This window comes from Phragmites australis, chromosome 3 (genome assembly GCF_958298935.1).
Source record: "Phragmites australis chromosome 3, lpPhrAust1.1, whole genome shotgun sequence".
Lineage (NCBI taxonomy): Eukaryota > Viridiplantae > Streptophyta > Magnoliopsida > Poales > Poaceae > Phragmites > Phragmites australis.
In genome coordinates, this window is record NC_084923.1 from 43921355 (window position 1) to 43991855 (window position 70501).

General features: G+C 47.0%; 5 protein-coding genes and 1 pseudogene across 6 annotated transcripts; 5 read left to right on the forward strand and 1 right to left on the reverse strand.

The window, feature by feature from the left end:
• Positions 1 to 12369: 12369 nt before the first annotated feature.
• On the forward strand, positions 12370 to 18792 carry LOC133913265 (uncharacterized; annotated as a pseudogene).
• A 1399-nt stretch (positions 18793 to 20191) lies between these two features.
• On the forward strand, positions 20192 to 25122 carry LOC133913266 (serine hydroxymethyltransferase, mitochondrial-like). The gene is made up of 16 exons (XM_062356370.1): positions 20192 to 20373; positions 20543 to 20581; positions 20679 to 20765; positions 20898 to 21019; positions 21158 to 21234; positions 21766 to 21890; positions 22196 to 22288; positions 22562 to 22654; positions 22739 to 22936; positions 23092 to 23196; positions 23284 to 23349; positions 23685 to 23762; positions 24023 to 24134; positions 24217 to 24327; positions 24475 to 24641; positions 24847 to 25122. Exons 1-15 carry the CDS (start codon positions 20287 to 20289, stop codon positions 24624 to 24626), a joined length of 1545 nt encoding a protein of 514 aa, XP_062212354.1. The 5' UTR covers positions 20192 to 20286; the 3' UTR covers positions 24627 to 24641; positions 24847 to 25122.
• Positions 25123 to 26561: 1439 nt separating this feature from the next.
• Positions 26562 to 28549, forward strand: LOC133913267 (protein JINGUBANG-like). The gene has a single exon (XM_062356371.1). The coding sequence runs from the start codon at positions 26744 to 26746 to the stop codon at positions 28196 to 28198; it is 1455 nt and encodes a 484-aa protein (XP_062212355.1). The 5' UTR covers positions 26562 to 26743; the 3' UTR covers positions 28199 to 28549.
• Positions 28550 to 31946: 3397 nt separating this feature from the next.
• Positions 31947 to 35071, forward strand: LOC133913268 (BTB/POZ domain-containing protein At5g66560-like). Of its 2 annotated transcripts, XM_062356373.1 has the most exons (4): positions 31948 to 32455; positions 32552 to 32621; positions 32719 to 33951; positions 34089 to 35071. In XM_062356373.1, exons 1-4 carry the CDS (start codon positions 32412 to 32414, stop codon positions 34617 to 34619), a joined length of 1878 nt encoding a protein of 625 aa, XP_062212357.1. In that variant the 5' UTR covers positions 31948 to 32411; the 3' UTR covers positions 34620 to 35071. The 2 variants fall into 2 exon arrangements, with proteins under 2 accessions (XP_062212356.1, XP_062212357.1); XM_062356372.1 differs by having other exon boundaries at positions 31947 to 32621.
• A 28782-nt stretch (positions 35072 to 63853) lies between these two features.
• LOC133913269 (uncharacterized) lies at positions 63854 to 65690 on the forward strand. Its single transcript, XM_062356374.1, has 5 exons — positions 63854 to 64400; positions 64497 to 64574; positions 64663 to 64762; positions 64853 to 64983; positions 65068 to 65690. The coding sequence occupies exons 1-5, from the start codon at positions 64008 to 64010 to the stop codon at positions 65299 to 65301; spliced, it is 936 nt and encodes a 311-aa protein (XP_062212358.1). The 5' UTR covers positions 63854 to 64007; the 3' UTR covers positions 65302 to 65690.
• Positions 65691 to 66498: 808 nt separating this feature from the next.
• Positions 66499 to 67301, reverse strand: LOC133910759 (uncharacterized). Its single transcript, XM_062353040.1, has one exon. The coding sequence runs from the start codon at positions 67093 to 67095 to the stop codon at positions 66499 to 66501; it is 597 nt and encodes a 198-aa protein (XP_062209024.1). The 5' UTR covers positions 67096 to 67301.
• Positions 67302 to 70501: the final 3200 nt, after the last annotated feature.

The window sequence follows — 70501 nt, forward strand, 5'->3', positions numbered from 1 at the left end:
AGCATGTCATTAAACATCATAAGTATCATTAGCATCATGTTTAATTATTTTGATGAGTTATGAACATGCACTTTCAATTAAATATAATTTGTGAAAGTCAATGTTAATTGGTGCATTGTTAAGCAACTCATAATGTTGCTATACAATATAGGGTTGGAAACAATTTTAGAAATTAGTCCATGAAATATGAAGCATATAAATGAATTTTCCCAAATTTTTGGGGATGGTTTTGAAGGCATAAAAATTACCACAAGTTAGAAAAGATTGCATGTTTGGCGAATTTTAGTTTGAAATTGGCTCATGCATTATGGGTCAAACCAGTTAAAATGGGTTTCACATGAATTATAGTTTCACACAAAATTTATTCCACGAATTTTGGGCCACAAAAAGATCTAAATTTGGATGGATGAAATGGTGGGAATGAATTTGACCGGTGGATCACTATTCATGCACCCACTCCCGTGTTTCCTGCTCTCTCGGCCGCCGATGTTGACTATTTCAGCCGGCCGTCGAGTCACGAAAGCCGAGCCTTCGAGGACAAGTGATCGGCCTCGCCCTTATCCCCCCCCCCCCTCGCTGCTCTCTCCTCTCTCTCCCACTCTCTCATTCGGCCGAGTCCAGAGCAGAGCAGCGCTGCACAGTAGCAAGCCGCGCCGCCGGAAAAACTCGACGAGCCAAGCTCGATTCAACCAAGCCCAAGCCACAAGGAGCAAAGGAAGGGGTCATGCGACGCTCCATTGGTATAATCCCGCCGGATTCCCCTTCTTCCGCGGCCGAAATCGGGCGCAAGCGCCTTCTTCCCCATTTTCGGCGACCTTCGTTGCCACATCTCTGTCGAGCCACCGCACTGTTGCTTCTCCAGATGAATCAGTCCCGCGGTGAGCTTCTCCTCAATCTCTTGAACCCTTTGCACGTGTAGTTTTTCCTTTTGCCTGTCGCCGGCACGCTTCTCCGTGTGAGCCACCTGCCGCCACCACCTCTGCGCACGCTGCCGGCCGGGCCGTCGTCGGGCCCGTCGAAAACTAGCCACGTCGTTGAATCCACATGCCTGTGTAGATGCTGTAGGGGTGCTCGTCCGGCTCGATTGCGTCATCATTTAGCCGCCGGTGAGCCGAGCCGTGACGCCGACGTGCTGTTTCCGCCGTGCGCCGCCGCTCGCCGCCTTTTGGCCATCGCCGTCGACGACGTGTACACCAGTCGAGTTCGCGTGCCTCCACTGATCGTGTTGCTGTCCTCCCTAGCCACTGGCGTTGTGCCGTTCTCCGCCGGCGAACCGCGCCAGCGCCGCCCGCCGTGGCCGGCCTCGGCGGGGGTCAATTTTGACCCGTGGTCAAACCAGCCTGGCCCACTGTCAACCTCAGTGACTAGCTGGCCGGGTGTGAAAAAAGGATTCTGGGCTGTTTTTAATTCGGATATTCCAGAACATGCGAAATTAAATTTTGGTTCAACACATAATTTGGCTAAAACTTGTAAAATACATAGAAAATTGTATATAGCTCCAAAAATCATGAAACCAATTTTGTTAGGTTTATATGATCATTATCTACATGTTAAAAATACTGGGAGCTGTGAAATATGTATTTAAATTACATGGGTTGATAAAATAGGTTTGAGCTTCATTAATCCATAATTAAATATTGGTGACTCCAAAATTGATGAAAGCCATTTTGTAAATTCTGTTAATTGATTCTCTGTTCATTAAAAATTATCACCCTCATGTTAGACATGATTAAATTCCTATTTAGGGTTAAGCTTTGTGTTAAGCTTAATCAATCCAGAAAAAAGAGTAGATGCTTAACATTAATCCAAATTAAGAAAATTTTGAGGCTTTAAAACTCATGTCATGATGCATTGCATCTCCACCTTGTCATGCACTGTGGAGCATCTATCATTGCATGTCATTCGTACTCATCATTGCATGCGTTCTTCAGTAGTGAAGGAAGAATCGGAGCGTGACGCGAGTGTGATCAAGGGTGACACCGAGGCACGCCACTTATGCAAGTTTTGTTCAGGAAGTATCAGGCAAACCTAAGAGCAGAAAGGCAAGCATCTAAGCATACTTATCGGTGAATTAGGAACCAGGGTTCCCCGAATCCCGAGGCTAGGCCAGCAATCCGCCATGTGGCGCCATCCCGTGGGGTCACCTCCGCAAGGTAAAAAAGACTAAGTCCCGGGAGAGGGCGCTCGGGGCCACAGTCAGTGGTCCCCGAGTACCCGAGTTCCCCGATGATCTGCGAAGGCTAAGTGCCGGAAAGAAAGTGCTCGGGGAGGTAAGCAGTGACCCCCGAACACCCAAGTCCCCCGACGACCAGGAGAACCAAGTACCAGGAGAGGTGTGCCCGGGGCTGCGAGCAGTAGTCCCCCGGGCACCCGACTACCCTGAGGGCCCACTGAAGGAAGTTCCGGGAGAGAGTGTTTGGGGCTGCGAGCCGCGGTCCTCGAGCACTCGGTTCCCCGAGGATCCGTACAAACATGTCCGGGAGAGAGTGCTCGGGGAGGTGAACAGTAGCCCCTGAGCACTCGGTTCCCCGAGGACAAGGAAGGGCGTTCTCGGGAGAGAGTGCTCGGGGAGGTGAGCAGTCACCCCCGAGCACTCGGTTCCCCGACGGCCCAGGAAGCCCCTCCGCCAGTGGCCCCCACAGGGGTCCAGCGATGAGGTGTCAGCCGGTTAAAGGCCCGAGGCCACATTTAAGAGCGTGCGTGGCCTGTCACCTCCAACTGCTCCCGCCACGCTCAGTGTCAGTTCCTGCCATATTCTGGTAGAAGGGCGTGGGGACATTAAATGCACGGGTCCCATCCCGCGCCATCCGGTGCGCCTCGGGATAATGTCGCAGGACCCGAGGCGTTCCATCTGCTGCGCTGCTGTGGCAGGAGAATAAGACAGGACGGGCACGCCGGGCCGTTCTGTGGCTACCCGGTGGGCCCTCGCCACGGCGCCAGTTGCCAATGCCATCATGACGACTGATGACCGGGCGCGGGGCGCGTTTTCAACCCCCTGTCACTTCGCACAGAGGCTATGATGACTCCCTTTTCATTTATGGTGCTTTGGAACTCGTGCCCTCCCATTCGGGGCACGCTACTGCCGGCAGGTATTTAAAGCAGCCGGCAGCACGGACGAAGACAGGCTGAGGAAAGTTAAGACAAGTGAAGGCAAGGAAAGTCTGGGAACTGCACGGTTGAAGAAGTTAAGGAAGTAGAGAAGATCGAGAAGTCCCAGAGCACCCAAAGCCAACAGATACACACAGACCGAAGAACAAGGAGCCCCAGGCTCTAGGATAGACAAACATTCTTGTAACCAGCAACATCCTTGAAGGACATTCACAGGGCATTTATAGCATCCATACAGGAGTAGGGTGTTACGCCTCCGTGCGGCCCGAACCTGTCTAAACCCCAGTGCATTTACTTCATTCCGCACTAGATCATTCCACCCCGCCAGCCATCGCATTTATATCCATTTATTTCTCCGACGAACTTATTCAGGATCATCCCCCGGCCGAATATCTAAAAAGGGGTCCCCCAGGATCCCTGCGACAGGAGTTAACCCTCCGACAATACTGCACCATTTGCTCAATTTAAATGGAGTCTAAAATTGATAAATTATACTTTATGTATGTTTGCATGTGTTGAGTCCAGTGTCGGGCTGATATTGGTAGAATCTATGTTGATGCATTATCTCTACCTTGACTTATTGATGAATCATTATCCTTGTAGCCTTGATGGTATCGTTGTTGTCTAGCTTCAAGGTTTATTCGAAATGCTTAGCAATGCTTAGGTCCTCGGTAGAAGTCGAGCGACGGTGTTGCTGTTGTTCGCGAGCCTAGGGCTTAATCACTGTTCATAGATACAAAGATGAGGTATGAGATTGAAGCAAGATGTGGGCGGTGTTAGGGGTATCTTCTGCCCAGGAGGAGTCCTCTGGGTAGTTCGGGAGAGGAGCCCGGATGCTATAGACCGCTTACATCGTTTAAGGCCGTCCGTCGGTACAGTTGGCTCTAGCACTTTCCGTACTCACCACATGCAAATCTAATGGTAAGATAAGCCGATTATCATATGCTGTGCCGACACTAGCCTTGCGGCTCTATGACACGTAAGAGAAAAAGAAAAGGAGAAGCAAGGTGGCGGGGAGCCGAAGGTGTCCGAGACACGCTCGCGGTAACCCCGGGTATGAGAAAGGTTGACTCGAGTACCCCCCCTTGTGTGTACTTTCATGAGTAGTACAAGCCGAATGGTCCTTGAGTCGTGTGGGTAAAGTTGTACCCCCCCTGCAGAGTGTAAGAACAATTCGAATTGCCGCGCTCTCGGTCATGAGCATGCTATTATTTCATTTGTATCGATCGTAGAGTTTACGAATGTGGGATAAGGTTATGGTATGATGATTTTGGTTGGTGGTTTGTTGATGAGATACTCTGGTTACTATACATACATGTTCAAGTTGTGGTTTACAAGGTAGAAAGGTAGTTGTTTTTGGAGTTAAGTATAGATGCTCACACATATGTGTCTAGGTTGCTTACCGCATATGTTTTACTTAACCTTGTAGCCTACTCTTGTTAACAGCTCAATGCATAATCCTTGGAGTCGAGTTACGTATATGTGCTCTATATGAATTAAGTCTTGCGAGTACCTTTGTACTCATGCCTGTGCTTTCAGGTTCTGCTGGTGAGGGTGATGCGGTGTTTGGCTACTTCGTGCCCGTCGATGCAGGTGGTGGGCAAGAGTAGTGCATCCTACTCTGGTTAGGCATAGCTTTTGGGGTGTAGCCTAAGGGCATATGGTTCCACTCTCCTTTTGTTGTTGTTAATGTTTTATTTTTTCGTTGCGTAGTTTCTCTTTGTGTGAACTGTTGCAAATGGTTGAATGCTTAAGAACTTGTAATATAACTTTTATTACTCGCTCTTTCTTAAGCTATGTTGTGATATGTATGTTGGAAAAGATGTGTTCCGATCTTGGGCACAAAACACGTGCCGGGACTACCGGGATGGTATTCTGGTTAATCACTGAGGTTGTGATTATGAACAATGATCCTCCTGACGATTAATTAGAATACTGTTTAGACGGTTCCTCACAGTTGGCATGACAATGCAGCGCCGGTGGTGCTTCGTCCGCCAAGCGGCAAGCCACGAGTTGGGCAGGGCCGACCTGTGAACAATGGCTGTGATGGTGGTGCGGCCTCTGCCAGAGGCTGGGGGTGAGCAGGGGCAACCCCTACCAATCGGCAATCATGAAGCACAACATCTTTCGATATCCTTGCTTCATGTCTTATTTCTTGCAAGATTTGACTATCACATGCGTCTTCTTCTTTACTGCAGGCGGGTACTAGTTTTTTTTCTTGTTTCTTCTGTTCGAAAAGTTTTTCTTGTTTCTTCTGTTCGAACCAAGTTTGCCATCTCCTTATTTTGGATCTTGATTTTTGACTCTTGTTGGATTGCAGGCGAGAATGAGCGTGGCTTCCACTGGAAGAAGCAGCTGGTGATGATGAAGTACGAAAAGCACTACGCGCACTAGGCACCTGACCTGGTGGCGCTGCCCGACCATTATCTCAGGATGCGCGTAGTTGACTGGTTCATTCCACCCGGAGCAGTACCTGACCCCCTCCATCTGCTCATCCTGTACATCGACTTCTCGCAGAGCCCACACAGGTCGTGACCAGAGGAATGCTGGTGATAATTCTGAGCGCAAAGGGGAAGCAAGATATCGTCGAGCTCACTAATCCCAGACAAGTCGATGACAACGCAAAGGGGCTAGCGGACATGATAGAATGGTGCATGTTCACGCAAAATAATGCCTCTACGCAAGAGATGAAGGAGGTTGCTCACATCCTATTGAAGATGATGAGGCAAGGGGGACACACAATGTGGTATGCCATTCTCAACCATGTCTCCCTCGTTCCTCTTGAGAACCGGCTCGAGTTCTACATCTGACTATATGACCAAATGATAGACATTGTTGATGGTGGCCGGTGCCCAAGCTACTACAAGGCCATCCTGCAGGACCTTATCTTCCCACCTTTCTGGCACGGCCTGATGGAATTCAATTGTTGGCTGCTCTGGTTTTACTGTGGTGTGGTATATGATTCCAGGGACCAGACAAAGGATAAGCAAGCCTGAGAGTTTACACGTTACCTCCATAACTCCATGCCCACGGTCTTGAGCTGATCGTCAGCTCATTGCAGGAGGCCCTTCAGCGTCGGGGCTAGCTAAAATCGACAAGGATTCATACCTTGTTTGTGTATGAGGTCTAACTTGTGTTGGAATTTGAAGGGGGTATCCTTTAAAATTCGAATTTGAGTTGGAGTCAATTTTGAATCGAGCAAATTCCTTAAAAGAAAAAAAAAGAGGATTAAGGCCTGACCGGCCGAGCAGCCCACCCGCCCGGCTGCCTAACCTAAAAGGGTGCCCGTGCTCTGGGGTTTGGCGGCGGCCACCACAGAGGCGTGTTGGGGGGCTCCGCCCTTCTCGGTTGCCCGTTCGTCGCCCGGCGGATTCGGCGCGCCGTTGAGGCGTCGTGGGGTGGATGCCAGGCCTCTTCCTCTCCCTTCAAAGGCAGGTGGACTCACCTGATCTTTCACCGATTCATTCTGCGAGCTTTTCTCCACTTGCTCTCATCCACGGTTCTCTCTCTGTTTCTCTCTCGCGTGAGGCTGTGCCGGCTTCCTCCGGTGAGGCGTCGATCGACGCGGTTGAGCTCACCATTGGTTGAGTTCCCGTCGGCTCTCTCTCGCTGGCCTCGTGCGGGATTTGGTGCTGCGCCTTCTGCTTGTTTGGTGCTCGGCTGTTCGGTTGCTGGTTGCGCGTGTGCGCGAGGAGATCCGTGGTGTTGTCGGCTTGGTGGTTTTTGGGCTGTGCCTTCGTGCACGCCGTTGCTTGCAGTGTTCGGCTTCTTCACCTTGGCCCGGTGTTGGACTCTTGCTGTTGTGGTTTATCTACTTCTCGGGTGTCGGCTGTGGTGTGCCTCGCAGTCGGCTCTGTGGCATTGTATCTCCGAAAGCTATTCCCAGTTGTCCTCAGCATAGAGGGGGAATCTATGTTTTCTGGGTTAGCGCATTCGCGTGCCTTGCCATCTTTATCCTGCTGGACAGTAAGCTCGTTCCAATCCCTCCTTTACATTCTAGCGTGCAATTTTGATTCTCATATAAGTACTTTGTATACGCATGCTAGAATTGGTAATATTCTGCTCTGTGATGAATGCGAGCTAAGTGCGTTTAGTGTATCAATTGAGCTCTTAAGCTGGGCCGTAGTTGCCGATTATTGATCTAGTGGAATTTCTGTTATTCATCTATGAGTCCACTGTGGTGTGTCTTTTGACGCCCTCTGTTTAGTGGCTCTGTGTGGCACAGCAACTCTGGAATGCACTTGGTGTTATCTGATTCTGTTGGCTTGGGCGCCCTTGTATATTCCTCTTGATCTGGTGCCACCTTGTGGCACCTTGCTCTGATCTGTTGTATTCGGCTGTCTTTGAGGCTGCCTGATCCTGGTGGCTTGGGCGCCCTGCTGTACTCTGTGTTCGGCTCTCTCTCTGTTTTCTTTAGAGGCCGACTGATACTGTGCTTTATAATTTTCAGAGGTGTTCACTTGATCATAAACTAGGGTAGATCGGCCTAGCTCTAGAGGTAACTTGATACACTGATCGGTAACATCTTAGTATGTGTTGATGGCCGTTGATTCGGCAACTCGCTCTGAGAGCCATGACTTTGTTTTAATAATTGTTTATGTGTTATATTGTCTCTCTTTGTCAACTGTCAGTCTTGATTCATTTGTATTCATGAGTAACTTATGTGCTTTCATATATGCTTTTGAAATGCTCATGTTTACCTATATGATATATGTTGACAGTTATGTTTTTATATATTCTTGTAAATTCGGAATCATTTCAATCGGAAAGTTGCTAAAATATACTTTAACACAACAACTTGTAGGTTTAGTATGTACGTATGGGCATAGCATAGGGCATAGCATAGCCTCATATGCAGTAGAAAGCTTTGCTCAGCTGCTGGTCGACAAGCAAGATTCATTTTTTGGTTGGTTCAAAGTTCCCTGTAACAAATGGTACATGCATGTGATGGTCCTGGATATGACCTCGTCTCTGTCTTCTGTTGGCTGAAGTGTACCAATTCATCCTGGATGGGATGATACAGATTCTAAAAATATTATATCAAAATTCTATACCATCCTATACAGGAAAAATAAACCAACGATGATGTACATGTATTGTCAATTCTGTCATCACATGTGATTAATGATAATGAGTGACTATTTGTGATTATTAAGAAAATTTAGTTATGCACAAGTAATAATTAGATGATGTAGCGAAAATGATCTATTAGATCATAATTGCGATTTTGGTGATTGATGATAATATAGTCATTGGGACTAACATATTTATCAATAATATATATTAGTAGGTATCATGGATGCAATACATGAAGAAGCTACCGAAGCCGAGACAAAATTTGGTTGAATTGGAAATAGTCCCAGGAGAAATGACTTCATCGGATGGTCTAGTGTTCACATGGTTGAATACATCGGAGCATTGTGTCTAGAGGTATTTGACCTCACCGAATGATCCGATGCTCAGAGGAGAATACACACCGGAGCATTTCCATCAGAGAAGGTTGTAACTGTTGAAGATCGAAGGTCAACACACCGGAAGATCCGATGATAAAGAGAAGTGCACCGAACAATACACCGTACAATGAACAATACAAAGATGATGAAGAAGAAGACCCCGCCGGATAGTCCGGTGATTGATTTGAACTCACCGGAGGAATGCACCAGAGCATTATTGACAAAGGGGAGAATGCAGTGATCTTACCGAATGGTCTGGTGCTCTGAAGATTTGTACATCAGAGCATATTTTCCAGAGAGGGTTACATTGGCTCGGTTGGTTGAGGATAACACACTGTAATGGTCCGGTGATGAAGTGATGTACACCGGAGAATACACCGGAGCAATTTACACAGAGAAGATGTTGGCTCGAATGGCTAAGGTATACTAACTGGAAAGTTCGATAATGAAGATGGAGTATACACCGGAGTGTCCGGTGTTCACAGAGGTTTGAGTGGGGTTCTAATGGCTAATTTGTGAGAGTGTACTCACCGAATGATCCGGTGTTAGTACTACTGTTCTCATCGGATCATTCGGTGTTAACAGTTTTTTAGAGCCGTTGGGTTAACGGTTAGTGCGTGAGTTTGAGGCTACAAATACCCCACCACTCAGTCATTTGAGGGTGCTGTAGTATAGAGAAGTTCATGTACACCTAAGAAGATATCCAAGTCACCAAAGTGCTTAAAGTGATCATCCAAGGTGATTAAGCATAAGATTAGTGAGTGATTAATACTTATAGGCCTAGAGAGTGAGTCACTAGGTGATTGTTGCCTAGAGAGTGTATCAAGGAGTGATCCAACAGTGCATCTCTCGATACGTCGGTACCTTGGACTCTTGGTGACTCCTTGGCAAACTTGTTGACCCTCTGACTTTGTGTGGAACGGCGGTAAGGTGATTGTTCAGGGACGCAGAAACCCTTGCCTTTGTGGCTCAAGCTCCGAAGTGATCCCGGTGGTGAGAAACCAGAAGAAAGGCTAGTGGTGAGACCTTATCTTGGTAGCTTGGTGACTCATCTGGGTGGAGGCCTTGTCTTTATGACTCGGTGGCTCAAAGACCGTGACCAGGTGCTGACCGAGAGCATATCCTTTGTGGAGCTCCAACGTGGACTAGGGATGACATTCATGCCATCGATACCACGAAAAAAAAATTGTACTGAGTTTGCTCTTTGTACCTTATTTACGTTTTCGCATTTACTTACTTGCAATTTACCTTCTTAGATAGGTTGCAAGTGTTTTGATCGGTAGAGTAGACACACTAGATAAACCTAGAGTATATTTAGATAGAAATTGATATAGATTTATCTTGTGTTATTTTTTGAGCCAAAATAGTTTTAAGTGTCCTAATTCACCCCCCTCTTAGGACGTCACCGATCCCTACAGATGATATTAGTCTTAAATACTTACTATTATAGGTATTTAGTGATGATTAGTAAAAAACTAATTTATGATTAACTATAATTATAGTGCTAATTGTAAAAGTTTGTTTATGATTACTGTAGGAAACATGCCTTTAAAGAGATTATAACATTTACTTTAAAACATGTATGTGATTTTAGTGATTAATGATAATATAGTCAATGTGACTAACATGTTTGTCAAGTATATGATTTAGTAGGTCTCATGGATGTAATACATGAAGAAGCCACCAAAACCGGGATAAAATTTGATTGCATTGGAGAAGTTTCACAGAAGTTGACTACACCAGATGATCTGACGTACGAAAGATAGTGCACGCCGGAATGTTCTGACAGAAGAAGGAGAAGAAGGTGTACACGCCGGATAGTCCGGCGATCTGAGTTGTACACGTCGGATGATGTGTCAGAGGATTTCTTGCACAGAAGTTTGTAGAGGCTGGAAGATTGAAGTTCTACTCGCCGGGTAGTCCGATGAATGAAGAGAGTGCACGATAGAGTATTTTTGCTCAGAAGTGAAGGTCAAACAACAAACCGGATTGAATACACCGCACAATACATTAGAGTATTTTGTGCAGAGAAGATGTCAGTGGCTCGGATTGGCTCAAGTACACATGCCAGATGGTTCGACGATGGAGATGAAGATCACACCGAATAGTCCAATGTTTATGGAAGTTTTGAGTGGAGTTCTAACAGCTAGTTTTGGAAGATGTACACACCGGATGGTCCAGTGAGTACTATGCTGTCTACACTGGATCATTCGATGTATACAATGAATTTGAGCCATTAGGACAACGGATAGTCCGTGGGGTTAAGGCTACAAATACCCCTCCACTCGGTTATTTAAGGGTGCTGAAGTCCAAAGGAAGCTCATACACACTTAAGAAGACATCTAAACCACTAAAGTGCTTAAAATGATCATCCAAAGTGATTAAGCACAAGATTAGTGAGTGATTAATACTTATAGGCATGGAGAGAAGAGTTCCTAGGTGTTCCTACCTAAAGATGCTACCTTGTACCTAGTGGTACGCTAGTATTTTGGAGTCTTAGTGACTCGTCGGCACCTTGAGCCGGAGTTGCTCAAGCTTGTTGATCATTCGACTTGGTGTGGAGTGGTGGCAAGATGCTTGTATGGTGACACGGAGACCCTTGCCTCGGTGGCTAAAGTTCTAAAGTGAAGACAATGATAAGTGATCGAGAAAGAGGCTAGTGGTGAGACATTGCCTCTGTGGCTTGGTGGCTCATCTGGGTTGAGACTTTATCTTTGTAACTTGGTGGCTCAAGAGCCATGACCAGAAGAGTCTTGGCAATCAGGAGTATATCATTGGTGGAGCTCCAACGTGGATTAGAGGTGACATTCATGCTATCGATACCATGGGATAAAAATTCATTTTGCCAAGTTTGCTCTCTATCTTATTACGTTTTCGTAATTATATACTTGCAATTTACCTTACTAGAGTATGTTGCAATCATTTTAAACGGTAGGATAGACACACTAGATAAACTTAGAGCACATTTAGATAGAAATTGATATAAGTTTTTTCTTGTGAAGTTTTTGGAGCCGAATAGTTTTAAATGTCTTAATTCATCTCATTCTAGGACGTTGCCGATCTCTACAATTATAAATATAAAATTATTATTATTAGAAATATCAAGCTATCTATGGATATAAGACATGCTTTTTAAGCAATAATATATTCTAGGTTTATCTCATCCATCCAGAACTATCTCATCCCATCCACCTTCATCCAAGCAACCAAGCACTAAAAAAAATCTGAAAGAACTTGTTCTGCTGCCCCGTTCCTCGACTTTGCGGCCACACGACACCTTGGTGACCACATGATGCCATGGGCAACAACTCACCATGCACAAGCGACCTCCGAAATCGGTCTATGGGACCAAGAGGAGGCATGAGATGGTCCAGCTACAAGGAAAGGTATTCAGATGTGCGCCAATATAAGAGCTACGATGACTGGTGGCGCGGTGGCTTTGACAGATTTCCAGTGACAGAGAGGAGAACAATTCAAACTAGGTTAGTAGATTAGGAAGAAAAGAATAACTAGAATCCAATATTTGCTACTAAGGTGGATGATGAGATTCTTATGGAGGAAAAACCACTTTAGATGGAAAAAAGATGTCTTCAGATTACTAACATGTGGTTAGTAATGCAAGATGACCGATAACTCTCGAATCTTAAACAATGATGTAAAAATAGTATTATATAATAGTTTTATATCTCGAACCAAACATAAAACCAAATCATCTATTTTCTTCTAATCAAACATGAAACTAGAACTATCTCGATTTAATTTTAATCCTATTCCATTGAAGTTGGTTCCATCCCCAAACTCCGGCCTATCACCTACGATCGGCTCAATGAGACGAGCTTGTGCTGGGTGTCAACTGAGTCGAACCCGCTTGGGTCTGAACCGTCGGTTCATCGGGCACTCCGCAAGAGCAGACGGCGACGCGAGAGACTACTCCGCTGTTTCTCCGTGCCGGGCGGCGATCGGAAGGCGGCGGGCGATGAGATTGACGGCGCGGCGGGCGCGACAATGCGAAACCCTCGCCCCTCCTAGGCGCACCACCAGCTTCAGCAGCACCTCTCCTCCCTCCTCTCAGCCGCCGCCGGAGAGACGCCGCACCCCTCCGACGATGCCTCCCGCGCTGCCGCCCTCTCCAACCTCCGCCTCTCCCTCCTCCACCCGTCCACCCGCCCCCTCCTCCCCTCCCTCGCCCCCTTCCTCGCGCCGCCCCTCTCCGTCCTCCTCGCCGACGACGCGTAATCCCCGCCCCCTTATCTCCGTTTCTCCCCTGATGAATCGCTCGAGTCACCCGGTTCCTGTTTGTGCTTGATGGTTTGTGGCGTAGGTCCTATGCCGTGTGACGCGCTGCGGTTTCGGCGTATGCGGCGCTCTGCGCGGTGCTGTGCTCACACGAGGCGCCCGGGGGCCTGCCGGACGTGTTCGTCGCCTGGGCGCTACCGCTCCTGGGGGATCCCGCCTCCGCTGCGCTCGTCGCCGAGGGGCTCCGGGAGCTCCTGGCCACCGGGGACGTGACCGCGGTCGAGCGGTTCGTGCCGCCGCTCCTTGCCGCCTGCCGTGACGTGCTCGAGGATGAGCGGACGTCCCTCGCCGTGCTCCGGGGCCTGCTTGGCCTGCTCATGCTGGTCGCCGCCAAGTTCCCCTACCGCTTCGGACCGCAGTTTGTTGATATCATGGACCTACTCCTTGGGTGGGCGTTTGTGCCGGACCTTGCTGACGCCGATCACAGCATGATCGTGGATAGCTTCTCTCAGTTCCAGTGGCATTGGCTGGGGAGTCTGCAGTTCTCGCTTGGATTACTGCCCAAGTTCTTGGCCGATATGGAGGTGCTTGTGCATGACCCCAACCTTGCAGCCAGCCATAATTCTGGGCGGCTTCGTCCGCTGTTTGCTTGCTTCTCTACGGTGCTGCAGATCATGGCATCTGGTGTAGCTGAGAGAAGCAACCTAAGGGAACTTGTAGCAGGGTCACTGGAGGGGTTAGCTCCTCAGCTTTTAAGGTGCGCTTCAGTGATAGCCTCCAAGCTTGGCTGGTCCGAGAGGATGGAAGAAGCATCCAGATGATTGGTCTTGCTTGCGGAGATTCTGCAGGAAAGGTTTGCTGAGTTCTATGCTATGTTTGTGGATGTGTTGGCCCAGAGCTTGGAAGTTGCCTCATCAGCGCAGTTGGTGGCAGCACTTAAGACTAACATGCAAGTTCTGTCACTGCAAAATTTGGGTCTCCGTGAGTCTGCTGTGGTAGCTTTGCTTGACTTCAGCTCAATTTTATCTAGGTTGCGTCTTCATCCAAACCAAACCGTGGTTGCAAACTCAGCTGCCACTTATCTTTTTTGCCTGCAGCATGGATTGGAAGATGTAGTTGACCAAGCAGTTGCGTCATTGATGAGAGAGTTGGAGCTGATAAAATCTCTGCTTGAGGAAGGGCAAGTAAGCTACCTTGATATCCAGAGTCTCTCCTTAGAGTATAACAATGAAACACGAAGCAAGTCAAACTCAAGTGCTCACTCTTGGGTGAGGTATTCAGAGGATCAGTTGCTTTCCTTAATGAAATTTGATTTGAAGATTCTTCTGGCTACAATTTCACTTGACACAAAAAAGAGAAATGATAGAGCAACAAAGTTGACATCATTCATCTCAGAGAAGCTTGACCCATTTGGCACCCCTTTCCATAATTTCCTTGAAATGCAGTTTCAGATTTTCTCTACACTACACAAACTGAGCCTCGTGGAATTCTCAAGTAACATCCCAACATCCGAAGCATTTGAAAGAGGCTCTGGTGGTAGTAAAACTCAGCTGATTGTTGCAGAAAAGAAGTTTTGTTGTGAACGTAAAAAGAAGTTTATGCATAAATATGGCAAATACATAGTTCAGGGCCTTAATGCATCATCATCCATGGCACTGAAGTTAGAGGCTCTAGATTGGATAGATTCATTTGAAAATTTGGTTCATGTCATGGATAGGGATGTGGCTAAGGTCAGTGCTATCCTTTTCTCTGTCTTGGATTGTGCATATGATAGGGAGCCTAAAGTGAGATGCCATGTTGCATTAACCTTGGAGCTAATATTTCTGGGTAGGCTCATCAATCCCATGAATTTCTCAGTTGTTGCTCAGGTTCTTCTTGGCAAACTTAATGATCCAGATAGTACTGTAAAGACTGCATTTCTAAGGTTATTTTCAATCGCGTTGCCCATCACAACATATGCATTTGGCTTGCTTGCGGACAAACAGAGTTATCAGAATTCCTCAGATATTGCTAACATGAGCAACCATTGCATGAGCTGGAGGCATGTGCTTGCTGTGAAGCAACAACCTAGGAAACTCCACTGGCAGCAGCTTGTTTCCATTTTGAGTTACCTTTCTCTTAGATTGAAGTTACCTCTCTCGTATTGGGTACAACGACTGGTCTTTGGTTACCGTGGCAAGAAATATATGCTTTCTGGTCAAACTGATATGTCTGGAGATGCTGATGGGAGTGAATTCTCCAAAGGTCCTGACGTGGACGGAACTACTATTGATAGGATATACCCAGTGAACAATCTTGCTGCAGTTTGGTGGGGAATCCATGAAGCTGCGCGGCACTGCATAAACCTTCGGCTCCGAACTCATCTTGGTGGTCCCACCCAGACATTTGCAGCTCTGGAACGCATGCTTTTGGATGTAACAAATGTGTTGACTCTGGAAGCTAAGGAAGGTGAAGGCAGGTATATAGGGCCATCTGACATATGCTTATTGCCCATGCGCCTGCTATTGGATTTTGTTGAGGCACTGAAGAAATATGCTTATAATGCATATGAAGGTTCCTTTGTTCTATCACCCCCTCCAAAAGCAAGTTCCGTGTTTTTCCGTGCGAACAAACGAGTTTGTGAAGAGTGGTTTTCTTGAATTTGTGATCCAATGTTGGATGCAGGACTAGCTATGCATTGCAGTGATGCAGTCATTCACTACTGTTCATTGCGGCTGGTAGATCTCAGAAACCTGGCTGCATCATCCCTCAGGGGTAGTCACATGGGGGGGGGGGGGGCTACTGAAAGTCATCATGCTTTTAGACAGAGGTTAGAAGCAGATGTTCTGAAGGTCCTCCGGCATGCTTCCTTGGCACTGTGCAGGTGTCATGAAACAGACACCTTAGTTGGCCTTAAGAAGTGGGCTGTGTCAACATTCTACACTTACTTTGAGCAAGACAGTCAACTAATGCAGGGTGTATCTGATTGTGACAAGCACTTCTCCTGGATGTCAGGACTGGTCTATCAATCCCAGGGGCAGTATGAAAAGGCTGCTGTACATTATTCCCATCTACTGCAGCCGGAGGAGTCCCTTACCTTCATGGAGTCTGATGGCATTCAGTACATCATAGAGCGTGTTATTGAGTGCTACACATCACTATCTGATTGGAAATGCTTAGAGAGCTGGCTTGCAGAGTTACAAGTGCTCCGTGCTGTACATGCCGGCAAACCTTATTCAGGTGCGCTAACTAGTGCTGGCAATGAACTTAATGCTATCCATGCAATGGCATGCTTTGATGAGGGGGACTTCCATTCAGCTTGGGGTTATCTTGACTCCGGAAAGTAGCAGTGAGCTTACCCTTGATCCTAAGGTCGCACTTGAGAGAAGTGAACTCATGCTCTTGCGTGCAATGCTTCAATCTGATAGCAAGTCCGATGGGGTGCTAGAGGAGCTTGATAAGGCTAAATTGATGTTGGGTGAAGCACTTTCTGTTGTCCCACTCAATGGATTGACTGAAGCTGTCGCTTGCGCTGGCCAGCTTCATTGCATCTTTGCATTTGAAGAAGCTTCTGGGCGGACCTGCCAAAAGGGACCTAACCAATCACGATGGGTAATGGATTCTTTACTGGAAGTATTGCGTGATCCTGTCGATATAATACATCAAGATTGAAGCATGTGGCTAAAGGTCTTCAAAGTGTACCATTATACACAGCCACCTTCTTTATCCACTCTTCTTCTGTGTCAGAAGCTTGCTAGTCTTGCTAGAAAGCAAAACAACTTTATGTTGGCTACCCGCTTAAATCAGTATCTCATAAATCATCCTCTGGATTCATCTGATGAGATGGAGAAGAGAATACTTGGATTGAACATTAAGTATGAAGGCGCGTTGCTGAAGCATGAAGAAGGAAGCAATGAAGAGGCTTTATCTGATCTATGGTCACTGGTTCGTGATAGCGTTTTGTCTACAGTTAGTAGTTCATCTGGTGTTGGCACTTCGCTTCCACTGATTGCTAAGGTTTGTTTAAAACTGTCAACCTGGATGGAGCAAGAGAACACAACTCCTGTTTTAAATATCATCATCCAAAGATTACAAAAGATTTTAGTGATTCTGATGGCTTCCAAAATGGGGCAGAGAAACTTTTGTCTGGTGATAGTGTGTCAGTTTCGACTTTGAATTGTCTTGCACTTGCCCAAGAAATCATAGGCACTGCTTGGAAGATATCTTGGCAACTTTGTCCCAGTATGGGTAAGGCTTGGCTTGCTTATGCATCCTGGTGCTTCACTCATGCCAATTACTCTCTGTCTGGAACTCATTCAAACTTTCAGAATTCACTCTCCCCTGATCTTCAATCTGAACTTTCACCAGATAGATGTCACTTGACAGGTAATGAGAAATCTGAGGTGGAGGAAATAATTAGAAGTATCTGTGCTGATAAACATGCAAATCATGTTGACTGTGATTATCCACAAACAGCAGGATGTTACAATTCTGCACCGGAGTACCCCATAACTTCACTAATTGAACAGGCTGTTGGTCTAATAGAAACTGCAGCTGGAGCATCTGGCTCTGAGGCCCTTGAAGGTGAATACCCCTCTGCAGTGCTAACATCAGAGCTGACAGTTCTTTGTAAATGTGATTCTGCAAAGGACATTACGCCTTTGATTGACAAGCTTATTGAAATTTGGTGGGCTTTAAGGCAAAGGAGGGTATCACTCTTCAGGCACGCTGCACATGCTTATTTTCAGTACCTTTCGCATTCATCAACTGAGCTGCAACCTTCGTATCACCATGAAGCTTTGAAAGGGAAAACAAGTACATCTTCTCACTTGTGTGCAGAATACTTCTGGCAGAATACTTTCAATTCACTGCTAAGCATTCCTGGATCACTTTGCCAAACCAGTACATCTTCTCACTTGTGTGCCTATTATTCTGTTGATCTTGCTTGGGTATACTTTTTGTTATACCATTACTTTTTCTTTTTTCATGAGCAACATTCAGTTATGCAGAGTATTTAGCTATGCTTTCCATTTTCACGCAGAAATATTTGTATTGACCCCATAAGGTCATCAGCGCTCTTTCATGTGTTCACCACTCTTTCCAGTGGGGAAACTCCATTCGTGCTCATAGGTCAATCTTGATCTTTGGCCTTATTTACAATATTTAGAATTATCACTCACGTATATGTGATTGACCTATAAAATTGCTGTCACAGTTTCAGAGCATGGACATACAGAAGACAGCCTGTGGTAAAAGCAGGATTGCTGTAGCATGTCAAGCAAATGCATGGTTGCTAGTTGCTATGGATGATAGTGAACCAGGTTTGAGATGTTTGATTGTTCCTATGGCCTTATTTTCTCCCTGTCTCCGAAGCAAGGCTGCGGTTAACTGTCAAGTGTGAGCTATTGGAGGGTTTGGATTTGATCCAGCCTTGCAAATGCCAGTGTGCCACCTGCTATGGTATGGTCCAAAGAAGAGGCTCCACGCTATGACATGAATGGCTGTGCATTGCCCCAAGAAGAGTAACAGAGTAAGGAGCATCACCTGCTGTGCCGTGGCCTGGTTATTTACGATCTCTTTGCAGCTATTCCCCATGTATTCCAGACGTCAACAATGTGGAATGCTGAAGCTAGTGCACTCTTCTTGTAGTCCGCTGTAGCATGGTATGCACTGAATACCCCAGCATTTGCAATCTTATGGACGCCCATTGCACGAACTTCCTCTGGAATCTGGATTAAGACCTTGTGTGATCCTGCTGAAGAGCATGAAGGAGACAGGCAAGTTCATTTTGCTGACCTGACTTACTGTTATTGTTTTCTAGGAACGGATCCTGACTTTATCTGTTCCAAGTAAAATGTACATATTATTTTTGCCTGTACTTATCATTTTTGTAGTTCCGTTTCATTGCCATGTGGCGTTCTTTGAAACTCAGGTGTTAAATATGCAATTCTGGATCTGGAATTCTAGTTCCATGGCCGGTTTCAAATGAACATGCTGTTAATAGAATTGTTTTACATTTTGTGGATGCTGATCCCAAGCACAAAACCTTATTCCAATTATCAGAGAATTTTGCTTGAATAAGTAGAGTATGGGACCTATCAATATTCCAAATACAATAACAGAAAAATTAGTCTATTATTGCTCCATGATATTCTTTCACTTGCTTATGTCTACCCTTGTTTTTATCTGGATACAGACTGTGCTGTGGAAGGACAAGTTCTTGCTTGTACCAGTCCTTTGGCCGAAAAATCAAATTTATGACGTGAGAAGAAAAATCTGCTGCTTATCTTTATTCATCAATTTCTGCTCTTTTTATTATTTGAGACAGAGATTGATCGCTTTATCTGCATTTGAGTACGAACTCGTGGGCGGTGTTTGTGCTGTTGCTCACTTGTGGTCATGGAAGAGATAGGGCTCGGGTGGCCTGGATGCACGTAGGCATAGGCATGACAGCAACACTCTGGCGCAGTCCTCTCCATAAACGTTCAAATAAAATCTACTCTTTGTTTGGCATGTTGTAATTTCTTGTGGTTAAATTCTGACGCATTTCATACGGCTTAACAGTAAATTATATTTTTGAGAAATACGTAGTATAAAGCTTAACCAGAAATTGGTAGTTGACATTTTCTTAAGAAAAAAAAATCATTTTATGGTGTCGCTTTCTGAGTGTTAGGTGATGGATGAGGAAGTGTCAGGGATATTGTTTGCAAGTTCAGTGGTCGAGCGGCTGTTTCCTTTGCGATTCGTTGTCCTGCTTTCCGGTTGGTACTGCCTAACCAAATCATATCAAGTTATAATTTACCGATGAAGAATCTTGCCTGCTAGGGTTGGTGGTCATCGTGAAAGTTTAATAATACTCGAAGCTAACACTCCCGTAAAATAAAGTAAATGGCAGGGCACCTAATATTTTTCCCTTCTGGGACAAACATGACCTTGCAGTAGCACCGTTTGAGATTTGAATCTGGCCCAAATAGAATCATCTTTTTCTATTGATCCTCGGTTTAGATAAAGCCTAAGAATAACCGGTATAATTTACACGATAAAATCAAAAGATTGGCCTAAATGCCCAGAATCCTTCAATGATAAGACACAAAATCCCCACTATCCAAGAAAGGTAAATGCCATTCCAAAAGGTTGATTTACAGCACACACAAAAAAACGTATTAGAGAATGCGCTAACGTCGTAGTTGGCGCTGTGCTAGTAGTAAACGCCACGAAAATGAATTCGAGAATTTCCATTTCAAAAAGAGTATAACATGGAGAAAACGAGTGATAAAAATATTTTTTTATAGAAATATCAACAAAAAAGGAAATACATTATACGTGGATTTAGAAAGGAAAAATACTGGGTTGGTGACGCCGATGCGTTTGGTGCGGTGTGGTGAGTGCTGATGACTGCGGCACTGGGCATATCCAGCTAAAATAACCCCATAAAAACACCAGCGAATCCACTACCTCCCAAACGAGGCTCCAACCCAAGGAGAGGAGGACGTGCCCACCACCGCCCACCATGGCCATGGCGACGGCGCTCCGCAAGCTTTCCTCCGACGCCTTCCGCCGCCAGCCGCTCTCCCGCATCACGCCGCTCTACTCCATGGTACGCCGCCGCCCGGTTCTCTCTCTCTGTTTTTTCCCCTCTTCCGTTCATGGCAGGGTGGTGGTTTCGTTCTTGGTCTTATCTTGTACCCACCGCTCGTAAGAAAGGATCACGGCGGCGTGCGGTGTTGATGAATCTTTTCGTTTGATTTAACTTTGTGCATGCGCAGGCGTCGCTGCCGGCGACGGAGGAGAGATCCGGAATCACTGTATGTTCCGATTACTCTGTTCTTAATCGTTGGTATGTTCATTGCTCCGTTCTGTTTTTTGCTCGTGCTCATCTCTTGTTCTTGGCGTCGGGTGCAGTGGCCGAAGCAGTTGAACGCGCCGCTGGAGGAGGTCGACCCCGAGATTGCCGACATCATCGAGCACGAGAAGGCCCGCCAATGGAAGGTCTCCGGTTGTTTCGGTCATCTTTTTTAGACGATTTTTTAAGTCATCTCATCTGCAATCGTTGCGATGTTTGGTTATATAGTCTGTGGTTCTTCAAGAGCTTATTGAATTGTGTCAATCTGTTTGATGCAGGGGCTGGAGCTCATCCCGTCGGAGAATTTCACGTCGGTGTCAGTGATGCAGGCGGTAGGTTCCGTCATGACCAACAAGTACAGCGAGGGGTACCCCGGCGCAAGATACTACGGTGGAAATGAGTAGGGCCATGCTCGACCAGTTTGTCACTCTGTTTCCATCGAGAGATGCATGTTTGATTGAGAAATTGAATAGCCGTTTGAGTGAAGCAGTGAATTTTAATCTGGATTGGTGCTTGTTCTGGTTTTTCTCGGCTGCAGATACATTGATATGGCTGAGTCGTTGTGTCAGAAACGTGCTTTGGAGGCATTCCGCTTGGACCCGGAGAAGTGGGGAGGTAAAATCTTCTATAGTCTACTAGCAATATCTATTATGTTGCCTTTTCATGTTTTCCTCTTTTGTTCAATAAATTTATACAACATTTCTCAATGAATTCCAGCTCTTATTGCATTAAAGCATGCAATTGTTTTCTTCTTTCCTGGTTTGGGTGATGCAATCAGAGAAGATGATGGATACAGTCTGTTTTGCCAATAAATTAGATTAAGCGAGTGTCTAATGGTATGAGGCACTTTATAAATGTTACGAAGTTTGCAAGGAGATCAGAGTACAAGGGATAAGTTCCAGGTTCTTAATTCGCTTAAGAAAATTATTTTTGGTATATGTAGGCATTTCTCCATCATAAACCAAACTGCTTGCCAATGCCTTCCATAAAGTTGTTAAACCTACATATAATGCACAGCTAGTCTTCTACATTATTTCTCTACATTTTTCAATATTTAGCTTTTGTTTCTGACCATGTTTCTCTTATAATGGTAGTTCTCCTTTCAACAAAATGGTGTTAACTCGTGACCAATTTTTACCTCTTCAGTGAATGTGCAACCTCTATCGGGCTCACCTGCCAATTTCCATGTATACACCGCGCTATTGAAGCCACATGAAAGGATCATGGCTTTGGATCTTCCTCACGGTGGACATCTTTCTCATGGTTACCAGGTACATGGGTCTGGATTTTTTTTACCTCCTTACTATTTTATTCTGAGGTGGCATACAAGCATGAATGTGTCCTTCTTTGTTGTTTTTTTCCTTGTTAGCTCTACAGTTGGTTTAGATTCTTTGTTGTTGTTCCATTCTTGCATTCACACTTGCTATGCAAAATGAAGTGACAGCTGCACACTTGATTATGTAAAGCATACATATTCGTATACCTACTGATGAGTAATAGTTTCCCATAATTCTTAGTGATGTTCAGATATGATGCTCTCGAAACTCCCATGGCTCATTCTACTTAATGTTTCCAGACTGACACTAAGAAGATATCGGCAACTTCGATATTCTTTGAGACAATGCCTTACAGATTGGATGAAAGCACTGGCTTGATTGATTATGATCAGGTCCTTTTCTTACTTATTTCTTCTAGTTTATGTCATCAACTTATTCAGATATCTTTGTCATTCTTTTATAGATACACGTATTAAGCAAGGTGGGCAACAATGTGTGTGTGTGTGTGTTTTTTTTTGTGCATTTTAGCGGCTTTATCGAAAAAATGGTTTCTTATCTAGGATATTTTTTACTGTTTCATGTCTCTTTCGATGGTAAAATTATTTCAAGATGAATCACACTAACACCTTATTTGCTCCTATGCTTCATTTGCTACCTATGTACAGTTGGAGAAAAGCGCTGTTCTTTTTAGGCCAAAGTTGATCATTGCTGGTGCAAGTGCGTATGCTCGCCTATATGATTATGACCGTATGCGGAAGGCAAGTTTTCTTCCTCATCAATGAAAATTGATTCGTTTTCTTTGTAATCAGTTGAATAATTCCATCATGTTGTGCGATTGACAGATATGCAACAAGCAGAAAGCAATACTTCTAGCAGACATGGCACATATCAGTGGGCTTGTCGCAGCTGGCGTTATTCCATCTCCTTTTGACTATGCAGATGTAGTTACTACCACTACTCACAAGTCACTCCGTGGGCCACGTGGAGCCATGATCTTTTACAGGAAGGGAGTGAAAGAAATAAATAAGCAAGGAAAAGAGGTATGGCTGGAGGAAAACAATGAAAGATACTAGCATAGGTGTTGAATCTGTTTCTTCTAATGAGTACATGCTGTAGGTGTTGAATCTGTTTCTTCTAATGAGTACATGCTGTGATACATGAGAAAAAAAAGGACTAATGATATATTATTCTATAGGTTATGTATGATTTTGAAGACAAGATCAATGCTGCCGTCTTTCCAGGTCTGCAAGGTGGGCCACATAACCATACCATTACTGGCTTGGCTGTTGCGCTTAAGCAGGTCTGCAGCACTTCAATTCTTGTTGTTTTCTTTTATTCATATTGTTTTGCTTTGTCTGAGGCTCTCACCTGTTGTTTCATTTTTCAGGCAACTACTTCAGAGTACAGAGCTTATCAAGAGCAAGTTATCAGTAACTGTGCTAGATTTGCGCAGGTATCTGTAGTCACACTTTTGTAGAAATATTTGTCTTGGAGAGGATTAGACTTAAGATACATTGCTCACTTAATAAGATGAGTAACCTGTTTACTGTTTATATTGGCAGCACATTCTAGGAAATTCTAGTAGATTATCTATACAGTATGTATTATTTTGTCCCTTATTTCAAAGCACTTTACTGGGTTAGCAACATTATTAGATAATATAATTCACAGTGATTTTATCTTTCATTTCCATTCACCTCAGATGTTATGAAACACAAATATCTAGTTCTTCAGCATTGTTATACAGTTTGAATCACTACCTTATTTGATGGGAATATTGTTATCCAGAGCTTGGCTGCAAAAGGATACGATCTTGTCTCCGGTGGGACTGATAACCATTTAGTCCTGGTGAATCTCAAGAATAAGGTAAGATAAAAATCTTTTTCAAATTGCATGTTTTGTTACTTGGAGTTATCTGTAACTAATTCTAGTGAATCATGATCCATAAACCTTTGGGTTGTTTGTCTGATGTCATTATTGGGAAAATATGTTGGTTGATGTACCTGAGGCGTAGTTGTTTCTTTATAAATATTAGCTAAATGCGCTAATTACACAAAACTTAGTTGTTTCCAACTCGTATGCCATATCTGAAAAATTATCATCCTTTTTCCCATTTTTATGTTTAGGGGATAGATGGTTCAAGGGTGGAGAAGGTTTTAGAAAGCGTACATATTGCAGCGAACAAGAACACTGTTCCTGGTGACGTTTCAGCTATGGTACCGGGAGGCATCAGGATGGGTAAAATATTTTGTTATGGAATGTTTTCAATTTAATCTAAATTACGCTTGCAAATTCTTAATATCAACTTTCCATCATGCAGGAACCCCAGCTCTTACATCAAGAGGATTTGTTGAGGAAGATTTCGCTAAGGTTGCTGACTTCTTTGATTCAGCAGTGAACTTGGCTGTGAAGATTAAGGCTGCAACGAAAGGTCATTCAAAGTCCTAGTTTTTTTTAATAAACCGCTGCTACTGTGCTGTGAAGATTAAGGCTGCAAAGAAAAACCATTCAAAGTCCTTATATATGTCAATACTGGGATAACCTGATTTGCGTTTTGTTTTTAACTCTTCCAATTTAGGTGGAACGAAGCTCAAGGACTTCGTTGCCACTTTGCAATCTGACAGCAGCATCCAAGCTGAGATTGCAAAACTTCGTCATGATGTGGAGGAATATGCAAAACAGTTCCCAACAATTGGATTTGAGAAAGAGACAATGAAATACAAGAACTAAGATTTGAATGGCAAGGTATGCTCCATCTTTATCCAGTCCAGCCATTTTTTGGTTGAATATGCAGCAACTCGATTTTCATAGGGAGCAGGAATCCCTTGACTGCCTCCTTGCCTCTTTGCCCTCAATCTTGAGTCCTCCCCTCTTGATCGCCATCGCAGAAGCATAGAAACCAAGAATGCTGCAATCAGTTAACAAATTCTCTTCTTGTTTTTTCTTGCAGGAAGCAAATGGAGCACGATGGCAAGACGATCATTGGTAATTAAATGGACAAGGTCATGTAAACGTAAATCCATGATGGAATGACATCTATCCATGATGGAATGACATCTTATGTTACATGGATCTTGGCAATTACAGCATGTGGAACTTTTGTCAATAGCTCATATTGTAGACATAAGATGCTATGCTAATGCTATATTAAGCGTCACTCTTGGACATTGCAGTTACATTTTCGTGTGTTCTCTGAATAATATGTATGATTGTTGTGTTTTGTCAATCGACTTGTCTGCAAGCCTTAGCTAATACAAGTACTTCGGATGCCCTCAACCAGGTTTTCAGCATTTCAGCGGTAAGTCTGGGTGAATACTGTCTGCATTAGGCCATCTCCAACAGCGACCTCAAAAGTTGGAGATGAAGCCGCTGTTGGAGATGGCCTTAGGAAAACGATGCGCATACGGTTTTGAATGATTATGCGGATAGGATCTTGTAACAGCAATAATTTTTAGGGGAATAAGAATAGCCATGTCCAGTTCATTTGAGCCTTGTTTACTCAATGTGCGCCAAAATCTGAAGCAGCTGGTGAGTTCAAACTAGCTTGACGCCCTGATTGAAAAATGGGAATCTTCAGAGTCTAGACGTAGCGGACGTTTCTTTTGATACGAATTTCATGTGAAAATGTTGCATCTCAAGTCGAGACTGGGACCCGTCTGTGCACGGGGCTCTCTTCTCTCGGATTTTTCGAAGGAAATGAAGCGTTGCAGCATAGTTGTGGCCTCGCATTGTTGCGGTGCTGCACCATGTTGTTGGTACAGGTGGTCAGTTCGTCGATCAACGGATGCTCATCGGAAGCAGACATCATGTATAGACTTTTGGGGTTTTCTACTTAACGTTCCACCGATTTCTTACTCAAATCATTTACATTTAAGCCACTGGACGCAGATCCAACCAAATCTCATACCAAAAAAAAGAACGCTGAAGGGAAGACGTCCCACGGTGTTTCATTTAGATTGGTGTGATCCTAGAACCCATGTGAGCTGGGTGAGTTCTTTGCTCCTCAACCACTTGACCCTGCATGGTAATATTACAAGCATCTAATGACTTTTAGAGCTTGAGATAAGCCATATAATTGCGCATGTTGTATTTGTGTTAAATATGTGTACATGATCGGTTGCATATAGATTTGAGTTGTAATTAGATAGGACTAGAAACAGTAGAGACAAGCTGGATCTCTCTTTTATTATGCTAAAAACAACCAGGGGCAGTAGAGCAAGCCCCCACCGAGAGCGTGACGCAGCAACTGCGAATTTCCTTAAAAATTTCACCAATCTCCCTTAAGACCTCTGAATTTTCTCTTTCGAGAGCGATCTGTGTATTAGCTGTGTATTATATGTCTTCTTTGTCACCTAATAAATAAAATTAATACAATATGTTGTCAGCACTGAAACTATTCCCATTTATATGGAGCTCATATTTCCCAAACAACAAGAACGTAAATGCAAAGAAATATATGATATACAGGACAAGAATTGTAGGGGAAAAAAAGGAATTTTTGCCACAAGATTCTTGATAATATAATAGATAGATAATATAGGACATATCTTATGCTCCACATCTAAATATAGTCTTTCTAAGCTCAAGTTATTTTTTCTCTAAGCTCAAGTTATTTTTTCTAAGCTCAAGTTAGCCTCCGGAACTGATGAAAGGGAGCAGATCACGGGCCCTTTCTTCCCCGCCGCAACCCCGTAACGGTCATAACGACTTTTTCCCTTCCCGCCACTTTCTCTTCGCCTCTCACTGACCAGCTCCTCCACGCATACACAGCCCCGCTCTCCCCCTTCCTCTCCCATTTCTCCCATTCACTGTACCGGCGCGCCGCCACGGGCTCCGGCAAGAAACCGATGAGACATAGCGATGCCGAGGGGGGCGGCAGTGGCGTTCCACGTTCGCACCCGTCGAACCTCCCGCTGCCGGCGCCGCAGTCCGACCCGAACCTCCAGTTCTCGGGGACGGACGATGACTTCTCGAACCGGCACAGCAGCTCGTCCGCGACGGGCGGCGCGAGCCCCGGGTTCTACTCCGACTACCCGTCCAGCTTCAGCGGCGATTGCTCGCCTTACAACATGTCCCCCTGGAACCAGACCATGGCGTCCCCTTGGTCGCACCACAGCGAGGCGTCCATGGCAGGCCACGGCGGCGCGCCCACCATGGCGCCAGGCACCAGCCTCATCGGCTCGTTGGTGAGGGAGGAAGGCCACATCTACTCGCTCGCCGCCAAGACCGACACGTTGTACACCGGCTCGGACAGCAAGAACATCCGCGTATGGCGCAAGCAGAAGGACTCCGGCGGCTTCAAGTCGTCGAGCGGCCTCGTGAAGGCCATCGTCATCTCCGGCGAGCGTATCTTCACTGGCCACCAAGACGGAAAGATCAGGGTGTGGAAGGTGTCGCCCAAGAACGGCCTGCACAAGCGCGTGGGCAGCCTGCCGCGGCTGCGCGACTTCCTGCGCGGCTCGCTGAACCCGTCCAACTACGTGGAGGTGCGCAAGAACCGGACGGCGCTGTGGATCCGGCACAGCGACGCCGTGTCGTGCCTGAGCCCGACGGACGCGGCGCAGGGCCTGCTCTACTCGGGGTCGTGGGACCGCACCTTCAAGGTGTGGCGCATCACCGACTCCAAGTGCCTCGAGTCGGTGGTGGCGCACGACGACAACGTGAACGCCATCGTGGCGGCGTTCGACGGGCTGGTGTTCACCGGCTCGGCGGACGGCACGGTGAAGGTGTGGCGGCGGGAGCTGCAGGGGAAGGGGACCAAGCACGTGGCCGTGCAGACGCTGCTGAAGCAGGAGCACGCGGTGAACGCGCTCGCCGTGAGCGCCATCGCGCCGGTACTTTATTGCGGCTCCTCCGACGGGCTCGTCAACTTCTGGGAGGGTGAGCGGCACCTGGTCCACGGCGGAGTGCTGCGCGGGCACAAGAAGGCCGTGTTCTGCCTCGCCGCGGCCGGTGCCCTCCTTCTCAGCGGCTCCGCCGACAACACAATCTTCGTGTGGCGGCGCGATGGCGGTGTGCACTCCTGCCTCTCGGTGCTCACGGGCCACACCGAGCCGATCAGGTGCATCGCCGTCGTCGAGGACAACGCCGACGGCGGCGACGCCAGCCGCGCGACCGGGTCGGCCCCCCGGTGGATCGTGTACAGCGGCAGCCTCGACAAGTCGATCAAGGTGTGGCGCGTGTCCGACGAGGCGCCGGATGCGCTGCTCCAGGGCCCGGGCGCCGGCGACGCGCGGCAGATGTTTGACCGGTATCCCGGCGACCCGTTCGTGGCCGGAAGCTCGTCGAGATCGTTCCGTTGAACGTATGAGATCACTTGCAACAAAAAATTCACCTTCACTTCATCAGTGGGCGGAACGATGCATCTTGGATGGATTAACAGAAGAAATTGCCGGATGGCTATACATATGTCCCTATATACTGTTGGAGATGGCTGAAAATTGGAATGTATGAAAATTACTAGTTTGTGCTGCGCACTAACTATGGAGTTTTTTCACCCTTTGTGACAAAAAGGATGGTGAATCTAGCTAGATAAGTTTGCTTTTGGAACTTGGCTAAGGGAAATTTTGATACATGCTTATTTGTTGTACTAGTTGAAATTGGACTTGGTTTTATGCCAAAGGATGAAATCAATAAAGGACTGATTTCTGCTATACATTTGAATATATGAAATTGAATATAGTTTGGAAATGATGAACTTCCAGTGCGTTTCTTTATGTGTGTATGCAAGCCGAGGTGACAGTTGGCCTCTGTCTAATCTGGCCGTTCATGCATGAGGCCAGTTTTTTTTTTTTAAAAAAATTTACAGGTCAGTTCATCGGACCAACTTCTCTTCAGAGGAGTTCACTGTAATTTGGATAATCTTATCGGCTCAGCAAAGCTGCATGGGTGACTTGTCCTAAACCGCAGGCCTGGCTGGAGGTGGCAATGGAGTCTACATGAACGGCCCAGACATCTCGGCGTTCCTGGCGTGCCAGGCCGCCGGACTATGGCGGTGTTCGCAACTTCGCATACGGGCCGACGGATGTCTGACGGTATGGCCGAGCGCCCAGGCCGGCAAGCCGTGTTCGATCGCACAAATGCACGGTGCGTGCCGAGCTCTGTCTCGCTCAGATCCGAACCTGCACCGCCGCCGACCGGCTGGTGATGGAATTCGTGGACTGTGGCATCGTATTCAAGCAAGCTGGTAATGCTTGTTCGTTAGCATGCAACATCGAATAGCGATTGGCCATCACTCGTTACGTACTTAGTCGCTGCCGTGAATCTCTGGCGGCATCGATCCTGCATGCCACAGGCCGGCGTAGAGCGAGCTGCGAAGATATATCATCGGTAGGTTCTGTTGCTTCCTTTCGGTTAGCGCATGCGCCTAAACGTGTCTAGGCTGACCTGACACTGACACCGCACCAAAACGTGGAGTTGTTAAATAATTAAGCCCTCGCCTTAGCTTGTAACCAAAGCAGAAGGCCTTTCAAAGCGCCGGCTCGGTCACAAGAGGTCGGCTAGAATAGATTTCCCGGAAGCGGTTTCTCTGAGGTAATGAGTGACACCGTCGCTAACACGCGAGACTCATTAAAAATTAGTTCACGTATCAGTGGCCACACCGTGAAACGGTTACTCAAAGGTCTTCTTACAGACTTCAAGTTTGAACCCAAACGGCCAGACGCTACCGCGGCATATCATTGCGACAGAAAAGGCGCATGATGTCGCCAAAAGCCAAAAGGGACGCAGGCAGGCAGGCATCATCATGCATGACGGGGAAGAAAGCGCACGAGATACTTCCAGGCAAATTGCAGGGGAAAGAGAGCAGGCTGTTACCGTTCCTTTCGGCACTTTCTTCCCTCCGTCGACACCCGCGCGGCCAGATCGCACCGACTCTTGTCCCTACGCGCTCGCCCCCATATGCATGCGAGCACGGCCAGCTACCTCGGCTAGCCTTTGCATTTCTCTCCGACGCTACGGGACAACTGTATGAGCAGACTCAGCACAGCTGAGAGCATGTAAGCTTCAGATGAATGCAAGGGGAGGATGCTGCTCAGGCGCCGAGGATAGTTGTGGTCAGGGGGACCACGGAGGATAGTTGTGGTTAAGAGAGGCCGTGGCCCTTTTAGCCCAATAAATTTTATATATTTTGTAGTATTTTTTTATTCAATAAATTTTATATATTTATAGTGTATTTTAAGCATAATCTTTTATATTTTATTGATTCGATTCTTTTGTGATTCAGTTAAAGCCTATTTGATTTCACCGTCTCCTGAATTTGGGTCCAACCTCCGCCGCTGAGTGTGAGACGTTTATCTGTCGTGGTTTTTTGCTGAAACGATGCTAGCGATTTATGCCTAGGAGCCAAGATAATTAGTAGAGTTGACACGCTAATTTGGCGATTTAGACACAGCAATCGGCGATGAACCAACCGAAAACCTGTGGACAAACTGTTCCTCACGCTCCGGTAGCCAGCATTTCGCTTTCAGCTCACCACGCATGCCGACGAGACAAACATTCCAGATGGTTTTCTAAACAAAAAGCAAGGATCAAATCCGATTCCGTCTTTTCTTATACCATAACAATGCTTAGGCTTGACTGCCTACCTGAGTAGTGAGTACCCCTAAATATTTTAGCATCACTAACTTCACTACATCTAAGCCAGCTTAAAGAAACGCCCGAATAGGCGCCAGCACCATAAGCAAGCAATTGATCAACGGTCAGCATGGAGTACATGCATCTCCATTTGTTGGCTACTCAAGAACAGAGCTCCAAGCCAATCACTGTGGCACTGTACTCTAATTCATCGGCTATGGTTAAGGCTGAAGACTACGCAGAAGAGACCCAATCACGCCAACCGAAGAGAGGTCCAAGCTGACCCAACTAAATTTATACACTGTCCTAACCCCAAGGGGGATCCAGAGCAATAAATAGATACTGGTACCCAGCTGAAATGGTTGGTCTGAAGGACTGTATGTAACTACGTAGTACAATGTGTTCAGTTAATGTCGACACAGTTTCCTTGGGTGCGGCAGTTGGCAGAATGCAATCACTATACAAACATCTTTGATTGGATGGAGGATTTATCTCATCAGTATATTTGACCGCGAATATCAGTTTGGTAGAAATCCGAAACTACATGTTCTTCACGGAATTAAGAAGGCGTTTGCTGGGTAACTTCGACTTCAGTTTGAATATTTCCCTTAAGAAATTGAACTGTTGTGAGAACACACCAATCCTCCACGGACCTGGATCCGAGAGCATTGCCTGTGACCTGACTCCATACGGATCACACAAAGTTTACTGTTTTTTTTAGAACAGGCCCAATGCTTCACTTCACTTGCAGCTGTTTGGTTTGGCGGCAAGCAGCTTCCATGAATGAGCCCACCACCTCCGTGGCGCATCTGTGCGCGTGATCCAATCTCGCCAGTCCGCGCTTCCCCGCTCGGGCCGGTTGCTCATCTTGAATGCGCCGTGCCGGTGCCGACCGGGTGGTGGGCGCGCGGCTCCGTCAGTGTGAGTTGTTCGTTCTACCGCAGCTCTGCTTAACATTGCAGGGCCGCCCTGCTGCATCCGTCCCTCTCGTGCCTTCCTTGGCCCTGCCGTGCTGGATGGAAAACGACTGCGGAAAAGGAAAGGAAAGGAAAGGAAAGGAAAGGAGTGAAGCGGTGAGAGAACGAAATGGCCAGTGGTAAAGCATAGGGTTCATTCAGACAGTTCCCATCTGGCCGCCTGAAAGCAGAAAAGGAAAAAAAAAATTGTGAAAAACAAATATACATGGGGCACTAGTACCAGTAGTTGTATACTTTAGAGTTCATACGTACACTTTGGAGTTAAGATTACTCGCCAGCCTGCACAGAGTACGTAACACAAAAGATAGTGGAGTGTTAGAGCAAGCTAGTGACGCCATTTTTTTAGCTGCATCCTGACGTCCATGGCTCGTTGCTGCAAATTGTTTTCCAGGGCATCCACATCTCTTTCTCTCTTTTCACAAAAGCTTTGTTGGGTGTTGACGCAAGAAAGAGCCGCTTTTCCTCTTCTTTTTTCTTCTTTCATTTTCCTTTCCCTTTAGTATTCTCTGCGCTGTCCAAATCCACAGCGTAGACTGGCACAGGTAGGTCTTCCCCTAAGCGCTCCAAACGGAAGCATGCCTCTCAGTCATGGAAGCTTTACAGGTCGTCACCAATGGTGATTTGCTCTCGTGCTTGGCATGGAGGAGTGGTTAGCTCGCGCCTCATCACGCTCTCTCCCAAAGAAACACACACCAACAGCAGATGATGAGCGAAGATTTGTAACCACACCATGAGCGATAACGAAACGTAGCTTTCCATACATGTCATGGCCTGCCCCTTGTTTATCCCCAGCAATAACTCCCTGCTGCCACAGGGGAGTGGGATTTCTGATGCCAATTTATTTGGCCAGGTAGACGCCCTAAATTAGCACACCTACCCGTCGCCCGCCTCAATCATACGAGCGACGGAGTAGATGCCATCTCCTTCCGAGTCACAATTCGACGGAGCGTAGCGGGCAGCGGCCATGCCGTCGTCGGTCCGGCACGGCTCGTCGAGGGGGCAGGCATGGTGAGCGATGTTGAGTTCTGGTGGCTCGGTGTGGAATTGCGTTGGTTCGCGTGTGTTCTTGATGGGGTTTTGTTTGCCGTGTTCTGTCTGTGCCAGGTTCTGCACCACCGGGCTGCCGAGCGACGTCGTGTTCGAGGTGCACGACATGGCCTTCCACCTCCACAAGGTACGTTCTTGCGCTGTGTGGTGTTTGTTTAGCTGGGGTTTTTTATGCTGCCCTGCATCATGCTCGATGAAATTCCGCTGAGGATTTGCGCGCGCAGTTCCCGCTCATGTCCAAGAGCCGCAAGATCCACCGCATGCTCACCGAGCAGGAGGAGGAGCGTCCGGCGCGGGGACGGCGGCGGCGGAGGAGGAGTGACGGAGGCGATGCCGGTGATGATGGTGCTGCGGAAACAGAGATTGAGGAAGCAGAGGAAGAGGAGGAGGAGGTTAGAAGGACGGAGGGCGACGGGCAGCCGTACAGCATTGTCTTCCCAGACTTCCCAGGCGGGTCGGGCACGTTCGAGGCGGCGGCCAAGTTCTGCTACGGCGTCCGAGTCGATCTCACCGCCTGGAACGTCGCGCCACTGCGGTGCGCGGCCGAGTACCTGGAGATGACCGAGGAGCACGCCGAGGACAACCTCGTAGCGCGCGCGGAGGCCTACCTGGAGCAGACAGTGCTCCGGCACCCAGGCGACGCCACCAAGGCGCTAAAGTCCTGCGAGGAGCTGCTGCCGTTAGCCGAGGAGCTCGGCATTGTGGCCCGCTGCGTGGAGGCCATCGCCGCGCGCTCGTCGGCCGCATCGCGGTCCTGGTTCGACGACCTGGCCGTGCTCGGCCTGCACATGTACAAGCGGGTGATGGCGGCCATGGCCGCGCGCGACGACGTGAGGACGGAGGCCCGGGAGAGCTGCCTCGTGTCGTACGCCAGGGGCACCATCCCGGGGCTGTCGAGGTCAATGCGGCGGCGGCTCGCGTCTGCGCCGGTATCATCGGAGGTAGAGCAGAAGGAGCTCCTAGAAGCGGTGGTCGCGAGCCTTCCGGCGAACAAGTGCTCGGGGCGCGTGGTCACCGCGAAGTTCCTGTTCGCGCTGCTGAGGACGGCGCACATCCTGCGCGCGTCGGACGCGGCCCGCGCGGCGCTGGAGCGGAAGGTTGCGACGCAGCTGGAGCAGGCCACGCTGGAGGACGTGCTCATCCCGAGCTACTCCGGCGCCGCGGAGACGCTCTACGACGTGGACTGCGTCGAGCGGGTCGTCAGGTACTTCCTCGCCGAGGAGGAGGTCGGCGAGGCGTCGTCGTCAGCCGCAATTGAGGAGGCGGCGGCAGAGGTGTCGCGGCCGTCCGCCGTGGCCATGGTGCAGGTGGGCAAGCTGGTGGACAGCTACCTTGCGGAGGTTGCGTCCGATGCCAACCTGAAGCCCGCCAAGTTCTGCGAGCTCGCGCTGGCGTTGCCCGACCATGCCCGCATCTACGATGACGGCGTCTACCGCGCCGTCGACATCTACCTCAAGGTACACTCCCAGATCACCACGCAGCACTAGCATGTCGTCCTCGTTAAAGGGCAAGAAAAGATGGCTCTTCGAGCTGTCGTTGCTTACTGTGCCCGTCATGTGAAAAAACGTCTTTTTTCCTGGTGATTACTGTGCAGGCGCACCCGCGGCTAACGGCGGAGGAGCGGGACAGGGTGGTGAGCGTGGTGGACTGCCGAAAGCTGACGGTGGAGGCGTGCACCCACGCGGCGCAGAACGAGCGGCTCCCGCTGCGCGCGGTGCTGCAGGTGCTCTTCTTCGAGCAGCTCCAGCTCCGGCGCGCCATCACGGGCACGCGCCTCGCGCCCCCCGCCGGCCCGCAGGCGCGCCGGCAGCAGCCCGCTGGCTCCGGCGAGGCGTGGCGAGGGGTGACGGCGCTGGCGCAGGAGAACCAGGTGTTGCGGCTGGACATGGACAGCGTGGCGAGCCGGGTGCAGGAGCTGGAGCGGGAGTGCTCCAGCATGCGGAGGGCCATCAAGAAGATCGACGGCCGCAGCGGCAGCCGGTCGCCCGGCAGCGCGGACGGGTCGAGGCCTGCGGCAAGCAGCTGGAGGGCGCGGTACGGGTGCAAGTTCAGCACGCAGGTGTGCGACTCGCAGGCGCGCAACGTGGTCGCGTCCAGGGCGTCCAGGATGGGGATGAGCCCGTAGGCCATACGTGCAGGTGCAGCGCTTGTTCGTATCCTCCGGCGCTCGGATGAAAATTTTCACGAAATCACCATCCATCCGGTCAGAAATCAGCACTCGAGATGAGAATGGCTGAGAAATTCCAAATCGTTCACCAGCGAGATCCAAAGTATCAGGTTTCAGACGTTTTTCATCTCGTCCTTGTGATTCGCCAATGTTACCTGATTCGTGGACCTGAACGGCATCGTGACCACTGCCGTTTTTGTCGCTACCAGAAGGAAGAGGGTAAGGAGGATCCGTGCGCGTTGTCTGTACCAGAGGGCAGTCTGTAATGTAGCAAGCAGGTTTCGTCCAGCTCCTTTCTACTAGCTCGCTATTACTCGATTGCGTTCCTTTGTCCAATTGCCTGGTACTGCTTCGTTTGTCATGCATGCTTAGCAAAAGACAATCCTGTACACTCCCGACTTGTCAGGATTTCATCAGGTTGCCATACATGCGCCAATGTGGCCAGGCTCACAGGGAGGGCATTGCGACAAAGCTTGCGCTTGCTGCGCGCAGGAGATGCTAGAGATCTATGTGGGAGTGTGGACCGTGCAGGACAGCGATCAGGAGCATCTGAACAGTAAAATTCGTTGATATCGTCCTCTTCTCGGCTCGTCTTCCTCCCTTGGGAGCGTGTGTTGGTGGCTCACTGCAGAAAGCCTGAGATATAGCAGAATGTCGGCACTCAATCTGCTCAGGTATTCTAGCCTATATGACAGCCACGAATCAAAAATGTGGCTGCTGTCCCACTTCTCTAGTGCTTCCTGAGTGCACACAACTTTATGTCTTTATGCTTGCCTTTTCCCGCCCTTCATGCAATGTAGCTTCTGATTATCTTCTTTTAGAAGAAGTTCTGATTATCTAAACAACGATCTGCTAGTGCAACACCGGGTAGTGCTATCATAAAGCTCACGGGCATTCGCTTTTTTGCCATCGGTACCCTCGAGCGGCATCTCATTTGCCACTCCGCCTCACATACATAAATTTAGAATGATTCACATATCATCCTTAGCAATAATTATCACTTACTGAAGGTGACAATTGAGCAATTATCCTACAGCTCATGATGCTTTTGCAACAACTGTGGATATTTCTAGGGAGGGGAGTCTGGAATAGCCTAGGGGCCACCTGTCACGGACTCAGTGTCCCCAAAGGAGGAAGGATATGCTGTCTTGTGGGCCCAGCGTTGTAACAAAGAAACTACAAAAGGAGATGAAGGAGGCAGCGTAGGACATTGAAGAATAGACCTGAAGAACAGAACGGACAACCCCTTTCTTCTACCTCGGCTCCACCGGCCCTCTTCTTCCTGAATTAGTTCCTCCCCAACCCCTTTCTTTGTTGTTCTCTTCCCACTCTAGTAATCCTTCTCAGCTAGTTCTCTTGTTCCCCTTCCTCTGTGTTGGGGATGATCTCTCGCCCTCCCCCTTCGTAGGTAACTCAAAGTCTACCGGTGGTTACGCATTCGGGTGATTGCAGGGATGTTTCAGGAAGTGCAGGCGAAGATCACGAAGTACCTTCGGTCGCAACTCGGAGGTTGGCCCAAATCCTTCATCCGTGTGGGCGAAGACCCGGACGATCCTTTGGTCGAAAGACCGGAGGTGCGTCCGCGGTCCCAGCTACCCGCGTCGGTGAAGGCAACAACGGAACTAGCAGATTTGCTAACCGGAGTGGGCGAAGGTACCAACGCGTCTTTGGACGAAGACCGAAGATTTACTCATGGTGCCGAAGAAGAGCGAAGCCCATGGTGAACCTCCGGCTGATAGCTGAGAAGCCTCCAGCAGAGTCATGGGATCGACCGAAGACCACGAGTGGATGTCAAGGCCCACTTAACCGCCCAGGGCAGAGTTGTAATTATGTAAATACACTTGATTGTACCATAATTCCTCCGAATATTCCGAGAATATAGCAGGTAAGGGGGTAAAAACTGTAAACCCCCACGGAGAGTGGTTGAGTACGGGCTATAAATAGGGTCATACTGTACCCGAGACGGGTGGAATCAATTGAGACTATTTACCCCAAACACATGTCACACCTAGAAGCCTTCGGCTTTCCCTATAAGCGAAGGTTCTCTTTGTTCGGGATATCGGTTCCAACACTCTGTATTCCACTAAACATGTGAACTAAATCGAGCTTGCAATGCGTCCTTTGGTTAGACTCGAATTCATGTTTCGGTGTTGATCGAGTGCTTGATCCACTAAGGTTTGTGATAACTGATCGAGTTCGTGTTGGAGTTGCCGCCATGGGCCTCGCAGAGCAATTGGCGTTGTGTATGGCGATGTTGGCAGAGGACCGTATCAAGAGAGCCGATCACCATGATGAGATGATGGCAATGTTGAGCGGCATGACGCTGCAATTTTTGCCGCCAATGTCTTCTCCGACTGGGAACATCGATGCCACCACTGACGTCATGCTTCTCCACCCTTCCCCGACTTCAACGCCTTCGCACTTCAACGCAAGCGCAACAGCGGATCTGGCTTCCCTGGCATCGCATCGACCGCAAGCGCAGCTGGATTGTACCGCGTTGGAGGAGGCAGCTCCTTCAACTGTCGACGAACTATCGCCGGTCACCGTCTCCTCTGTCATCGACGCCAACCTTGAGTTACCCACCGTCAACGAACCGCCGCCAGTCACCATCTCTGCGGTCAACGACACCAACTGCGAGTTGGCATCCTTCATCGTCGCCGACCCCACGCAGTACTCCTTCGTCCGTGTTGTCCAGTACGGCTGGAGGGTGGGCAAGCTACGCCAGTACACACCAGACTATGGCATGGAGAAGATCGGTTCTGCCACGTCGGTGCCGACCGGTCGCCCCTCTTCGGCACCCTCGCCCATGATGCCATCCTCACAGTCCCTGTCACCACCGTTAGGCTCAACTGGATTGCGCACACCAAATGTTCTACGCTGGGTGGTCATGCCTCCTCGCACGTAGTGCCACGATGTCATGGTGGGCGGCGTCGTTATCGTTGTCCTATGTGCGCGCAGCCTGTGCGATGGCCTCCGTCGCAATGGCTCGCTCAGCCAGCTGCAGCGCGTGAGCTGCTTGGACGTCACTCGCCGTGGCAACCTCCTCTCATAGACTCCGGAACATGACGTGGCCACGACCGCAACCGATTCGCGGACTTCCCTCATGCCCAATGAGCCAATCTTGCCACCCACGTTGTGGCCGCAACCTTCGCATGGGTGGGAGAGGACGGGCTTACGGGGCTCACTGAGAACGACAAGCGTGGGGCCGTCGCCGTCGTGGCTAATGACTGCGAGTAGCTCCATAAGGCATTCCAAGGGTGGGGCACGAACGAGATTCTCTTCATCTCCATCCTGGGCTACCGTGACACCGCGTAGTGCCACGTCATCTGCCGTGCCTACACCAAGGCCTACACCGAGGGGTTCCTCCTCTCCATCACCGACGAGGTCTCCTACGACTTCAAGAGGGACGCGGTGCTCGCCAACGAGGCGGCCAGGAAGTGGCAGCCTGGGAGCAGGGTGCTGGTCGAGATCACGTGCGCGCGTGGCTCAACGCAGCTCTTCATGGTCAGGCAGTTATACCACGATCGCCTTAATCACCCGCTCGAGGAGGTCGTCACCACGCATGTCACAGGGGACCTCTGCAAGCTTTTGGTGCCTCTTGATCTGAAGGCAAACCCCTAGGATGAGTTCCTGGAGATGTTGCGGGCTGGCATCCAGAGTTTCACCTGCCCGGACAGGTATTTCGAGGAAGTCATCAGGCACCGATGAGAAGTCCTCCGGCTTCCAAATCTCTGAGCTTGTCTTGATGTACCAGCGACGCTTGTCCGGCCTTATTTAGCATATATTTTGATGAGGATGTGGTGCTGATTGTCCGTGTTGCTTCCACCTATGTCACACCCGGTTTTTAAGGAAACAAACTAGATGTATTCCACATGTATGTCAGGATCAAGTTTCCATACATGTAGTGACATCATTAGTGATAACATAAACTGTGTCATTAACAACAAAACATTCCTTACAAAAGGACCCGCAGGTCTAAAAGAAAACACTAAAAGTTCTTCAAGCGGCAACAGAACTCCCATCCATCCACAGGCGTTGTCCGGGGGAACACCAGCCTATGACATGGTCTTCAGAGCAACGCCTTCCTCCTCCTAGAATTCAGCACCATCGTCCAGAAAATCTTCGAAAGCTTCACCTTTTGAGCAGCATCTGGAAGTTGGGAGAAGGCAAGCGTGAGTACACAGAGTACTCAGCAAGTGAGGGAAAAACATGACATGCAGGATTATGACAAGGAAAAGCTTAACTCGGGATAACTGCGACTATGCCTAACTAAACTAGGACTCCAAAGACTTAGCAACCTAATTACTAGGTTATAAGTCCCACAATAAACGAACATAACTCATCGGATTCCATCCGACTAACAGACTCACCAGATATCCCATATCCGACTACCGACTCATCGAGAGTTTCACCACCCAACTACCCAAACCAACCCCTCAGAATCCCCACTAATTATGAAGAAGTCTAAGCCCGCTCTTAACCGTGAGCACGACTAATCGATCAGTTTTATCACTCTGCAGAGTTTGCACACTTTACTCATGAGTCGTGATTCCCATTTTGCTTTACACTTCCGGGGTGTAGAGCCATGGTCTCACTACAAGGCCATTACAAAGCGTCTCCAAATCTATATGCAGGTTGTCGGAGGATTAACTCCAGTCGCAGGGATCCCGAGAGACCCCTTTTTAGAGATTCGGCCGGGGGGATGATCCTGAATACGTTCGTCGGAGAAATAAATGAGAATGAATGCAACGGCCGGTGGTGGGGGTGTTGACCTAGTGCAAGAAGAAGTAAATGCACCGGAATTTAGACAGGTTCGGGCTGCACGGGGGCGTAATACCCTACTCCTGTATGGATACTATAACTGTCCTAAGGAAGTCCCTCAAGGATGTTGCTGGTTACAAGAATGTTGGTCTATCTAAAGCTTGGGGCTCCTTGTTCTTCGGCTGGGACTGGGCTCAGCCTTCCCTGCCGTCTTTTTCTTGCGATGTGTTCTTGTTTATTCGTTGCCTCTCAACCGTCTTCTTCAGCTCTCTTTTTCGTCTCCTGTTTTTCGTATATTGCTTCTGTGCCGCCGGCTGCTTTAAGTACCCGCCGGCAGCAACATGCCCCGAACGGAAAGGGGGGCACGAGTTCCGAGACACCATAAATGGAAAGGGTGTCATCATTTCCTCTGGGCGAAGTGACCGGGGGTGGAAAATGCGTCGCACGCCCGGTCATCCGTCACAATAAATGTCCTGGCAACGGGCGCCGTGGAGAGGGCCCACGGGGCAGCCGCAGAGCAGCCCGGCGTGCCCGCCCTGTCTTGTTCCCCTGCCACAGCAGCACGGCAGACGGAACGCCTTGGTCCTTACGACGTTATCTGAGACAGGCCGGATGGCACGGGACGGGACCCGTGCAATTAATAACCCCACGCCTCTCTGCCAGAACATGGCAGGAACTGACGCTGAGTGCGACGGGAGCAGTTGGAGGTGACAGGCCACGCACGCTCATTAAATGCGACCTCGGGTCTTTGACTGGTTGACACCTCATCGGTGGGCCCCTCGGGGGCCTTTCTGGGTCGTCGGGGTACCGAGTGCTCGGGGGTACTGTTCACCTCCCCAAGCACTCTCTCCCTAGAATGCCTTTCCTTGTCCTCGGGGTACCGAGTGCTCGGGGGTACTGTTCACCTCCCCCGAGCACTCTCTCCCGAGCACACTTGTACGGATCCTCGGAGAACCGAGTGCTCAGGGGTTGCCGCACGCAGCCCCGAGCACTCTCTCCCGGAACTTAGCTCTCCTGGTCGTCGGGGGACTAGGGTGCTCGGGGGTGACCGTACACTCCCCCGAGCACTTTCTTCCCGGTACTTGGATTCCGTGGATCATCGAGGATCTGGGGTACTCGGGGGCCACCGACTGTGGCCCCGAGCGCCTTCTCCCGGGACTTGATCTTTTCTCATCTTGCAGGAGAGACCCCGCGGGATGGCGCCATGTGGCGGAAGGCTGGCTTGGCCTCGGATTCGGGGACCCCCGGTTCCTGATACACCGACAGCACCCACTAAGGTTTAACCACTAACAGGGCTTTCATCCACTGCAGAGGCCCTCTCTTGTGTCACTTAACCGTCCACTGGTGCCTACAGAATATGAAGGGCACTAATTACTTGGCTAGGTCGTACCCATATAGGTCTCATGATTGTGCTGTTATGCCGGGTAATAGGCTTCACAAACCGGTCCTTAGGATCCCACACAGGAGCATACACAACCCTGCTGTGCAGCTCTACCTCATACTAGCTATCCAGTTGGGATCCCTATTCCAAGTTACTACAAGATTACCATACCTAAATTCTTGTTACATAAACATTAGTCAAGATTAATATTTACTCCAACCCTGACTGCACTAGCTTAGCTACACATTTAATTTCCCATGACCCATCAAAGGGTACAAGGAATTGTCACACAAATTCTAGTAAATCCCTAAGCATGGGATTCCATATTAAACAAGCATGCATCTAGGGAAAATAAAACTACAATATCCTACAATGGTGTCGAAGTGGTCAAGAACACTTGCCTTCAAATGCAGGTTGCTCAAAGTCTTCGAATGCTTGGTCTTGTAAGCTGACACACTGCTCGTCTCCTAAAGCCATTGCGCACACCGGAAAGCAAACAAACTTTACAGCTAATTACAACACATAAAACATAGGCAAATAACTCTAAAAAGGCTACTAAAGGACAGTACACGCTGCTACGATCTCAGGAGCACAAAAATCATCTAAATCGGAGCTCGTATGAAAAAGTTATGATAGTTTTACTCTACAGGGGCTTTTCTGAAAAATTACAGGGACTAAATTATAAAAATAGAAGGCGCTAGGGACCTATATATAAAGTTTAGGGACCTATTTGCAATTATCCAAAAGTTCAGGTGCCTAAAAGCATAAAACAGAACTAACCAGGGGCATTTTTATGAAAACAGAAAAGTCTGGGGGCCTAAATGTAAAATTACCTATTTTCTGGGAATTGAGGAATTATTTTGTACTGGAAAATCTATTTAATGCGTCAGCAGGCTGACTGGGCTCGGTGGGCTGATGTGGTTGACACGTGAGCGACACGTGGCGCTGATGTGAACTACTTAATCCGACTGGGATTAAGAGGCAACGTGGCGGCTTCCTATTGGTTTGCGAAGGGGTACGGGAAATTCTAATCTGGGCCGTTCATCGACGATCGGAGGGTCGAGAGCGGTTGGGGAGGGTCGGCGGCCGACGGCGACTGAAGGACGGCGACGTTGCCTGGGGCTTCGCCGGAACTTCACCGGAGACACGCTAAATCGGGCTACGGGCCACTAGATCCTACGGCGAGCGGCGAAAATTGAAGAGAAGCGCACGAGTAGTCTCACCAGGGGGTTCTCGACGGTCGGAGGATCCACTGTGGTGGTCAGCGACGGAGAAGCACGACGGCGGGGGTCGGAGCTCGGAGAGAAACGGCTGTGGTGACGGAGAAACGAATTCGACGGTCGGGAAAGGATCCTGGGAAGCACATGGTGCTGGAGAGGGGGTTAATTGACCTCGGGAGGCTTCGGGTAAAGCTGTCGACAGCGAGGAGGCGACGGTTCTTATCGGCGGTTGGCGAAACAGCAGCTCCGGCGGCGGGGAGACGTCGGCGAGCGGTGAAACGGGTTCCACTGGCTCCGGCGAAGCTGGCGATGGCTCAGATGCGGAGGAAGGGGCTCGGGTGCGGCAAATTGGGCTCTGCGAGCTCGACGGTGGCGGCACTAGTGTTCAGGTTTCGGCGAATTGGGGTAGATGGGGTGGCGGCGCGCTGCAAGGCGGCTTTATAGGTTAGGGGGTGCACTGCCGTTGTGCGGACGTGGGCGCGTGGGGCGGGGCGTGCCAGCGAAATAGGGGCGGCGTGCACGCGGCGGTGGCTGGAGCGAGTGGGCGGGCGCAGGTGCGACGCGGAGAAGAAGGCGCTGACGCGCGGGCCCCGATTGTCAGCGAGAGAGCGCGGGAGAAGGTGGGATGTGCTGCGCTGCACTAGGCTGGGTCGGAACCGATGCTCTGGGCTGGGTCATGCGAAATTTAAACGGGCGTCACAACCTGCCAGCTTCAAGACCTGCTCAACCAGTGCCTTCAAAGGGTTATAATCTCAACTTTCGATGGCCGATACCTCGAGAAGGAGCTTCCAGGTGATACATATGGCAAGATCAAGGAAATTCGGCAGGGCACATTTCCTGATGAATCAGATCATGTCATTGTGGGCCATGACCATGAAACGAGGGTCAGGAACATCCTAAAGGCCTTGGATTCTTACGATGCTGACCTTGTTGATATGCTTCATAAGGAATCTGCAGTCACCTTGGATGATGCATTCGCCACACACTATGCTGCAGTCTATTGTGAACCCAAGGTGTTGGCAGAATTGCTGAAACTAGACTCGGCCAACGTGAATCAGAAGAATAACAGTATCTGATCAGGGATCTTTCAGCCCAACCAATCAGATGAGGATCCCAATTCTGCAAAGAATGACAATTTGATCTCTAAAGGTTCTGTATTATCCCATAACAAGCTAAGAGACAGCACAAATGCAACCTTTATAGAGAATGCTTTGACCAATGAGGCAACTATTCATGCCACAGGGAAGAGGGTGCTAATGAACAAGTATTCAATTCCAAGCTTGTCGCAGTGGTTGAAGCCTCCAAATGAAAAAAAAAATCCAAGAATGAGGTCCTGCCAAGTGACAGATCCCAGTCAGCTAAGAGTTCGTAGAAGAAGGTGCATACAGGTGACCCGATTGCTCAAGCATTATCAAATAGAATGGTGGCACAGCTTAAGCGTGGTGGCATGGAGTGTGATGGTGGGGTCTTCCATGATTAATTGGGGAGCAAAGCAAAGGCGGACTAGGACATCGCACGGACTACCAATGTGCTTTGGAATTCCGGTGGTAATGTTACAGCGGATTGGGATCAAACCGCATTTCAAAGCGGGAGGAATGTCACGGATTCGGTGTCCCGAAGGATAAATTGTCTTGTGGGCCCAACATTCTGACGAAGAAACTACATAAGGAGAGGAAGTAGGTAGCAGAGCACTTCGAAGAACAGACCCGAAGAACAGAACGGAGGACCCTTTCTTCTACCTCGGTTCCACCGGCCCCCTTCTTCCTGAACTAAGTCCTCCCTAATCACCTTACCCTGCTGTTCTCTTCCCACTCTAGTAATCCTTCTAAGCTATTGCTCATGTTCCCTTTCCTTTGTATTCCACTGAACCCGTGAACTGAATCGAGCTTGCAACGCACCCTTTTGTTAGACTCGAATTTGTGTTCCGGTGTTGATCGAGTGCTTGATCCACTGATGTCGGTGACACAGGAACCGGGGGTCCCCGAGTCCCAAGGCCAGAACATCAGAGTGCCACGTGGCGCCCTCCCTCGGGGGTTATCTCCCGAGGTATGAGAAGACCAAGTTCCGGGAGAGGGTGCTTGGGGCCACGAACAGTGGTCCCCGAGTACCCGAGTTCCCCGATGGCCTGAGAAGACCAAGTACTGGGAAGAGAGTGCTCGGGGCTGCGAACAGTGTCCCCCCACCACCCAAGTTCCTCGATGATAAGAAAAGCCAAGTTCCGGGAGAGAGTGCTCGGGGCCGTGAACAGTGGCCCACGAGCACTCGGTTCCCCGAGGACCCAAACAGTCAGTTTCGAAAAAGAGTACTTGGGGCCGTGAACAGTGGCCCCCGAGCACTCGGTTCCCCAAGGACCCAAACAGTCAGTTCCGGGAGATAATGCTCGGGGCCGTGAGCAATGGCCCCCGAGCACCCGGTTCTCCGAGGACCAAGAAAGGGCATATCTGGAAGAGAGTGCTCGAGGCTGCAAACAGTGGCCCCAGAGCACTCGGTTCCCCGAGGGCCTGAGCAGTCCTTCGCCGGTGGTCCCCACAAGGGCTCAGCGGTGAGGTGTCAACTGGTGAGAGGCCCGATGTTGCATTTAAGAGGGCGCGTGGCCTGTCACTTCCAATTGCTCCCCCCATGCTTGCTGTCAGTCCCTGCCACGGCCTGGCAGGGAGGCGTGGGGACATTTAATGCACGGGTCCCATCGCGCGTCATCCGGCACGCCTCGGGATAACGTCGCAGAGCTCGAGGCGACCCGCCTGCCGCCCTGCTGTGTTAGGCTTGCTCTGACCGGGCGGGCACGCCGGGCTGCTCGGTGGTTGCCTGGTGGGCCCTCCCCGCGGCGCCCGTTGAAAAGCAGCATGATGACGAACAAGACCGGACGGGGGCGCATTTTCAACCCTCCCCGTCACCTCGCGCAACAGCCCATGATGGTTGCTTTCCATTTATAGCGCCTTGGAACTCGCGCCATCCTTACTGGGCACGCTACCGCCCCGGCGGGCATATAGGCGGGGCGGGCTCCCCGGAGAAAGACAGCTGAGTTCAGTTCGACCGATCGAAGATCAAGACAACAGAGGACGAACACCAAAGCATAGATCAGCCGAAGAACAAGGAGCACGAAGCTCTAGACTAGACAAATATTCTTGTAACCCAGTGGATGCTCAGAGAGACATTCTCAGAGCATTTATAGCATACACACAGGAGTAGGGTGTTATGCTCAGTGCGGCCCGAACCTGTCTACAAATCCCCTGAGCATTTACTACTTCCTGCATCCGATCATTCCACCTCCACCTGCATCTCATTTACTCCCATTTATTACACCTACGAAGTGGATTCAGAATCATCCCCCCGACCGAATCTCAAAGGAGGTCCCTCCGGATCCCCGCTTGAGGAGTTCACCCTCCGACAACTGAGGTTTGTGACACCGCTGCTGCCAAAGTACCCGTGGGAGCTCCAAAAAGCTATACAACGCTCGTGCGCTCATTCTAGTCGCAACAAACGAACACGTGGAACCAGCCCACCCACACGTTCCATCAGGCTCTCATTGTATCCTAAACCGGTTTGACGATAAATAATGAATAGTACCATATCCGAATATTATAATTTTTTTTAATTCTTATGATATATTTTTACCTTGGAGAAGAGGATCCTTATAAGAAAAAACTACTCGTAGATACCAAAAGCATCCCGTAGCCGCGAAGGATATCTCTAAGAATCGGAAGGAAAAATTCAGAGGACGTACGATACCCTCGTATATATGAAAATGAGGGACCCTGCGAAGAGAGGAGGACAAGTCATCACACGCAATATGAGTTCTGCAAGCCCAGACAAGCCAACAGAAGTCAAGTAAGAAGTCACCGACTAGGTTCATCAAAAACTGGTTTTCGGATGAGGGGTTCTACGATAACTTTGTCTCTCTTCCAGATAAGCTGATGATCGATCGAGTAGATTTTGGCGATGAACTTTCTGACAACGATTCAAGCAACGAGGTGAGTTGTGAGTAACCGTCCAAATAGTATTCTAATTAATCATTGAGTCTATCATTTATATAATCACGACCGTAATGATTAAATCCTAACATGTGTTTTGTGCCTAAGATCGGAACACACACATTCGCCACATGTCATCATAACAAAGCTTAATAAAAAGCGAGTAATAAAATTATATTACAAGTCTTTAGGGGATTACCATTTACAATAATTTACAATGCACAAACACTAGGAAGATAAAAGAACATTCTCACCTCCTAGCCACCTAGAGATATCACGCAGCGGAAAACAAAATCTATGAATAACAAAAGATAGATGAAGCCATGTGCCCTGAGGCACCACCCTAAAACCTTGTCACTCAAGTAGTTTGCACTACTTTTGCATGTCACCTACATCGACGGGCGTGAAGTAACCAAACAATAGCTTCACCTCACCTGTAGCACCTGTAAAAGCAACGTGAGTACGAATGTATTCGCAAGACTTAGTCCATAATAGATACATATAATAACCCGACTTCAAGGATTATCTATTTGGATGAGTTAGTAAGGAATCAGTAATAAGATTAAGTAGATTCATACGCAAAAGTAATTTTTGACACAAATGTGTGAGCATCTACACTTAATCACATATACCCTTCTATCCTCAAATTAACATCATGAACATATCTGCAACAGAACCATCTTATCTCAACAATAACCATCACCAACTATGTCCCAACATACCATACCATCATCCCACATCGGAATCTACGACTGCTGCAAATGGGCAAAAGCATGCACATGACTGAGAGCACGGCAATTCAAATTGTTTTTACACCTTGCAGGGGTACATATCATGAGGGTCATTCGGCTTGCGTGACCACATAGGTCCACACAAGGGGATACTCATGACAACCTTTCCCAAGTAAGCTCTAATCGCTTGGGACATGTGTCTCTAGGTGTGGGGATCATCTAGAACACTCCTCAAGCAAACTAGATATCCCTTACAGGTCTATTATATCGATAACACCCGAGACGTTTAAGCCAAAGGATCATAACTAGACGAGGTATTCAGCTCATCCTTCTCATATTAGATATGTGATTAGTACGGAAAGTGCTAGAACCAACTGCAACAACGATCGATGCTTAATCAATGCAAACGATCTATGGCATTCGGGTTCCTCTCCTGACCTACCCCTAGCATCACCCACATCTCATCTCATTCTCACAACTCATACTTTCCAATATCATCATTATTCTAGTGAACAATAAATAAGCCCTAAGCTCGCAAACAATGGTTTAACCACTGCTTGACTTCTACTGATGACGTATTCAGTGCTAAGCATGTCGAAGAAAACTTTTAAATTAGACAACAACATTCTTAACCCAGGTTACAAGGATACGGATCATCAATAATTCAATGTATAAGTAATGCATCAACATAGATTCTACCTGAAAGGATTGAATGGTCCAAGAGTGGAGTGAATTGGATAATTAAAAACTTCTATCGAAAACTAGAGCAAATAGCAATATTAGCCTAGATGAAAAGAAATGCGACTACACGAATAAGTTAGGAGAAGGCAACTAAACAAGCAAGCAAAGACACAAAAATGCGGAATTGAAAGTTTGCAAGAATGTAAATGCTCAAATTAAATTGCGTCATAGTAAAGAAATTGACAAGAGAATACCGATTTTTTTTTAATGTATAGAGGAGTTGACACTCCCCCTAGTTCTCGTTAGAGCATCCACAATGGATATTGCTCCCCCTTGAGTCATCAGGACTCAAGTGCTCCCTCATGATTCCCACTTCTCCATCTCCAGATTGACGGGTATCAAACCAAGTATATAGCTCTTCTCGGAGCTCCCACAAGAACTCAAAGAGCGCACCAAAACACCACCAATTACCAAAGACCGGCTGGATGTTGCCAACCACCAAGATTAACAAGCCAATAGCTTTACTTGACCAAGATAAAGCCTATACTATAGCTAGATGCACATTTGCTACTCTCCAAGCACTAATGATGTCCTTAATCTTCAATTAGGGACTTAAAAATCAACTCCATTGCTCTCTCTTGCTTCTTGATAACACACACAATGTATGAACTCCAGTGGAACACGAGAGAGCCAAATGAAACCAAGTAGTGGGGTATTTATAGGTTAGAGATCCAAATTATAACCGTTGCCTAACCACCTACTTTTTCTGTTAACACAGGATGATCCGGTGAGTATTTCCTTACTCACACTGGACAATCTGGTAAGTATAAACTTTCATTTCCACTGTGCCAGCTATCATTAGCCGTTACTGCTGAGAAATAGTCCAGTGACATCATCCGGTGAACACCGACCTAACACCGGATCATCCTGTGCGTACAAACTATCTAAATTTTCCCGTTGCAACCCTCTCTGAAAAATATGCACTGGTGATGATTTCATTGCCATCACCGGACTATCTAATGGGTTAAACTTATTTTGCCCTCAAAATCTTATCTGATAGAAAAGCTCTGGTGTACACACTTGTCCATCGCCGGACTATCCAGTGAATGGAACTCCTTCGAACCAATCGAAACAACCCTCTCTATAAATATTGCTATGGTGGTCCATTCTTTCCTTCACCGAACCATCCGGTGAGTGAAATTTGTTCTGCCATAAGAAACTATTTTCTGCAAGATTTGGTCCGGTGTAAACCCATCTTCACTGGACCATCCAATGAATTGAGCTTCAAAATTCTTGCCTTGGAACCACCTCTAGAATAATTAGTCCGGTGTAGTCATCATTGCATCACCGGATAATTCAATGGGTTGAACTTCTATTTTTCCTGGCAATCCCCCTTCTGCTAAAAATAGACCGGTGCTCTCACCACACTATCACTAGACTATTTGGTGTAAAACTTTTAACAATTTTGCCTACGTGTCACCCAGAAAATCATCCGGTGATTACATCATTTTGTTCATCGTAGCATCCGGTGCATATAGAGTGTTTTCTCTCTTGAGATAACCATATGCTCCGATGAGATCACTTCACACAGATCAGATCATCTAGTGAGGTAAATTTTCTCTGAGCTCGTCCAATTCAAACTTTCTTGAGCTTTATCTTCTCAACATATCAACCATAGGCTTCTATGAGCTACCTAGTATTAGAATTTCACAAGTGTGCATCAAATCAAGTCTAGACTCACTAGGTCAAACTACTACTCTTAGCCCCTATTTATAGTACGGTCAAAAGACTAAAGAAAGACAACATATACTACTCTAAGTGTCATTCATCTCCTTTGTGACACTTAAAACTAAAAGGTCTTTAATCTTGATGCACAAGTCCTTTGATTGTCCACATAATCCTCTTAGGGACCAAGAATATCCAATTATCATTGTGAACTAAATTTTTGATTCACTTCAAAACAAATTGTTGATCACAATAATACGATTGTCATTAATCTCTGAAACACTTACCACTTACCTAGCGGCTATATGCTACACTACCCATATAACCCGACATTGGAACTCTAACATGCATAACTTACCTAAGCAGTAACTTATCCATTTAGACTCCACATGATCTAAATTATGAGGGGAAATATACTTAGATGATTGCCTTACTGCTCCGGCGCTTGCCTGATACTTCCTATGCAACACTCACAAAATTTCAGTGGTTCGGTGTCACCTTCGATCACTTTGATAGTTGGCGCGTTGCTCTCTAAATAAGCCAAGAATGCATCGAATAAGAAAACATGATGAAAACTCATGCTTATGATGCATAAACCGCAACTGGTATGAAAAGTGTTGTATTTCAAAAGTATTTGCAAAAGATCAACAAACGAATGGGGTTAGAAAAGGTTTGAACCTCAAATGGGACAACTAAAGACTACAGTGCACTGTGTAGCTGGAGGCCAGACCAAAAGAAGTGGCAGTCAGACCGTCAGGTTGCAGAGAGATTTGTGATCTGGCGATCAGATCGACCCTAGTGGCCATCTAAGTCCTGACTACGGTGTTTGGCAGATGTTTTGACCTACAACCAGTAGTCAAACTGGCCTGAGCAGTAGTCAAGCCGTGAGTCCCTACCGGTAGCACCTTGGAGAGGTCGCCGATGAAGGCTTCGGCGATGCCTTCAACCACGAAAGGTACCAAAAAGCTCTAGGAGACTAGTGGAGTGCTTCTAGGATGGTTTGAACAACATTCACCGAGCCAAACTTAGAAAGCTCCATGGATGGGATCTAGGCTAGGGTGGAGCTCAAGTATAAATGGAATGGGGACCGATTAGGGCTCGGGAACGATGGGAAAACAGTAGGAGATGTTTTACCTTAGCATAGGGAAGCTTTCTATTGGAGGGGATCACTCCGGGGAAGCTTCAATTCGTGGATCGAGCTCCGGGGTGGCGTACCAGCTTGGGGTGAATGAACGCGCGTAGAAACTCCTTCGATGAAGAGGAGGAAGGGGATGAGCTTAGGGAAAGCCTTTGGGAAGCTCAGAGGAGCCCCTCCCGTCGATCTCCGGTTGTTGGGGCCGTCCTCTCCCTTCTCTCCCTCGGTTCGTGTGAAGAGAGTGAGTTTGAGTGAGAAGGAAGTGAGAGAGAGAGATCAGTAGATGGCTTAAGTGGAAAGCCACTGCGCATTAGCGGGCAGACTACGGGCTCAAGCGGTCAGACCGCCCTGGGGCAGAGGCCAAAATGGCTCTACACGCCTCTAGCGGTCAGACCGGTGGTGGTGAGGTTGGACCGCCGGGGGAGGATCTTTTCTTAATTTCTTTCTAAGGGTCTAAGGTCTTCCTAACCCTCTCCAAACTATTTCTACTAAAAAATAAATGATGGAAACATGCATAGACTGAAGACACATATTTTTGAAATGTTTTTAAATACTTAAAACATTATTGTAAGACGCCATGATGATTATACATACTTAATTACGTAATTAACACCTTGGGATGTGACATGAGTCGATTCATGGATCAATGCGCCAAAGATTATGGTATCGAGTTTGAACCACTCGGTTGCCAAGACAATTGTGGATGTTCAATTCATAGTAAGTCAGGATCAATCCCCGTATTTTTTGACAACATGGATTGTCAATATTTCAAACCGGAGCAATCCGATGAAGCATCCATGATGGATCTCGACACGTCCTCCAACAGAGGTTACCTCTGAGAAGTTTTTGCATCAAAAACTTGGGTGATGATCTGGCTCATCATGACGACGACCCTACAAACACTCAGGGCCATTCGGCCCCGGCGGCAGGCAATGGTTAGCCTCACGCAGATACAACACCTCCGTCCCTTATTGATGCCCTGATCATACAGTCTCCTCATCATCTGCAAGGGGCTGACCATTTTATGTCCGCGATAGGAAAGAGGATCTTCCTTATACAAGAGACCCTCATACGCCCTCCAACCATAGATCTGGCTACCCTAGTCGGTAAGGATTAGATAAGCTCGATGATCGTCTTGACAAAGGAGATCATGCTCTAGGCTGAGAACTCTTATCTGGCCCTAACTGGAAATAGTGCTAACCAGGCCGACTAGGAAATCCACCATCAGGAGATGTATTTGACTCAAAGAGGTATAACCCTAGGAACATGGCTTCCCGAGATGACAATCAGATAAACAGTCGTTGTCGTACCTCACCGGTCAAAGGTCATTCGATCAATGACCTGTGTCAATTCATCGACAACTGGCGCTAACGCTCAGGGGCTTCTGAAGAAGTTTCTTCTACCCCCCATAAATCTAATTGGAAAACCTCCCAACATCGATCAAATCGAGACCAATCTTCGATTACTGTAGAAAAAGACTCCTAGGGGTGCCAGAACTAAGCAAGACGCAATTAACGAATGACAGACTTCCTCTCAAGATCTGCGGAACGTAAGTTGGCCGGCAAGGTTACAATAGAAGCACAAATCCTGTTGAGTTTCTCCAGATCTATACCACGACCATCCAAGCAGCTAGTGGGAATGAGAAGGTAATGGTAAATTACCTCCCCACGACCCTTGAAGGGGTAGCCAGGACTTGGTTGTCCAATCTATCGCTGGGAACAATCTAGGTATGGGAGTAGCTCCGTGACATGTTCCTAGCTAACTTTTAGGGTACGTACGTTCGGCCTGCTATAAAAAAAATGATCTCTACTGCTGTGAGCAATTGACGAACGGGACCTTGTGCGAGTTCATCTAACGCTTCAGCAACACTCAGAATATTATCCCCAAGATTAGTGACCACGACGTTATCGAGGCATTTACTCAAGGGGTTAAGAGCCGGTGTTGTGCCAAAGATATCACCCGAAAGGTGCCCGAGACGGTTAAGGACCTCATGAAGATCGTTGATAAGTCTGCCAGGGCCGAGGATGCATTCCTTTACGTCAAGAAAAAGACTCAAAGTATCAAGCGTCCTCAACCCGGGCTTAGCGGTGACAAGGTCCAGAACAAACACATGAAGAATGTCAAGGGAGGTAAGGGCAAGAAAGTGAAATCTAAAGATGTTTTTGCATATTTGCTCGATGTGCGTCCCGACCAGCGCTCCAATCCTTCTCAGAGCAGAAGCTTTACACCAGGTTCCGGCGAACGTGATGGAAAGCCGTGGTGTGACTTTCACCAAACTGACAACCACAACATCTACGAATGCCACCTCTGGAAAAAGTTGGTCAAGGCAGACGTCGAGAAAGCGGCCAAGGGAAAGAAGATCCAGGTCACGACCAAAAGCCGGGAGTCCGACTCGAATGGCGGCGGGGGATGACATGGACATGATGTCTTTTTAGCTAGGTGAGAGGACAATCGACCACATATTCGGTGGTTCCACGTCCTACAAGTCCAAGCGGCAGTACAAGATAGCGGCCTGAGAAGTCCTGGTCGCTATTCCAAAGGGTCGTCAAGCTGTTAAGTGGTCAAATACAGAGATCTCCTTCGGCCAAGAAAACTACCCTGATAATTTCGTACGGCCCCACTTTCTGATAGTGGTCGAGCCTATGATAAACAATTGTAGGGTAACCCAAGTCCTTATCAATTGTGGAAGTTCCTTGAACATCCTATTCGCTAATGCATTCGGAGGGATGCCGATCTCACGGTCTACAATCAAATCGGTTACTTCTTCCATGGTACAGTACTCGGATCTTCAGTTACTCCTATTGGCTAGATATTGCTACCTGTTAGCTTCGGGAAGTCTGACAATTTCTGAACAGAAAAAAAAATCTTGTTTGATGTGGTCGATTTCGAGACAACATACAACACCATCTTAGTAAAACATACTCTTGCCAAATTTATGACAACCACCTACTATGCTTACTAGTATGTGAAGATCTCAAGACCTGAGGGAGTAATTACTGTCCATGGTTGTCCTAAACAGATCTCCGTTGCGACAAGTGGAGTCTTGACATAGCAGTTCAACACCAACCAAATAAGAAACCAAAAGCTCAAGGGTCAAGGTGGATAAGAAGCTTCAATCATAACCATGATCACAATGCATCGAGACGCACACCTAAAAGACTCAGGGGGCTTAACATCACGACTCATCCAACGCCCACCTCCTCCGCGGCCGCCAGCTCCACATCGGCCTTGCCGGGAGGGAGGGCCTCCGCTGCAGGGTGACCACGAGCCCGTCGACATGATGGACGCCATACACGCACGTCCCTTGTCTCCAGGACGCCCCTTGATCGAGGCGAGAGCTCCAAGAGATGGTGGCCCCGACACTGCCAAGCCCAAGGAGAGCGTCCCCAGGCTGGCCACCGCCATGGATCAGGTACACCACCTGCTTGACATGGCGACCGCGGATCATGCCGCCGAGGAGCAAAGGAACAAGCAGCGGCTCGGCGCCTACCCGGTGGCTGCGGAGGCATCCAACGACTATCACTGTGTCAAGCTGAGGAAGGTGGAAGACGGCGGCTTCAAGGGCAAGGTCACGGTTGCTGCAGCAGGAGTCACATGTTTCTGATCAGCTATTCTTGCCCTCTCTAATTGTTTCTTGGTTCCTTTTTTTTTTTTTTTAAAGCAAAGGTTTAGCAGGAATATAACCTGTTCACAGACATAGATCAGGCAAAACTAGAAACATAACCAAAGTCACTAGTGACTGCAAGCTAAGCACCAGTAAACAACAGCCACTGCAGCAGAAAGTTTTTGGAACATCTCATTGAGCTTCATTTCGAGTCTGATCCTCCGAAATAATCACTTGATTGTTTCTTGGTTCCTGATCTCGTTTATCAAAATTAGGAGGAAAACAAGTTGTAATGTAAAGTTTTATCTGACACTGTATTCATTCTTTCTATCAATAAAGATTAAAGAAAGACATCTCCGGTTCTTTTTCTTGCTTCTTTTTGCACAGCAGAGCGTGCAGCAACCACTTGTTTGTCTCACTGCAGAAAGCCTGAAGTATAGCCGAAAGTTGGCACTCACTCTGCTCTGCTATCCATTCCGGCTTCTCTTGCAATGTAGCTAGAGGAAGTACCCAGTGCGGCAGAAATGCATGCATTCTTCAGAAGTTCAGATTACCTAAGCAACGATCTGCTACTGCAACACTGGATAGTGCCCCCCATAGAGCTCATGGATGCTTTTGCAACAACTGTGGATATTTTCTCCTCGATGCTTTAATGAAAACTAGACTTGAGAGATAAATATGTACAGGAAGATCATTAGTGCCTAAAAGTTCTAGAAGTCAAGAATTATTCATATATCCAGTTTGGACAGCCCCCAGGCTCATGATTGTTGGGTTAACCCAAGCTTATGCCTCCAGGGCTCCAGGCCCTCTGGAGTCTGGAACAGGCCGATTGGGCCGCACCGCCGGAGTATCTGCGGGATCGTTTGGTTGGGGCTCTGCAAATTCCATTCCAGCAACATCTCGGGAAAAACCACTACCTGTGATGCGATTTGGCGCTCGCTTCTGCATAAACTTTTTTGACAAAACCAACGGCAGAGCGAAGAAGCTGTAGCGCATCATAACTGGCCAGCGTCGACCAGACCTCGCCAGATGACAAACGCGAAGACGTGCTGGACTGACGCGGACCTGCCAACCGTTGAACGCGGGCGAAACGCATTTGCCATGAAGCACCCTTGCAGGTAGCGACGCAGTGTATCAGGCGTATAGCTGCATCGTGTGGCTATTCCTCTCCGACTCCGTTGATGGGTGCTGGGACGGTGAGCTGACTGCCTTCCAGAAAGCCCTAGTACGTAGTACTGAGTGGTAAAATACGGTCCATGAACCACCATGATTGATGCGCCAATTAACTTTCAATTTGTAAGACTGACAACTGTGTGACTATACATACACTAGCAGCTTGTCACATCCAATTTTTTTTAAGAATAATCAGGTGTATTTTATATATCAGAATCAGTTTCATCATACATGCAGTGACATTATCAGTGATATACAGTTTTATATTGAACAAAATAATTTTATTAAAATAAATATCAGAGTTTACAAAACAACGACGGGAGAACACAAGATGACTCCTATAGATCTTCTGGGCACACCACATACAATTTACTAGGAGCAACACGACCTGTAATACTCCATCTCCAATCAACGATCTTCAGCTTACTTTATCTCCTTATAGTCTTCTCCAACTAAATATCATTTATTATTAGACAAATAGAAGTGTAAGTACATAATATACTCCACAAGTGTAGGAAAGCATGACATGAGGCTTAAATCAAGAAAAGGTTAGACATTGGTTTACTGCACTAAGCAACCTTAACTTATAACTCTAACAACAGGTATCTTAATTACTAAGTGTAAAAATACCACTTAAACAAGAAGAACAGCTCATCAGATACCTTCCGAATATCAAGACTCACCAGGTAATTCTATTACTTGGCTACCCGACCATCCACACCAGAATCATAATCCCAACTAATCAAGAAGAAGTCCAAACCGCTCTTGACCCTGAGTATAGCTGATCGATCAATTTTATACTCTGCAGAGTTTGCACACTTTACCCATGCATCGTGATCAACTGTTTTGCCGGTACCCGTCGGTACCTTACACACTTCCGATATGTGTGCCGAGAGATCATTACAAGGCCTTTACAAAGCTTCCACCGACCCGTAAGCACCCACTGAGGTTTCACCGCTAATAGTAATTTCATCACTGCAGAAGCCCCCTCTTGTGACACTCAACCATCCACTGATACCCAAAGAACCAGAGGTGTGACTAATTAATTGACTAGACCGTACATATATAAGTCTCGTGGTTGCGCTATTCAGCCGGGTTACAGGCTTAAAGAACCGTTCCTTAGTATCCCACTCAAGTACAAACCACAACCTAATTATGCATTTCCCGCACACGTGCATTCCCGCACCATCATCAAGCATCCATCCCGTTAAGATCTTTATACCATGTTGCTACAAGAATTATTATTTCCGGTTCAGGTTGCATAGACATTAGTCATATTTAAAATTATAACCTAACTATGACAGCGACTAGTATATTTACCCTTTATTCCTATGACTCATTCAACAGCGACAAGGATAATAATACAAATGCTAGTAAACCCTAATCATAGGTTCCAATTTAGACAAGCATGCGTGAAGGATAAACAACTAACATATAAATCCTAAAATATGTGTAAGATGTTTAAGAACACTTGCCTTCAGTGAAAGGTTGCTCCAAATCTTCGAATTCTTGGTCCCGCAGATTCCCGCACTGCTCTTCAGCTAATCGAACAAACACCAAAAAAAGCACACAAATAAAACTACTAAGAACAGTACATCAAACAGAGATAACACATCATAAAAACACTATAGTTGGATAGGGTACAGTTTTAGAAGAATTTGGGTATAAGAACCGCTCAAATCAGAGTTTAGACGGAGGAGAACCGGCTCTTGGAAGATTAAATTAGGGTTAAAAGGAAAAAATGAGATAGAATATTCCTTGAAAATATTCTTGATGAATTTATGACATTATTTGCCGTAAAACCCCAACTATGGCGATGACATGATATCGACAGGGAAAGGAATAAAAGACAGGATACATGTGACGACGTGACGGTGGCGCAAGGAAACTATGGGGTTTGCTGGAAAAAGGTGTGAAATGATGTCCGAGAATATTAGCGTGAGATATCCAATATAATTCTAGAGTATTATTTTAACACCTTGAATCCATAGCGTATGTGTAACAACATGTGAGCCCCACATGTTGAAGCATTCTAATATGGATTCCACTATTAAAACAATACTTAGAGATTATATAGTCCGACGCGACCAATTTTGAATAAACTAAAATGAACAAATATGAACCGTTAGAACTTGTCGAATTGGATGATAATATAAAGTGGTATTTGAATTTAGAAGAAACTCGATGAACAATATTTTGAATAGATAACCTGTATTTGAATTGAGAGGACTAAAGCATATAGAAGGTAGGGGCTATCATATAAAAATCCTAAACAGGAACGTAAAGATAGCAAAATGAAGGATTTCTAAAGGGGTTATTTGGGATCTCACCAAGAGAAAGAGAGAGAGAGAGATCATAGAACAAAGCAGGGGAGCTTTGCACGGAGGAGTCGGCCGCCGGTGGGCTCTCGACGTCGCCGGTGGGGGAAAGGCCCGGGGTTGACGGATATGATGCAAATAGGGTTGTCGCGTAGCCATGAACTCGTGGCTGGCTCATCTTGACCTAGGGTACCAAAGGACGCACACACCAACGAGCTAAAGGCGACGGGGTGCATCTTTTGACAGCGATAGTGGCGGTGATCACTGACGTCGACATTGGGAAATCGTGGCGTTTCAACAAATCGAGGAGAGCACGACGTAGAAAGCAAGAAGGCAAACTTGTTTTTATGGTTGGTCTTGAAAAAAGAAGTTCCAAGGTAGTGGCAAAATAGTAGCGAACGCTCCCAAGTTCGGTGGTGGCCTCACACAGACACCGCGAAGAAGACATGCGTGTTCCCAGAGATTGGCTGCAAATTTCAAAAAAGTGTTTGAACAGAAAATGGAACGCAATTCTGCAGTGATGGTTTGGATAGGACTTCACCTGAGAATGAGATCGATCGGGTGGAACTTTGGCGAGATTATACAACGACGTTGGAAGTTAGGATCACGTTCCTGATGGCATCGCTACAGATCTGAGGGAACCCTCAGGAACCCTCATGTGGCCACGTAGAAGATGTGATGTAACACATAGTGACATGGTTGGTGGATCAAAACCACTATTGGATTGACCGGAACATGGGGCGGCATTCTTGTTGCCCGCGCTGGACAAGTCGAGACATGGGGAAGCGGGCATGGTGACCTCAAAATCATCGGCGTCGCTACTCTTCTGGCAGAACTGCTTCTAAGGACTGTTGAGGACGACCAGAGGCACATCTCAGTGAAAGGCATTGATGATTGAAGCAACAGTTCGCTGGGAACGCGGATGCGAACGTCGGCTTATGTTCTGGGCGCGGCCAGAAATGAAGCAACGCACATGACGACATTGATCCTGGCATCATCTATGCTCCTTTTGGCAATCTACTTTGTGGAGTCATGTGCTACAGCCAGAGGCTCACGGTGGTGAAGGGGCTCGACGATTTGTGCACTAAATCGCTGGGAACGCGAATGCGAACAAGAGGGTTGCAAGGTTGGGCGCGACTGGCGACGAGAACGGCGGGCCATGGCAGAAGCCTGGCGGCGTGGTGGAGTGGTGTGCGACTTGCAGTTGCCTAGAGGATGCCTTTATAGGCCCAGGGTGGAAGAGGGACAACCATGTGAGGAGGTGAAAGGATGACGATGGTGAAGGCTGGAGTTATGGTCATTAGAGACAATTGGAGCATCGATTTTGATTTTGAATTGAGGGGAACGAAGAGGGGATTGATGAGGTTACAAAATGCACGTCTTGTTTTGATAGCTAATGGGTGTCAGTGTTGTTTAATTGTGCACTAATGCGAGCTTAAGCGGGCGGCCACGAAGTGGGGAGAGGAAATGGCCGGAGTTGGAAGATGAAACGAACGGGTGGAAGACGAAACAGATGGCTCAAGTTTGAGAACGATATCTTCACCTTCCGAACTTCAAATTGGATGTTTTGTACTCTATCTTGTAGTATTTGAAAAGAACTACAATTTTAGTATTCATTGGAACTTCTGAAAATATCATCTTACTTTCCAAAAATGCATCACAAGATAAATAGTTTGAACTCAGACCTATTTGCGCAGATCTGATTTCGGGGGCCAAAACTCCTAGCTCCATTATCCAAATGGGGACTTACATAGGTGCAAATAATAGCTCTCGACGAGACCTACAACTTTAGTATTGTCAAGATTTGTATTTGAGCCCATCTTGAACTCTGAAACTGTGTGAGAAGACAAGGCTATGAGATGACGCAGACAGGGCACTATTGGCTACACTGACACATAAGCTAAATGGGTGATGTGGCGGCCATGTCAGATTGTAGAGAGAGGAGCGGACGGTGTCGTGAGGAGGAAGACGAGTAAAGGGGGCGCGGCTTGGTCGGGCCAAGTATGGTTCATGAGAGAGGAACGGCGATGTTAATGGCATTCATGGTGAATTATGTGGGTTTAGTTTCAACGGTTTCTAGCGATTGATGAAGGGGATTGAATGAGGATAACATCATGTTCAATTTTGGCAATTAAACGACACAGGCACATATTGAATACATCGATTTGGGAGCTCCAATAAGCAACCATGGAGCTGGGAAGGAAAATGGCGTTGTTCATGTCCTCTTCTCAATCTGTAGATGGACAAAGGGATAGGGCAGCTTGGATCATCTTTGGTAAGGGAAGGAATTAGGGAGAAACAAAGATAGAGAACTTCAGAGCTTTGGGGAAATGGTGAAAAAATATAAAATGAAAGAAATTGATATAAGAATTTTGGATAATATTAGGAAAATAGAACGAGGATTTATCCAACCTTGAAATTCCTTAACCTATTCTAATATTTTATAAATACATTTTTCATCACACAAAACAAATCCTATTTAAACTCTAGAAAAAAATTTGGAAAAGCTTTCAAATTTTAGGAAAAATATTATTTTATTGTTTAAAAATGCTCACAACCCAAAATCAGAATTTTAGGGTGTGACAATCTCCGGGAATGCGCACGTCTTCTTCGCTGTGTCTGTGCGAGGCCACCACCAAACCTGGGAGCGTTCACCGCTGTTTTGCCGCTATCTCAGAACTTCTCTACCAAAACCAACCATGAAAATAAGCTTGCCTTCTCGCGTTCTACGCCGTGCTCTCCTCCATTTTTTGAAACACCACGACTGCCGAATATCAACGTCGGTGATCGCCGCCACCGTCACCGTCAAAACGTGCATCCCGCCGCCTTCAGCTCGCTTGTGTGCGTGTCCTTTGGTACCCTGGGTCAAGATGAGCCTGCCATAAGTTCATGGCTAATATTGGATATCTGTGGGGACCAGTTTCCTTTCTACCCTGAGATGGTGTAGATGGATTGAGCAGATTGTGACCGGGTGTACCAGTGAAAGTTAATGATGGAATTGGTCACTACTTTCATCCTAAAAATGGTTTAAGACAGGGGATTCAATCTCTCCAATTTTGCTCAATATTGTAGTCGATATGCTCACTATCTTAATTGCAAGAGCAAAATAGGAGGTGCAAATTAATGGGGTTGTTCCACGCCTAGTGGATGATGAACTCTCGATTTTATAATATGCCGATGATATAATTCTCTTTATGGATAGTGATATTGAACTAGCTAAGAATATGAAGCTCTTGTGCGCATTTGAGCAGCCTTAAAATATTTTTTTTATAAAAGTGAAACATTCTGTTACAGTGAGGCTAAGAATCTTAAGAGTAGTATTCTCAGATTTTTTTTAATGTGATATGAGTAATGTCCCATTTAGGTATCTTGAAATCCCTGAGATTAGTAATAATGATTGGAAAGAGGTGGAGAACATGTTTGGATACCGTAGTTAAGGACATGTTTGGATGTCGTAGTTTCCATAAATCTTAGTATTGAGAAACTACAGTCTTAGAAACTAGAGTAACACAATATCATGGTTTAGAAAAAAAAAGGTCCTTGGTGGAGTTTCCAAAACTCCAAATAAAACACAGTTTTATCAATACCATGGTTTTCAAAACTACAAAATTTATTACATCCAAACACCTCCAAGCTTTCCAAAAACAAAGTATTTTACAAAACCGTAGTATTTTTGCAAAACTCTAAAAATATTTTACATCCAAATAGAGCCTAAGTTGTTGAAAGGGCAAGCATTTAGGAAGGCTTGTCTTGATCAATTATGTCCTTAGCAGTCTAGCAATGTTCATGTTGTCTCCTTTTAGGTTCTAAGGACATCCTTATAAAACTAGACTACTGTAAATCTAGAATTTTTTTTTTTTTTTGGAAAAGTGATGAACACAAGAAAAAATATATACTTTCTAAATGGAGCATTCTTTGTACACAAAATGATCAAGGGGGTTTAGGCCTCCTAGATGTTGGTGTGGAAAATAAGTGCTTACTCAGTAAGTGTTTTTTTAAAATTAATCAATGAGGATGGAGTTTGATAAAATCTTCTTAGGAATAAGTATCTGAAAACTAAAACAATAGCCAAGTGGAAAAGAAACCTGGTGATTCACATTTTGGTCTGGCCTCATGAAGATCAAGCAAGAATTCTTGAATCTAGGATCATTTCATTTGCAAAATGTAACTCAGATCATATTCTGGAAAGATACATGACTCGGGCATAGACCGCTTAAAGAGAAATACTCTATCCTTTATAATATTATATAGAAGAAAAATGCAACAGTTGCAAAAGTAATTACATTCAGATAGTAATTACATCAAAATGGTGTTTTTTTGGTACAATTTATGGCGTTAATGAATAATAGAGTCACACCTAGTAATCGCTACATGTGAAAACTCAAAGTCCCCATAAAAATAAGTGTTTCTATGATACTTACATAAAAGAGTAATTTTTAACTAAAGATAATCTAGCTAGAAAACAGTGAAAAAGGGATGCTAAATGTTATTTTTGCAATTATAAAGAAAAAATACAACATCTTTTTTTAGTTGTAACTTTGCCAAGTGACGATTGGAATTCAACCACCTAGTAGTGCTTCTAATCTATTTGGAACTTGGTTACAAGGAGTCAGGCTAAAGTTAAAGAATCAAATTATGTTTGGAGCGAGTGCTATAGGTTAGGTAATATAGCTAAGTCGTAATGATGTTGTCTTCGGTAAAGTAATAGTTCATTATTCTTTGTAGGTAATTTTTAGAGCACCTATCAGATACGTTTTTAATCGTTGTTTGTTTATTGGATATAAAATGATGAATTTTTTTGTCAAACATAGGTGAAAGTTTAGTAATATAATTTACCAAACATAGGCGCATCATAATCATAAGAGTGACAAATGTACGATCATACGCGTTCGTCGCAGCCGAAGACGGAAACCCGTGCAGAGACGTTCCACCACCTTCCACGCACGGGCGAGGTTCCTGCTTCCTCGATCGTATGAAAGGACGCCAGACGAGCTAGCGGCCGGCGTTTGCTCACGTGCCCGTGGAGGAAGCCGGCGGGCGGGCCAAGAAACCCGTCGCCACCGCACACGCGTACGTCCGGCTCACCTCCACCTCTCGTCCTCACCTCTGACATCTTCTCGGACTGGTAGACGAACCATGCGCGGGCGCCCGCGTTTCCTCCGACATCTACCTACCGAGACGCCGAAAATCTCTGGGCCTTTTCTGCGCTTTTCCGAAGACTGGAAGGAAGTTTGTATACGGAGTTGCAGATTCAGCGAGCCTTTTGCGATCGTTCTTTCTGACGTCGCTTTCGGTACAGCGATTCGTTCCTCGCCTGTCCCGTTTCACTCGTCGAATGACCATTCGTTCTGGAGCTTGTGGCTTATGACATGCAAGATTACACCTAACCAGACTATGCAGTGAGCCAAATGCAATCATGAACGGTGTACATGCAATTGTTTCTGGAGGACTAGCATATCTGTTTTCTTATATCATTACGAACTTGCTAGAGAATGCCTCAGTCCCAAATTTTATTTGAAACTGATTTCTGTTTTGTCCCAAACAACCAAAGTAGTTCACGCCTGCAGCTTACAAGAACTGTCTACAGTACCGAAAACATGGGAAATGAAGTTCAAAAACAGCTAAGTTTTCCAAATTGTTCCTGAGGCACCAACTTCTTAGGTAAGACATCTTCATTCCTGGTTCTTGCCAAGCGTTACAGCAGCGGTTCTTCCTGAACACGCCGCCAGTTCGCCATCACCCAGGCTGACAGTCCTCATCTTCATATCAATTGCAGAGGTTCCTTCAAGATATTCTCCAAGAAAGCACCACATGGATCCATCTCGTACTACATGTAATCGTTGTACATTGGGTGCCAAGTCTTTAGTAGCCTCAGGATAGCCCTCCAGAAGTCCATGTGTTTGATAACCGTCCGTTCCTGTTTCTGAAAAACTAAGTCATTTCTATTCCTCCAAATGCCTCCATAAAACAGCAGCGCAAACAGAATTGAGGACAGCATGTTTACGCATTGCTTATCTTAAATTTGGCCACATATTCATAATCTCCACCTAGCTCACACTGAAAGAAATCCGATAAGTTTAGCCAAATCACTGTGCTGACAACAACCAAAAAAACAGGTGATAACGTGACTAGGATCACAGACTCGCGGGTAATAATCGCTGTTTAGACGATTATTGTTAACTTACATACAAATCCGCAGAAAGAAATCAGTGCGATATTATTTGATAAAGCGATAGCAAGGAAAGTACTACTAAAAAGTGTAGAAGACGTCAAAGGAACCACATAGAGTCGTAGATACCGTTGGGCTGGTTCAGCTCCGTGACAAACCCACTCCAGCCACAAGTAATGGTTTCGGAATCTTCTCCTGTTCCACACGCTCTTCAACTCTCCTGGCCGTCTGTTCTTAGAACCTTCCCCACTTGCTAGTTGCTAGGCATGTCCCATATGATCCCTCCATCCCCATTCACACGTGCATATGCGTATTTATACGGTCACAGTTCGATGCCTTCTTTTCCTGCAAAAGTTCAGAAGTAAACACTACAAGAGCAACAGGCGCCGCAAAGAGTTCTCTTCATAAAGATATAGAAGCGTCAGAGAAGAAGGGAAGACCAGAAGAGAGCTGCAGTGTTGCACCAAAGGTTCAGCAATGGCAGGAGCAAGCGGCAGCAGCAGGTTGCTCAGGGCAACCACCAAGGCTTTCCAAACGGACAGCCATCTTCTGTCATCTTCAACGTTTGGTAACGCCAGTGCATATCGCATCCCGTCTCTGAAGTTCCGGTTCCGGTGGGAGGCGAAGAAGACGCACAGGATTAGCCACGCCGTGGAGCCAAGGGCTGCCTTGATCACCCTGGGAGCTGCCAGCATCACACCGGAGAAGAAGCAGGGGATTTTCCTATCGGAGGAGGTGAAGAACATTGATCTCTTGTCACCTCTGGCGTATGAGATCACAAGGCGGTTGATCCTGAGGCAATTTGGAGCGACATGGCTGGCACTGAACAGGCAGTGTTGGTCAAAGATCGCTGAGACCATCATCCACCAGGTAAGAATCATCTGAAAGACGTGTTCCAATCTTTGAAATTCATAGAAGCCAAATTTTCATCATTACTAATAGAGCTCATCTGAACTGCAAACTCAGGTCGTCGTCAGCTGCAAGTCATTCACGCTGATTGGTGTCGCAGGATCCCTTATAGGTTCAGTCCCATGTTTTGTTGAGGTATAGATCCTTTCTTCAGTTTTTCTGCCTCTTGCAACCAATGATGAGAGTGAAGATTTCCTGGGCTGAAACAATCATGCGGTTGCAGGGTTGTGTTGTTGTGCTGAAATCATTCTTCATGCGCTTCCTTACCGTGTCCCAAACAGTAGATCAAGGTGAAATCATAAAGATGCTTATCGAAGCACTAGGTACATTCTTATGAACACCACCTTATATGTCAGTTTCACTTTGCACAGTGCTGCACCTACTAACTTAGGGCAAATCTCTTTCTTCTTCAGACATGTTTCTGATTGGCACAGCCCTTCTCACATTTGGCATGGGCATGTACATCATGTTCTATGGTTCCCAGAGCGTTCAGAAGCCAGGAAGGCATATCAACACATCCCACTTAGGCGCATTCAACTTAAAGGTAATTGAGCCCTGTCAATACTTGTATAACAGACAAATCAAGTACCCATGTTGGTGCTAACAAGAAACTACAAATCCATACCAGAAGCTGAAAGAAGGGACCAGGATCAGGTCCATCACGCAGGCAAAGACGAGGATCGGCCATGCCATAGTCCTGCTGCTCCAGGTGGGCGTCCTCGAGAAGTTCAAGAGCGTGCCACTGGTCAGTGGGTTTGACATGGCCTGCTTCGCTGGAGCGGTGCTCGCTTCCTCCGCCGGTGTCTTCCTCCTGTCAAAGCTCACGATGGGTCAGCAAAGATCGAAGCAAACCTTTGTATGAGCATATCTCCATGTGACAGTGCAAGAGTTACCGACACATTGCAAAGCACCAAGTATGCATACACAGAAACCAGAGGAGAACACGAAGATTTCTACAATGAGGGAAAGGGGTTCAGAACATTCAGAATTGCAGTCCCCGTGTTGTACTAGTGGATTTGAGTTTTGTTTCACTAGTTTTCCACTCTTACCTATTGTTCTCAGATGCTTAGTTCTTATTCATTTGTTCTTTATAGTCATCAGGACTAGGAATATTGGTATAAGAAAAAGACTAGGAATTGAAAAAATCGTAGAGTTCTAATGTTTTCCTGTATGTTACTGATATTGGTTTGAGGCTTGTACGCATTACATGATGTCAATAAAACTTACCGTGGAAAGAAAAACGCTCCCCAATTCAGTGTCTGCTCACTCAGACTAGTCATACTTGCAATAGTCAATGAAAAAGAATGAAACATTTAGCTACCAAAAAGCAATATTCCTTCGTGAGTCATGAAAGTCTCCAATTGCAAACTTTTGTCCATTACTACATTAACTACTGGTAACGAACGCAAGGGCTGAAATCGCCAAATTATTTTGTACCAAGAGTTGAAAGGGATGATGCGATCGCGCGCTTGAAGACGGTGCTGAAGACGATAATGAATCAACAAGTAGCAAAAAAAATGGATATGCCAATGTCCGGTGGCCATTTTCGTACAACTGTACGAGGGCACAACGGTTTCGATATGTGAGCTGCAAGTTCTATTGGAATTTTACCTTCCCTGTGTCGGATTGGGCCGACTCGGGAAAGACCCCGCTCTGTTCTCTGCGACGTGAATGTTCATACTACCATGCTTTTGCGCATCTCTCTCTCTCAAAAAAAAAAAAAAGCTTTGCACATGTGTTTCGTTTGTGGTTCATGACAATATGACAAGTGAGGTTGTTTGGACTGCAATAATCCTTGAGAAACCTTAATGAGGAAGATGAGCTCGCGGATAAAATAATTTCGGTACGCATTCTGCACAAAAGGTGTGTAGACAAGTGCACCTCAGCTTCCTGTGTCCACCCGGAAAAATTAAGGAAACATTTGTAAGCACTTCGTGTCAGGTTCTCAGCATCAAAGCTTTGCTCTTTCTTGCTTTTGGGAAAGTACATCGCGAAATCAAAACACCAACTGAAAACAAGGCAAAAATGAAATGACACATCGATCGCTCACTCTAATAGGCTAAGTCCCAGCAGACGCGACGCCCAGCTCAAGTTGCAGCGCTGTTGCCATCGCCGCGGCGCCCCGGCCCAGACGCTGGCCCCGCAGGACGACGGCGTGCCCGTGCACGAACGCGAAGTCGCCCGTGCCGGCCACCACTAGCAGCTCCTCCTCCCCGTCGCGCCCGCGCCCGCTTCGCCCTGGCCCCGGCGCCTTCTCGTTGCTCGCCTCGACGCAGAGGCCGCCGGACATCCCCGCGGCGCCATCGAACGCCAGGTGCACGATGTCGAACACCGACGTCGCCGCGTACCCCTCGCCGGTCGGGAGCAGAAACCCCGAGGCCGCACCTACCGTCCTCGACGTGCTCTCCGGCCCCGCCGTCATACGGTGGTGGAACACCAGCGCGCTCGCTTCTCCTCGGTGCACGGCTCCTCGCAGTTGCTGCTGCTGCTGCGCGGTTGTCGATGCCGTCGGATGGATGTACACCGTGAAGGTGCGCAGACCTGGAGCGCCCTTGTGGCCGCCAGACCGCCGCGGGAGTGGGGATACGGTGGCGAGGAGGACGACGGCGAGGATGGCCGCGGCGATCACCACGCAGAAGATGATCCTGGCTAGCATTGTCTTTGCATGGTTTTTTCTTATCTGGGGAAGCCAAATGCAGGAGCGGTCACCTTGGCGAGCATTTCAGGAATCGCGTTGCAACAAGACGTTGATCGGTTGGGATTTCTTGGATTCTCTGATGACGGATTGGAGAAAGTGGCTGAGAGAGCAGTTGAATTTGCACTACTTAATCCATTGTGATGCTTGGGGTCAAACATAAACTAAACCATTGAAGAAAAAGGTTGTGCTGATTAACAAAACCAGTGACTTGGTTTTAGTGTGGTCGGAACGTAAGCCATGGGCGCCTACACCCTGGTTCCATCTTGCTACTTTTTCCGCTTTCCAATATCCTACGTGCGCACGATTTGGTCATCCTAATCTTAGTTAGCACTAAAATTTATCTGATATTTATGTGCTTAATTTAACTAAACGTCGCCTCTATTTATCAACCGTCAAGAAAACCTCTATTTTTCCGGGACGTGTTTAAAGCTTATGGTTGTTGAACAAGATATCATATCATTCAATCAAAAGAGAGACAATTTTAGATGTTTTGAGGGGGTTCATAAGTATAGCCATGCTATTTTATTTCAATATATGGTAATTGTACTGCTACACTCTATAAAATTCAAAAATAATTCTTTAACTCTCTATGTATTCTCATTTGACGTCTTATCAACATCATGTAAAATATTGATCGCTCCACGGAGTACCTTTTTTAAAAAAAAAAAAAAGAGGTATCTAATAATCTAGCAAACTCGCGAGGGTGTCAACAAAATCATCTAAGTCTTATATCCATGACTATCACTAGCCTAAAGACTTTGTAGCCCCACAATGAATTGCAAAAATACTAATAAAACACCAAAATACCTTACCAACAGAGTTGAAATCCAAAGCAAAACAATAGATGCCAAAAATGAGAATCTCCTCCCTGATAATCATAAATGATTGGGAAGGGATGGAGCTAGAGAGCAGAAGGTCGAGCCATCGATACATACATCCAATGATCCACTGATATATCCATGCACTGCATCTAATCATACCAACGAAACCGAACATTGCGCATTGTTCACTGCATTGTGCGAGTGGACCCCATCAGGATCTCTCTCCCAGGGTGACAGCATCCCTCACAAAGTCACAAGCGAGTGACTATGAGCACCGGTGTGGGGGTGTTTTGGTTCCCTATATAGGATGTATATGTTTGGGAAGATGTTGAACATACTGTTATTTTTGTATTTTATTGGATGAAGGGTATTAACTCGTTCAGGATAAGGTGCTACATATTCTAGAAATATTCTATCAGGATGTTGAACTATTCCATACGAAAAAATTAGCCAAACGACATCATACAAGTTCTATCAGCTTCTGTAATTACATGTACTTAATGATGATTATTGAATATTAGCGAGAATTAAGAACAATTAGATGTTATTAGACATAATTACACCATTGTTAATTAGCAATGAATAGTGGCATGCTAAGTTATAATTAATTGTAATTAGTAAATATTAGTACAAATTAGAATAATTTGTTGATAATTATAATTAGAACATTATCATATTATAAAGAAATTAAATTACAAATAGATTTACCGCTTATCTTTTTATCAACTAAACACATATATATGTGCATCACATATATTCAATCAAACGCTATCATATACTGTTCCATACATCAAACCAAATATACTACTTCATCCAGTAGCATCCCATTCATCCAGGACAATCCTTTACCGTTCAACTTCATACCACCAACTAAACACTAGTTAATCCAACAAACAAGCTCCCAATGATGCGGTTGACCAAACCCATTTCGGAAACCAGATGGAGACAGGAGATGGGCGAGGAGATGCATTTCATATGTGCAGATGCAGATTGCAGGGACAGGAAACAGAGGATAGGATCTACGCAGGCAGAACTGACAGAAGGGGAGCGCCAGTGTGCAATGGATTTGGCTGCGGCTGGAGGCCCCCCACACCTCGCCATATGCCAGTTGCCGTGCGTCCTCCGCGGACGACTCGCCCGTTTTGGATCATGTGTCGGCAGTTGGGCTTGGACTGCCACTGGGGCGCGAGTCGCTGATTAATCTCGGCCTCCGAGATGGATTTTTTCTGGAGGGAAATGGAGCGAGAAATGGCAAGTTAATGAGCCCTTGATGCTATGTGTCTGGTTGAGATGAACTCATGTGTTTTTTCAATTAAGAGCGAGAATTCTGAGACTATACTACGTCCTTCTCAATTCTCATAGATATGGGTGAGGCGGAAGCATATACTCATACCGCCGGACTCATACTGCTACATCTAAGTTGAAACTATCCTCTGAGAAAGTGCTCATGAGAATATCCTAAGATCATGTTGGTGCAGAGACGGTGAGTTGTACTTTCGTTATCAATAAAAATACAAAGATGAGGAGAAGTTATCTAGTGTCAAAATAAGCATATATACGGGCAGATATATGGAATTTTGGAGTCTATGTCAACCAGACCTTCACTCCATCGACACGGCGGGCGTGTTCTCAACTCACATACGCTCAGCTGGTGTCAGAACTCGAACCGCACAAAAGCACAGGCAACCGCAGGTCGCCTGAGCGAGACGTGCCAGCGCTGGAACTGCTTTTTCAGACGGAACCGATAAGAACGCTACGAAATGCACTGTGCATACATAGCCGGATTAGCCGAGAGGCGAGCCTGAACCGAACATCTTTAAGGCTTTAAGCTGTGGGGTTGCGGAAATGGCGCATTTTTCGGCCGGGCTAGCTGTGGTAGTCTCTGCAGTATAGCAGTGACCACTGTTTGCATCAGAAGGGCTCGCACTGCTGGAACAGGAGCTGTACCGTTTCGTTTCTGGCCAAGGTCGGGCAAAGTGGCGAGCTCTCCAATCAGTTTTGCACCTAATGTTGCCGCCAACTTCTGGTGAGATCGGATGGACTCGTCGAGATAACCGAATCGAGCTCGCATTTCGGACTCGGTCCAGAGTCCAGACAACTCAATTCGATGGCTGCGTGATCAGACCCAACACAAACACATGGCCTTTACGCCTTCCCTCTTTCAGATGGCCTCCTTCTGCTTAATTTCCTCCCTCGACGAACTGCCGACGTGCAATGCCAGTGATTTCCGGCATTTGCACTAGCATTCATCGAGATTGGGTTGAGACGATAACCAAGCGTCGCGTCAGAAAACGACCGATCCGCTTCCGACTGTCAGCGGCTTGCTTTCGCATCAGAATAACCGAATAACCAATCCAAAATCTTTGTTATATCTTGCACGACTGGCTGGCCGTGAACCAACAACCGTTCTTCCAACTTGCAAATTTTCCTTTATCTTATCCCAGAGCCCCGATCTGACAGAGAGTGATAGGTTTTATCAACAAGGAATGCCGTTCCGATTCTCTCCACGGAACCGAGCTGGTTATCGTCGTCCGGCACATGAG

Excerpts from the sequence above, each read along its gene's own strand:
- LOC133913266 (XM_062356370.1), top strand. The coding sequence starts at position 20,287 with ATGGCCATGGCGACGGCGCTCCGCAAGCTTTCCTCCGACGCCTTCCGC. Across the intron at positions 20,766-20,897 it reads AGAAGGCCCGCCAATGGAAG|GGGCTGGAGCTCATCCCGTC; the intron begins GTCTCCGGTTGT and ends TGTTTGATGCAG. Across the intron at positions 21,891-22,195 it reads ATCTTTCTCATGGTTACCAG|ACTGACACTAAGAAGATATC; the intron begins GTACATGGGTCT and ends TAATGTTTCCAG.
- LOC133913267 (XM_062356371.1), top strand. The coding sequence starts at position 26,744 with ATGAGACATAGCGATGCCGAGGGGGGCGGCAGTGGCGTTCCACGTTCG.
- LOC133913268 (XM_062356372.1), top strand. The coding sequence starts at position 32,463 with ATGTTGAGTTCTGGTGGCTCGGTGTGGAATTGCGTTGGTTCGCGTGTG. Across the intron at positions 32,622-32,718 it reads TGGCCTTCCACCTCCACAAG|TTCCCGCTCATGTCCAAGAG; the intron begins GTACGTTCTTGC and ends TTGCGCGCGCAG. Across the intron at positions 33,952-34,088 it reads CCGTCGACATCTACCTCAAG|GCGCACCCGCGGCTAACGGC; the intron begins GTACACTCCCAG and ends ATTACTGTGCAG.
- LOC133913269 (XM_062356374.1), top strand. The coding sequence starts at position 64,008 with ATGGCAGGAGCAAGCGGCAGCAGCAGGTTGCTCAGGGCAACCACCAAG. Across the intron at positions 64,575-64,662 it reads CAGTCCCATGTTTTGTTGAG|GGTTGTGTTGTTGTGCTGAA; the intron begins GTATAGATCCTT and ends ATGCGGTTGCAG. Across the intron at positions 64,763-64,852 it reads GATGCTTATCGAAGCACTAG|ACATGTTTCTGATTGGCACA; the intron begins GTACATTCTTAT and ends TTTCTTCTTCAG.
- LOC133910759 (XM_062353040.1), bottom strand. The coding sequence starts at position 67,095 with ATGCTAGCCAGGATCATCTTCTGCGTGGTGATCGCCGCGGCCATCCTC.